Source organism: Podarcis filfolensis, assembly GCF_964270895.1.
Source record: "Podarcis filfolensis genome assembly, chromosome: 13".
NCBI classification, from domain to species: Eukaryota; Metazoa; Chordata; class Lepidosauria; order Squamata; family Lacertidae; genus Podarcis; species Podarcis filfolensis.
In genome coordinates, this window is record NC_139615.1 from 19,130,381 (window position 1) to 19,196,971 (window position 66,591).

Below are 66,591 nucleotides of genomic sequence, written 5' to 3' on the forward strand. Positions count from 1 at the left end.
CCAGTTTCATGTTTCACAGCCACTCAAAACTGCACTTGAAGCACTTTTAATATATACTGTTTTAAGCATAGTGTGAACCTTTATCATGTTCTAGTTAAGAATCTAGAGTGGGGGGGGACCTGTGGCCCTTCCATTGTTACTGGACTGCAACTTCCATTGACCCTGACCATTGGCCCTGCTGGCTGGGGCTGATGGGAGTTGGAGTCCAACAACATTTGAAGGGAGCATAGCCACCCTTTGCCCCCCACTGAGGTTTTTGGTGACAAAGCTTGGATTATTATTTTTTAAGGTTTTTTTTTAAAATTTAGGTTTCAAATAATTTTGAAGCACTGTAAGCCTGAAAGCGCTATAACAACACTGTGTGAACACATGCCTAGAGTTATTTTTGGAGCAAGTAAAGGGGAGGGGGCTCTTGAAACTACCATCCATAAGTATTTGGGGGCGGGGAGGCGGTGTCACTCGAAACCACTATGCAGATTTTCACTTGTCCATTGAGAAAACGTCAACCAGTGTAGCACTGAAAGCATTTTGTGGCTTGGGGTGGGTGGGAAAAACACACATTTACAGCGACAAGCAAGTGGAGTATTTAGAAATGATGGCCTGTGGGCATTTTTAACGGAGAGGCTGGATTTGTGCCACAGAAGAAGCATGGCTTGACTGGTTCTCAGCGTAGGAGCAAGGGGTCTGCCTTAGGGTCAAGGTGAGCTGCTCCCCGCCCCCTCCTCAGTGCAGGGTCATTTTTGGCGCATGAATGCTGAAGGCATAAGATGCTCTGCCCCTCACAAATTAAAGCTCCCCAGATACATTCACAGGAAGGGGAAAATATTTGATCTGTTCCTAAGAAAGAGAGAGAGGCCTGAGGCATAGTCTAAGGCAGGCTTCGTCAACCTGGTGCCTTGCAGGCGTCGTGCGCTACAACTCCCATCAACCCCGGCCACAATGGCCAGGCTGGCTGCAGGCTGATGGGAGATGTAGTCCAAAACACCTGGTTGGCACCAGGTTGGCGACAGGCTGGTCTAAGGTGCTGAAGCAGTGAGTGGCAGAGCGGGGGCCAGGCGACCAAACACAGCTCCATCCCGGGTGTGGGGGATGCTGAATAGAGGCGCCTGCTTCACATGGAGCCAGACCATCGGCCCATCTAGGCCAGTACTGTCTACTCTAGCTGGCAGAGGCCTTCCAAGGCTCAGCCAGCCATCTTTCCCAGAGCCGCTCCTTGACGTCCTTTGATTAGAAGAGACTGGGAATCAAACCTAGAACTTGATGTATGTGAAGCACATTTTCTGCCACAGACCTATGGGCTCCCTCCACCTGGGTAACCCAGAGGCCATAGGTCATAAATCAGTGCTATTGCGCTGTGTCCAAAGGTCTTTAGTAGGGCTCAAGGGGCGTGTTGGTGTAACTTAACTCCACCCACCCTTTGCCCCCATATCCTGAGGGTAGGGGGAGGTACCACAACTGGAGGGGTCAGAGTAGGTGGCGTTGGGTCTGTGTGAGGCATGGCAGCTGTCATGTCAACACACAGGAGCCTGTGGAAAAGGAAGGAGGGCGGTTTGGGGTGTGTGGGTGCCCTTGGGTTTTTTTTACCAAGGCGTATGAGGCTGAAGAGGGAGGCAGTTTTCAGTGGATCTGGACAGTTGTACCAGAACTGAGGGGTGGGAGGGAAAGGACGGTAAAGTGAAAGGGGAGGGGGAGAAGCAACCTAAACACAGGCCTTTCCCCCCACCCCACTCCAGAGAACTGAACCAAGGCCCCAGCACCCCACGCGGAAGGAGGGATGGAGCATCTCTACGACAAGTCCCGCTCTCCTGGCGTGCCGTACATATACGAATCTTTGCCAGGCTCCTGGACGTATTCTTCCTTCTTGTCCCAGTCAGCCGTCCAGCCTCCATTGGCAAAACTGGTGCTCTTGGTAGCGCCGTAGCCCCCGCCGCCTCCTCCCCCGCCCCCTCCTGCGGCCATGCGGGCCGCTTCGTCCTCCTCGTCGGCCAGTTCGTCCTCGTTGATGAAGCCGCACTTCTCCTCGTTGATCTCTTCCGGCTCGGCCCAGGGCTGCTTCTCGCCAGAGGCGAATATCCCATAGAAGATGACACCCCCGTAATGCACTAGAGAGGCGATGAGGAAGACGTATTGCCACTCCTCCCGTGTCTGTGGAGAATGAAAGAGGGAAGAGGTCAGTGTGGATAACCGAAGAAAGTTCTTCATTTATTCCAGTGGTTCTTAATGGTTGGCCCTTGGACCCCAGGGAGTCCATGTAGGCAACTCAGAGGGTCCATGGTAGGTATCCGTCAACTGTCTGGGACATCTTGTTTTGGGGGACGCAAGGGTACAGCGCACCAAAACTCGCAAGTGACCCAAAAGGCAAGTTTTTAGGTGCTGCGCTCTCACGTGGATCATGTGACTCACACAGGAGTGCAGTTCAGAAAACATGCGTCCCGGTTTTGCACCATTGACCATAGTGCCTCATTTGCCCTAATGGACTAGGCCCATTTAACAGAGACATGTGATAGGGCCTTCTCTCATTATTAAATTTTCTGTTTCACAATTTGGAGTACTCATTTTTACATCCTTAAGATATCCCTTCTTCTCTTTCCATGGTTCATTTTACATATCATAAATCCCTGTGCATTTTACAAAGACTATAGCATTCAGTATTCCATTATTACATCCATCAAAACTTATTTACACTGTTGAATTTATCAGTGTTGCCAGCGTTTTCAGCTGTACACAGTTATTTCCCATATATTCAATAAATGTTTTCCAATCTTCTCTAAACATATGTTCTCCTTGTTCTCTTATTCTATAGGTTAAGTCTGCAAGCTGCGCATATTCCGTCAGCTTACGTTGCCATTCTTCTTTAGTTGGGACCTCACTCATTTTCCATTTTTGGGCTAACAAAACATGGGCCACAGTATTGGCATACATAAATAACCTTTTTTGACACCTGGGAATTTCAGTCTGAATTATCCTCCGACAGAAAGGACTCTGGGATTTTTTTTTGGGGGGAGTACATTTTTTTCAATTCATTATGGATCATTTCCATGATCCACAGTGATAGGACCTTCTCTTCTCCATTGTTGCTTGACCAGGCAATCCTTTTTTTGCCCACCTCGCTGGCTAAAGTGGGTTCCCCCCCCCCTGCCTTTGGTCCTGGGCCCAGAAGATGCCCAAGTTCTGAGTTTTGCACTCTTTGCCTTTTATCTCTGCTTATTCTCTCTTACAATTTAATTGGTGTTATCTGCTGGTGCTTCCCCCCGCTTCATCTTTCTTCCTCCCCCCCCCACCCCTGTTTATATATTCCATTGATTTTCTTAAGTGCCTCATATTGCGTGTGGCAGAAAGGCAGGGTAAAAATGTTCTCAATACACATTTTTTTATAAAAAATAACAACAACCAAAGTGTGAGTTTAGAGTGTCTGCTATTAGAAAAGAACACAGATACTGTGGGAATATCAGAAATCTGGTAGGGCGGGGATAATCAATGGGATACAATTATCCCCAGATATAAAATATACAGGAAGGACCGAGGGGTTTGCACTGGTAATGGTGCTGCTCTATAGGTCAAAGAGGACATTGACCGCAATAAATGAGAAACCTGAGGAAGGACAAATCCAGTCAAGAATCACTGCATATGGAAATAACAGTCTAAAAATGTAACATAGTACTGGGTGGAATGCTAACAAAGCTTCTGAGAAGGAGAAAGAGCCATGATAGCCAAGTGAAACACTCATGTTCAGAAGCAACGTAACATACCTAACATGTCAACGGTATATCCATGGTATTCATGAAACATTTTAAGCATTTGTAATTCTAAATGTTAACATTGCACCCTGCCCTGGGACGTGCTGGCGAAGCGTTAGTAATACAGGAAACTCCCCACTTGTGTGCGACCAACTCGCATGCCACCATGTACACGTGTGGCGCTGCGAAATAAATAAATAATTCGATTAGAACCCGGAAGTGCTGCAAAAAATGGCCGGAGAAGAGCACAGAAATGGCAAAAAGAGCAGCTAGCAATCCCAGGAACCATTGCAAATTTAATCCCAGGAGCCCTTGCACCAACCTTTGAAACCTGTGGAGAATTGGAGTTTGAGAAAGGAGGCTTGAAGGAAGCAGTGCTTTTTTTTCTTTCTAAAAAAAATGTTTAGGGGTACTCTCATTTTCCTTCTCATATCGAAATACTGCCTCTCAATGAGGCAAAACTTAGATTCACAAAATGTTTAGGGGTATACATATCCCTGCATCTCCCCCCCCCCAAGAAAAAAAGCACTGGGAGGGAGTCTGGTAAGCAGTTTTTTAAAGGGTTTTTCAAGAGTTTCCAGGGGTTTAGAGAGCGTTTGCAGGCTTTCTAGATGGTGTTCCCGCTGTATGTGACTTCACGTACGCGCAGTGGCGTAGCGTGGGGGGTGCAGGGGGGGCTGGCCGCACCGGGCGCAACATCTGGGGGTTAGGGGGCGCAAATCCACGGGTTAGGGGGCGCAAATTACTTGCCTTGCCCCGGGTGCTGACAACCCACGCTACGCCACTGCGTACGCGCGGCTCCCAGAAACTTAACCCCCGCGTGAGTGAAATGAAACAACAACAACAATGTATTTCTTCCTCTGTCCTCCTTTTCTAGCTGCTCCTTTCCATTGCCCCCCTTCAGTTTTTCAGCCTCCCCACCCAACTGCTCTCAACCATCAGGAAGAGAGCATATTGTTAGGCAGCATGCTCAGACCCCCCTCCGTGTGTGGCTGTTGCCATTCTGGCTACATAAACGGCACTTGGAGAACCAAATCAGAAGGCTAGAAATTATGGGGACAGGAAGTTCTCAGGACAAGCAACCCCCCCTGCTTTCAGGAGCTTTGATTCCTACCTTGTGTTTGGTCATAGCTCCTACGATGAGTGGACACACCATCCCTGACAAAGTTCCCACGCCATTGGAGATCCCCATGAGGATGCTGGCATATCGGGGGGCAATGTCCAAGTGATTGACGTTAAATCCTGGAAGCGAGGAGGTGGGTTATAGAAAGGAATTTACATCAGTTTCTCCTCTAACTTTGGAGCTAACGTATGCCACAGATTGCTTCTAACTGTGAGGCTGCTTCCAGATTATCACTATTTTTAAGTGGTATGCAATTATATACTGGCCAATCCAGCAAGCTCCTGCAGCCAATCAAAAGCTGTGAAAGCCCCACTGGATGTTTGGCTTTCAAAAATAGTTCGCAAACCAGAACAGTCCGGGTTTGCGATGTTTGGGAGCCGAAATGTTCAGGAACTAAGCCGTTCGACTTCCAAGGTACAACTGTATACATATTTTTGCAGACCAATTTCCCCTGATACAATGTTATTTTCACAAACATATGCATTTTGATGCACACCTTACCCCAGTATGTGTTCTTCTACACACATTGCTTGGCTAGAGAAATGAATTGCAAACTTTGCATTTCAGTGCATGGCTGTTTGGGTTTGTGTGTTGTTTCAGAAAGTGCAACTTAGGTAGGAGCACAAACTTAATTTCTCTCTGATCCCTACTTGTTGGGGCGAAGCAGAGGACCTTTAATTTGGAATGCCACAATGCCCTAACACAGGTGTGGGGAATCTTTCATGGCTAGACTACAGTTCCCATCAGCCCCAGCAAACATGAGCAGTGGCCGAGGATGTAGGGAGTTGTGGTTCAGCAACAACTGGAGGGTCTCACCTTCCTCAGAAGGTCAACCCAGCTCCCTAAGAGCAGTGGCAGAGCTTCATGCTCCGGCACCGGGGGGCGGAGAGCAGGTGGGGGCAGGACTTGTGTGCGTCTTGGGGATGTGGCACGACGCCTGTGGGGGCGTGGCGCCCAGTGCGGGCGGGGGGCAGCAGCGATAGCACCCCACCAGGATCGCGCTGCCAGGCGTGATGCGCTCCCCCCCCACTCCTCTTCCTTCGCCAGTGCTAAGCGCTTACCTGAAATAGCAAAGCCGCTGAAACCCACGGCCAGAACAAGGAAAGAAATTGCTACGCCTTTGCTGTGGGAATAGCCAACCACTAAGAGGAGTGTGGCTTCCATGCCAAAACCTGACGAAGAAGGAAGAACAGAGAAAGTGAGTGCGGACACACAGCTCCCGCACAGCTGTGTCTATTTTCAACTTCTGACTGTGATCGCGCTGCATAAGAAACTAGAGCAGGGTGTACATAAAACTTACATGTGGCTGTGCGTGCTGCTAATTTTTTTTTTTTTGCTAATAGAAGGGGAAGGGTGTCATAACTTAGCGGGGCTGCAAATGAGCCGTAGAGCATATGCTATGCATAAAGAAGGCCTCAGTTTTTGGCAATTGCAGGTGGAAAAAATTGCTGTTGCACCCAGATCCCACTTGCCAGCTGCCCTCAGGTATCTGGCTGGCCGCTGCGAGAACAGAGTGCTGGACTAGAAGGGCCTTTTGCCTGGTCCAGAAGGGATCGTGTGATGTTCTTAAGTTCAATCCCCCAACATCTGCAACACATGGTATGCATGTGTCATTTCAACACCAATTCATTCTCCCAGGCGTTAAAAATCCTTTTAAGCCACTCTGGAAGCTTGTGTTTTATTTATCCACTGTGTGGTTGCTTTTTTAAAAAATCTATTGTGTTATAGCTGATGTTTTACTCTGTTTGATCTTATGGTTGATTGTGTAACTTTATTTTATTTTCGTCTTAAGCTGTCCTGAGAGCTGAGATGCGCTGATGGTGCAGGATGAAAATGTAACAGATGAGCTAACGAGTAAAAAGCCAGCCTTGAGCGGAAAAGATCAAAGGCAGTGATGAGAAAGACCTTTCTCTGTGTAAGGCAGGATTCTCCAACCTGGGCTGGACTACACTTCCCATCATCCTTGACCATGGGCTGATGGGATTTGTAGTCCAACCATGCCCGGAATGTGCCAAATTGGGGAAGGCCAGCATTAAGGTCTTTGTCAGCAGTGCGGTCCTGTGTTATATGGACTTGGTATAAGACTGATTCATGAATAAATGAGGGTCAGGGGAGGTTGCAACTTTGTGAAAAGTGAACTGGCAAGAGGAGAGCTTGCTTAAAGCAAGAGCGCAGGGTCCACTGCAACCCACAGGACAGGGGTATGTGATGCTTTCTCATGCCCTCCTACTGTAAACTAGGGCTGGGAGATAGTCAGCTTTTCAACACTGCGATGTATCACCAGCTAAACATTGCGATAGAGTGACACATTGCAACGTTGAAAAGCAGAGGGAGGAACAAGCTGCATTGTCCTCAGCCCCACAAGGTGCTGGGGTGAAACTGCCTCTGCTCCCAATGCAGCTTTTTCCTTCCTCTGCGCACCAGGCGCTGGTGACCGAGGGACTCAGGAGTGACGGCAGTTTCACCCACGATATACTGCTGGGTGAAGGCGCCATCGCCCAGGCCTGCTAGAAACCCCAGAAAAAACATTCTAAGCAGGACATGAAAACCTCCAAGTGATTTTGCATCCACAAGTGCTAAAAAACTGAGGTGTGCCCGTCCCTGCAAAAGAAAGAAAGACATCTCAATGAAAACAGAGATTCTCAGAAACCTGTGCAAGTTCCTGGATTCTGTCTCTAATGCACTTGCTTCAAATATTGTGGCACTCTCAGTACTGCCTAGATGCTGCTGGGCTCCAACTTCCATCATCCCTGGATATTTGCCTTGCTAACTGGGGCCAGATAGGAGTTGGAGTCCAGCAGCAGGTTCTGGAGGGCAGCAGGTCCCTACTCCTGGCCTGGGCACTTTTCTCTAGAAACCTTTCCCACTGCCAAGCCAGCCACCTGCCCCTTACTGGAGTCCGGGTATCTCTCAACCAAGCCTTAACCCTCCTCCCTGGGCCTTTTCTCCAACAATGCCTTTCTCTCTCACCCCCACAGTTCATCATCTTGCGGACGTTTGTGGTAGACATGATCCTCCGCGTCCGCAGGTAGTCGGCGATTTGGCCCCCAATGGGCACGATGATCGTCATGACCAGGTGAGGCAAAGCGGATAGCATGCCCACCTGCACAGGAAGGGACGAAAAGGATGTTTAAAAACAGTTAAGAAAATCCAGCTGTCATGTGGGGTCTTTTTTCTTTTGAACATTACGTGTATGACCAAGGGCACCCGCAGGATATTTTGCAAGTGGGGAGAAGGGCAGTGTATGTGTGTGTGTCCAAGTAGAACACTGGAAGGATGGGATAAGGCTTATTTCTCACACAAAAAATGAGAATAGTGCCTAAAGGTTTTGTCTCATGTAGCAGGTTCTGCAAGCTTAAGAGTTTTATCCAACTGAGGTCTTACTCAGAGTAGACCCACTGAAAGTAAGACTGCCATGACCATGAATTTCAGTGGGTTGACTAATACGTAGGGCTCAGTTGAAGACAACTCTTAAGTTGTGTAAAACTGATGCACAAGACAAAATGTGCAGGTACAGTGGTACCTCGGGTTACAGACGCTTCAAGTTACATACGCTTCAGGTTACAGACTCTGCTAACCCAGAAATAGTACCTCGGGTTAAGAACTTTGCTTCAGGATGAGAACAGAAATCACGCGGCAGCAGCGGGAGGCCCCATTAGCTAAAGTGGTTGTGGAGTTTGGAACTGACAGGGTCAGAACTCCGAGGTGTCCTGTATCTGGGAGGAGAAGGAGGAGTAGAAGGAGGAGCTTGTCGCAGAGCAGTGAGTCACAGAGTCTCTCTGCGTTCAGACTTACTTTCACTTCTCACTGAGCAGCAGCTTGGCACAGAAGCTGCGTGTGTGCTTTTGGAGCACGGCTGAGAATGCCTCCAAGTTCCGATGGAGGAGACTGATTTATGGCTTGTAAATAAACGCTTCTAGAGATAAGAACCGAACTGTCTCTGGACTTGATTTATCCCTCATCTCACACGGACCCAGGACTGCTGCGACTCTGCTCCCCTGCCAGGTCAGCTTCTGAACAGAGCTGCGCAATGGAAGCGTGACTGGACGCAGGGGTTTTATTTTCGCAAAGGTTATGGCTGTACGTGTTTCCTGACAAGTGTGAGAAGGGAGAAGGCTGCCAGCGTCGATTTGCTGTGATCTCCTGCCAGGAGAATGCTGGAGAGCGGAGCCAAGAGCCAGAAGGAACGGCTGCTTCGAGAGTCCGGCTTGCTGGCAAACTTGTGAGTACGCTGAAGCCCCGGGGGGAGGAAGATGGCTGCTGCTCAGGAACAGCAAGGCCATGAGAGCTACCCCGGTGAGAGGCTGAATGGGGCCAACTGGGAGGCCTGGTCAAGAAGAGCAAGGGGGTGGTTTGTGGCCACAGGGCTCTGGAGTCCAGTCCAGAAGGAGCCGGCCCCACCCATGCATGCTCTGCTGAGTGAGAGAGGGCAGAGAGAGCTTTGCTGCTTGAGAGCAAGCGTGGACGCTTTGCTGTTGCCCCACCTGGAGGGTGTTAAATCGGCTGAGGCCGCTTGGCAGGTGCTGAGGAGTCTGTGCGAAAGCTCAGCAGGAGCCAAGGGCCGGGAGGAAGCCGAGGGCCAAGGGAGCAAGCCTCAGGCTGAAGTGAGAGCCAGACCAGAGGGGGCTGTTCCGGGAAGCTGTTTCTCTGCTTCGACACGTCTGTGTGCTGGAGAGCAGCTGAGAGCTGTGGAAGAGGGCACCCCAAGAAGGAGTGGGGGGGCAGGCCAGGCAGGCCATTCCAAGAGCTCTGAGAAAGTGAAAGGCTTCGAAAGTTGTTTGTGCTTTGAGACGACGTCCAACAGCGCTGGGAAGCATCCGCTAGAGGCCCAGGCTGCCAAGGACACCAGCCGGCGTGGAATGTCAACAAAGCAGGTTCCCAAGGCCAGTTCCCAGCAAAGACGTGGGAAAGCAGCAGGCCAGGAGAAAAACAAAGACAAGGCGTCTTATCACCTCACAGCTGCGATGGCGTCTCTGAGAAAAGGCAAAAGCCTCAGTCGGGGGGAGGCTGTGGCCATGGCAACCGATGGGAACGTGAGCAACGGCATGGCATCTTTGGAAAACAGCCAGAGACACTCTTTATCTCTCGTTGTGGATTCCGGAGCTTCGCATTGTCTGGTGACCTCCAGAGGGCTCCTGAGGAACTGCAAGACAGTTAAAACTGGACGCTATGTTACCTTAGCAGATGGGTCTCAAAGACCACTGACTGAATCTGGGTTTCTATATTGTTCTTTTATAGATCATTGGATAGAAGCTTTTGTGGTCCCAGAGCTTGCTCACTCTCTGCTAAGTGTGCCAGCTCTTATGGCTGCTGGATTTGATGTTTTGTTTTCTAATAATGTGTGTTCCTTCTACAGGGATGGGAAGAAGATCCACAGTGTCCAGAGAAGAGGCACGCTCTTTCTGGTCGAGATGCCCATTGAAAATGGGGCTGGTGGGAAAATGGGGCTGGTGGAAAATGGGGCTAGTGGAGAGTCCATTGACGACGCCCAAGGGCAGTGTGCTAATGTCCCACCACACCAAGATTGCATACACTTATGGCACAGGAGATTTGGACACGTAGGGTGGTCATATGTGAGGAAGGCCACAGACAACACCATTGGGTGCAGGTTCAAAGCATGTGACAAATACCTAGATTGTCAAGCCTGTAAGCAATCAAAGGTCACAACATGCTCATACCCCAGGTCTGAGAGGAAAACCAGTAAACCCTTTGAACTTGTCCATGCAGATTTGTCGGGGCCCATGCCGACACCTTCTCTAGCTGGATCTAAGTGGGTTTTGGTTTTGGTTGACGATTTTTCTAAACATTCATGGATTTTTGCGCTGCAACAGAAGTCAGAAGCAGCTGCACTGATCAGGGATTGGATCACAGCGGTAGAGCTACGGTTCTCTACCAAGGTGATTTCCTTTCAATCTGATCGTGGGGGGGAGTTCACAGGTTCTGCGCTGCAATCGTTCTTCAGGCAGAAGGGTATCAGTCATCGACTGACAGCCCCCCACTCTCCGCAACAGAATGGGGTTGCAGAGAGAAAATTTCGCACGCTACAGGAGTCAGCGAATGCTATGCTGGCAGACTCGGGTCTGCCACAGCGCTTTTGGGCTGAGAGTTATAAAACAGCTTGTTTCCTGCAGAACAGGGTGTTCAATTCCAGTGTAGGGGACACACCGTACTTTCTGCTTCACCGGAAACAGCCCAAAGTACATTTTCTGCGCACTTTTGGGTCCACGGCCTGGGTTCTCATTCCAAAGGCCATGCGCAGAAAAGGTGAGCCAAGATCCAGGAAAATGATCTTTGTAGGCTATGAGCCGGGTTCAAAGGCGTGGCGCTTCGCATACCCTACTGGCAACCAGTCCAAGCTGCTTATTAGCGGCAGTGCTGAGTTCTGCGAGCAGAGTGGGTGGAAGCGTCTTCACGGGAATCCAGATGTTCTGGTAGACTCAGATGAGGAAGAAGAAGAGGGCGAGGCTGAACCTGTTGCTGAGATGCACAGTCCACAGCCACAGAGTCCAGAGCCGGGATCTCCAAGGGAGAGGCTTCGTGTCTCTCCAAAGGGAAGTCCCAGGACCCCTCCACTGGTCTCTGTCAAGTCTGAGCCAAGAAGTCAATCATCCTCGCCAGCAGGACCAGCTGTTCGCCCTAAACAGCGCAGCAGGTCAGAGGGGGATGATTCTGACACAGAGGATAGAAGGGTTGATCCAGGTGATTCAGGCGCAGTTCCAGAATTCACGCTGAGGAGGTCAGCAAGATCAACCAAAGGGAAGCCACCTGAAAGGTATGAAGCCACGAGTGTCTGGGTTGGTGTGGCTAGATGTGAACCTGAATCCTTTGAGGATGTTCAGAAGTTGCCTCGGGAAGAAGCCAGCAAATGGCATGAGGCGATGCAGAAGGAGATGAATTCAATGAAGTCTCTTGGAGTGTTCTCACTCACACAGCTGCCGGCTAACCAGCAAGCTGTGGGCTGCAGATGGGTTTACCGACTTAAACCCACAGAAGCAGGGGAACCACAGTATAAAGCGAGATTAGTGGCACGTGGATTTACACAGAGACGCGGAGTTTACTTCACAGAGGTCTATTCGCCGACCTCAAGGGCGGAGACTTTGAGAACGCTTTTGGCAATAGCAGCACAGAGAGGCTGGAAGGTGAACCATTTTGATGTAGATGTCGCTTACCTGAACTCAGATCTCCAGGAGGAGTTGTACATGCGTCCTCCTCCAGGGTTTGAAGTCAGTGAGCCAGGCGTCGTGTGGCGGTTGCACAAATCCATCTATGGATTACGCCAATCTGCCAGGAACTGGAATATGTGCCTACATGAAGCCTTAGAAAAGCTAGGTTTTAAGAGATCTCTTGCAGACAGTTGTCTTTACATTAGAGATTCAGGCTTGCAACAGCAAGTGGCCCAAGTGTTTGTTGATGACATCTTGTTGATGACAAGGACAGGTGAACAGGTAGAGAAGTTTGCTAAGGAGCTTGGAAAGCGGTTCAAGCTGAAGCAACTTGGAGATGTCAAGTCCTATCTAGGCGTAGAGATCACAAGAGCAAGTGATGGAAGCTTTTTGCTTCGCCAGAAAGGTAAGATTGAGCAGTTGCTTGAGAAGTTCAGGATGTCTGATTGTGCAGGTGCCAGATCACCCATGGAGACTGGGTACGTGAAGGAGTGTCAGCAAGTAGAACGCGTGGTGTTCGAAAATACTGAACTCTTTCAGTCAGCTCTGGGTAGTCTGTTGTATCTGTCACAGTGGAGCAGACCAGACATAGCGTTAGCTGTCAATCTGCTCAGTAGAGAGGCTTCAAGTCCTAGTGTGCAGGCCTGGAATGGTGTTAAGCGGGTGCTACGTTACCTGCACGATACCAAAGACTTTTGCCTCAAGATGTCAGCTGAGGGCGATGTCAAGCTGACTGCCTGGGTGGATTCGGATTGGGCTAACCTTGAGGACCGCAAATCAGTGTCAGGCCTAGTGGTGAAGTTTGGGGACTCAGTGATTGGGTGGAGGTCCCGGAAGCAAAGTCTCATAGCGCTTTCATCTACTGAAGCTGAGTTCAGTGCGCTATCAGAGGTTTGCAGAGAACTGGAGTTCTATGTGTGTTTGGTCGAGGAAATCTGTGGAGAGGATTGTCTGCCCGTTGTGGTGCATGAAGACAATCAACCATGCCTTAAATTAGCTGAGACAGGGCAATTCAAGGCGAGGACCAAACATTTGGACATACGCTTCCGGAATGTATGTCAGAGCGTTCATGAGGGGCTAGTTGCTCTGAAATACTGTCCCTCAACCAAGAACCTCGCTGATGGTTTCACAAAACCATTGACCTTCCAGAAGCACGAGGAGTTCTGTGAGGGTCTGTGTATGGGGAAAGCATTGTTGGCTATTGTCCCCAGATGCAGGACAAGAGGGGGTGTGGAGTTTGGAACTGACAGGGTCAGAACTCCGAGGTGTCCTGTATCTGGGAGGAGAAGGAGGAGTAGAAGGAGGAGCTTGTCGCAGAGCAGTGAGTCACAGAGTCTCTCTGCGTTCAGACTTACTTTCACTTCTCACTGAGCAGCAGCTTGGCACAGAAGCTGCGTGTGTGCTTTTGGAGCACGGCTGAGAATGCCTCCAAGTTCCGATGGAGGAGACTGATTTATGGCTTGTAAATAAACGCTTCTAGAGATAAGAACCGAACTGTCTCTGGACTTGATTTATCCCTCATCTCACACGGACCCAGGACTGCTGCGACTCTGCTCCCCTGCCAGGTCAGCTTCTGAACAGAGCTGCGCAATGGAAGCGTGACTGGACGCAGGGGTTTTATTTTCGCAAAGTGGTCCCTCAGGTTAAGAACAGTTTCAGATTAAGAACGGACCTCTAGAACGAATTAAGTTCTTAACCCGAGGTACTACTGCACCTTTTTTCTCGCTTTTTTGGTGAGAAATTAGCCTGATAACATTGGATGGTGTTTAAATATGTTTTACTCAAAGCAGACCCACTGAATGAATGAACATGGCTAAGTCAGGCCCGTTAATTCCAATGTGTCTAGTCTGAGTGAAATTTAGTTGCCAGCCACCTATTGGATATAACCCGTGCTCTCTTTAAAAACAAAAATGAAAGCCGGGAATCTTAGGATTATGGTTCTTGGTGGTGGGGGAACTGCCCTTCCACGGACACCCATGTTGAAAACATTATATAATTCTGTCAAAGGACTTCAAACCCAATTCCAATAGTCCTCTTCGCCATCACCGACTGCTTCCTAGTAGTAGTTGTGGCAGGAGCAGCGGTGGCAGGTGAGGGTGCAGAGTGATGGAACTGAGCTTGCCAAGAGGAGACCAGGCGAGGTGTGATGAGGTCAGAGGAGCTCTGGGCTGGTAGTGGCCACTCAAGTGCACCTGCAGGGCCGCCAATGTCGATTCAAAGCGCTCCTGGTCTTGCTGAAGCCTCACGTTACCCCAATCTTCTCCTTCTAAGTGCCATTGCCAGTGGGAGGGTGCCATTGCCACTCCAACCACACACACAAACCCTGCCCATGCGCTGCGGCTGTGTAGATGTATGTTTTGGAATCCTGAAATTTGATTCTGCTAATTTCTGAAGTTTTATATTTTTCTTCTTTTTTTAAAAAAATAAAAAGTCTATACTGCACATAGAGCCATAGAATAAAAAAATGGAACATCTTGGATCCTTTTCTCTCTGTGTGCCTTGCCCCAGCATACAATGGAAGAACAATTGGCACGTGGCTAGGGCCATCTTTTTTTTCTCTTATCAGCACAGAATGAAACACCCTCTGCTAATTAATTAATGACGACAGCAATATTCGCCACTCTTCACCGGTAGGTCCCAAGACCGGGTTAGAACAATTTCAAATTCAGTATTAAAAACAGTGAAGAGAACTTATGGACAAGTCTCCAATTTCTTGCCCTGACACGTGCAAGAGCGCGGGCACACACACACCTCAAACCAAGGGCAATTTTTCTCACCTTGCTGATTTCAAAGCCAAAGACTTCTTCAAAATAGGCCGGCTGGCTAATTAAGAGCAAATAGAAGGTCCAGCTCCGGCAGAAGTTGGCCACAATAATGGCGTAGACAGGCATGGAAGTGAAGAACTTGCGCCAGGGCGCTTTGAATTTCTGCCAAGAGGTAGGGAGGAGAGAGAGAGAGAGAGAGAGAGAGAGAGAGAGAGAGAGAGGAAAACATTAACAGAGTTGCCTCACATCCTCGCATATCCCCACAGCAGTGCTGTTGCAGGACTTCAGAGGCCACTTGCCTCCTCAAAAATGGTGCCCCATGAAGGTGCTGAGAGCTTCCCTACTGCAGAGAGATCTTCAACGCCTGCCTCCTCACCACCATACATTTAAAGCATTTAAATCCTGGGAGCTGTAGTTTCCCGCTCACAGAGCTATAACTCTCAGACCCTTAAACTACAGTTCCCAGGATTATTTGGGGGAAGTCATGCTTTAAATGTATGGTGTGTGCAGTTTCTCTCTCTCTGCTCTCTCATATCCTTGCCCATGGCCTTTGCTCCTCCACCTTCACCACCCTCACCTGTCCAAATGTCTCTTTCCCCTCCTCATATGAACCTGCCCTGCAGCCCAGTATGCTTGGAGCTGCCTCCCAGGACACCCGCCTGATACCACCACTAGGCCCCATATGCACTCGGCATTTGAAGCAGTATTCTACCACTTTGAACAATTAGGCTTCCGCCAAAGAATGCTGGGAACTGTAGTTTGTTAAGGGTGCTGAGAGTTTCTAGGAGACCCCTATTCCCCTCACACAGGTACCATTCTCAGAGTGGTTTAGCAGTCAACCCCTCTTCCCAGGTAACTCCATAGCTTGGGACTTGTCTTTTTGACCTCCTACCTTCTTTCTTATTTTCATTTTTCAACGCTTCATCCTATGAGCTCAAGGTAGCGCACGTGGTTCTCCACCCCTCCCCATATTATCCTCACAAGAACCCTGTGAGGTAGGTTAGCCCGAGAGGCAGTAACCAGGCTTCGCAGCCAAGGGGGGATTCGAACCCTGGTTTCCCAGTGTTGTAGTCCGCCACTCTAGCCACACTCTGTTAAGGCTCCATGCACCTTGATGGCGCCATATGTATGGCAAGAGAGCAATGCAAGGCACTGACCAGAAGGGGATTCATAAGACTGGCGCTTTCTCCAATGCTTTCTTCTATGTATTTCCTCTCTTCCTCGGTGATGGTTGGGTGCTGGGCAGGACTCTCGTAGGAAACCATCAGCCAGAACATATACCAGAAGATACCAAAGCTGCCTGCCAAGGAACAGAATTGCAGAAGCGGTTGGAGGGAAGGGACCTACGATCTGATCCAACGAGGTTTAGGCAACCGAGAAGGCATGGTAGCCAAAGAGTTGGCCTCTTTTTCCCCCTCCAATTTTTTAAAATTAATTTTCCAAATTTATAACAAATAAGACACACAAATAAAGAAAAAATACATTACAATACTTAAAAAAGCAACAAAAACAAACATACAAATAGCTAATACTTTAAGGCCTAATTTAGTTTTCATGGTTAACTGACTTCCTCGAATTTCATTGAATCACTTTTTAACAGCTTTCCAATACCCTCTTTCTAATCAATTTAACACCTTTAGTTTACAATCTTCTTCTCTTTTCATAATTATCCAAATCCATAATATTTTACAATTCACTCCAGTCCTAGGCCCATTTGGTCCTTTCAAGTGACTTCTACTTATTGTATGTTACAATATTTAGCTAAATAGACTTTAAATTTATTCCGCTCTTCTTGGCATGGCCTCTTGGCTGGCTTACCGTAGACGTAGAATACTGAGCTCCACCCGGAATACTGCACTAGGATCCCCGCGAGAGGCATGGCCACCACAGCTCCTGCGTAAGAGCCTGCAAAGGTAGAGGGAAAAGGTTAGCCAGGGATACAAGCTGAGATTCCTAACTCCAGTGGAGTCTGGTGCCCATTGGGACTGGCAGGGCGGAAGTCAGGGTGACCAGCTGGCTGTAAGTAAGAAGGCAGCCAGGCGTGGGGTCTGGCTGAGGGCAAGCTGAGCATGGTGGGGCAGTGCCCCCATTTGATTGACTGCACCAGCCTTTACTGCCTGACTCCCAGCAGCCCTCGCTACCCCTCTGAGGTTGCTCCCACACTCGCCGTTCCATGACTAGCTGCCGTCCTTTGTTATAGCTACGAAAAAGGAAGAAAAAATGGGTTGGGGGAGGACGAGAGGAAAGCAGTGTTCAACACCCTCTCCTTGCAGAACAGGAACTGTCAAATAACGGGGCAATTCGGGGGGCAATTCGTCAGTTACCCACCAGCAGTGCTATTTCCTGTACAGCAAGAACAGTAAGAGGGACAGAATTTGCAAGGGGGCAAACTGCAAAAGTCGAGAGGGACCTTTGCTAACTGGGAATTTATTCCTTCTAAATAAACACTACAGAAGGCTGTGGAGTTAGGAATTGCTAGACATTATGGCATTATGTTAAACTCTATGGAACCACTGTTTCAATTCCTCAGAAGCAAAGCAGTCCTTGTGTGAAAGCAACTTAACAGGGCATGTCCAGTGAGTTTTGCTAAAGTGAGTCACTCACCAAGCGCTGTTCCAACATGTAAAACCAAACTAGGATGTGATGCGTTTTGATCTAGACTTTGGGACAGGTCTTCTAGGCTTCCGCTTAAGAAGTTTCAACAAGCCAGAAGCCAAAGGACATCAGGTTCAAGGGGGCAACCATGGTTTTTTTTTGCATGGGAGGCCCTCCCCGCCCATTTAACTTCGATGGTCTGTGAACATGTTACCTTACCACAGAAGGCTGTTGTCGCCAGGCGGCTGCGTTCCAGGGGGGGTGCCCATTTGCTCCAGATACCGTGGCATGCTGGGTAGGTGACCCCCTGGAGGTGGAGGGCACAGAGAGTTACATAGAGATCAGAGCTACCTTTCCGCTGGAGAGAGAGAGAAAAGAGGCAGGCCCAAGGAACAAGCTCTGCTTCCGACCCATAACTCTGTCCCACCTTGACTCCGTTCTTTACAAGAGGGGTAAGCGCCCTGAGGACAGCGACGGTGCTCTGAGGGAAGGGAGCTGAGAGGAAGGTGGAGAGGTCGATATTACGGGGCGGTGCGAAAGCATGGAGATTAGGGGTGCGGGCCTTACCTCCACAAGCCCTTGCAGGATCCGCACGAAGATCACGCAGCCAAAGTGGACCCTTGCGGCCGATGGAATGAGCATGTTCAGGGTTGATGTCGCCACAATGGCAAAGCCAAAAACCCTGTGGACCGAAAGGCAGGTGTTAAGAAAAGCTGTAAGAAAGAGAAAGAAAGCCCGGCGCGTTTGCTTTCCCTCTCAACATTATTCTTTTGATATTTACAGAGGGTTTTTTGTTCCACATGAGCCTGTGAAGTGATAAAGGAGTCAATGGCCCTAATCACCAGCGACTTTCATGGCTGAAGGAGGATTTGAACCCATGTCCCACATCCACATTCTGATGGTCAGCCAATTGCTCTGAACAGCTCCCCGCCTCTTCCCACAGGATAATATATACACAAGTGCTGTAGAGACTAGAGATCTGCACAGTGAGAGGACAAGCCTAGGAAACACCATAAGGAACCTCCGTTTTCTCTAGCGAGGGTCTATGTACGCATGTGGGTTTCGAGATAGGTGTTTATTTGTGGGATCAGTGCTGCTCCTCATGCCTGCAGATTTCTTGCACGCTAAACTTACTTCTTAAATTATCAACTAAAGTTTACTTGAAAAGAACCACAAACTTTAACAAAAAGACACAAAATACCAAATTTTTGCTGTAGTGATAATCTGGTTTATACAAAGGTACAGTCAATTTTCATGATCTTTATTTTTCACCAAATAGTGAGCTAACCCAAATGGATCAAGGTATCTTTCTGTTCCTGTTCTAGAGAATGAGATCACCAGGTGTGAGCCAAAATCTGCATGTTTGATTTACACATACACACACTAAAAAAAAAAATACCCTATCTGCATCTTACCTGTTAGCAGCAAATTTCTGTGCTATGAACCCTCCTGGGATCTGGGTGACAATGTAACCCCAGAAGAAGGATCCATGAATCATGCCTACTGTCTCAGGATCCCAGTTGAACTCCGCTTTCTAAAGTGGTGAGAAGAATAGAGGAAAGATTCGGTTCCTGATTACAGCCAGCAGCAGGACTTCGGTCACAGTCGCACCATCCATTCAACGCTCATGGCTCCCCCTCCAGCCAAGAATCCTGGGAACTGTAGTTTACGTTAATGGTACTCTGCATTGTAGCTCTGTCAGGAGTGAACTACATTTCCCATAATTCTTTGGGAGGAAGCTTGTGCTTTAAGTGTATGTTGTGTATCCAACCATAGAATCATAGAGTTGGAAGGTCATCCTAGTCCAGGTGTGGGGAACCAGTGGCCCTCTAGATGCTGCTGAACTACAACTCCCAGCATCCCTAGCCATCAACCATGCTTGCTGGGGCTGATGGGAGTTGTAGTTCAGCAACATCTGGAGGGCCAAGAGGTCCCCACATCTGCTATAGAAAACTGACCCTGGGAAACAATCAGGGCTCTGGAATGTGTGAAGCAATAGTAAAAAAAATCCAGAGGTGTTTATCTCTGAGGAGACCTGCACAGGATTGGGGATGCTGATCTGATTAGGCATGGTGAAAAACTGAAAAACTTCATTCTGGTTTAGTTAGTCCAGAACACTTTTGTCTCTGGCTCTGCCCACAATCGGTTTTGGCTCCACTCAGCACTGCCCTGTGGCCTCCAACAGATTAAAGGTAAAGGTAAAGGTAAAGGTAAAGAACCCCTGGACGGTTAAGTCCAGTCAAAGACGACTATGGGGTTGTGGTTCTCATTTCGCTTTTAGGCTGAGGGAACCGGTGTTTGTCCACAGACAGCTTTTTGGGTCATGTGGCCAGCACGACTAAACCGCTTCTGGCGCATCGGGACACCGTGACGGAAACCAGAGTGCACGGAAACGCCATTTATCTTCCCACCGCAGCAGTACCTATTTATCTAATTGCACTGGTGTGCTTTCAGACTGCTAGGTTAGCAGAAGTTGGGACATAGCGACGGGAGCTCACCCCGCCGTGGGGATGTGAACCGCCGACCTTCCGATCGACAAGCCCAAGAGGCTCAGTGGTTTAGACCACAGCGCCACCTGCATCCCTTGGCCCTCTACAGAAAAAAAAGCCCACCCCTGCTCCAGAGGGAAGACAGTCTCACCTTCACAACGAGTTTGTCCCCTTCGTAGACGGTGTTGTTGTTGACCATGCTGACGATGGCTACGCCCAGGTTGCAGCGGATGCCGAAGCTGATGCAGAAGCCCAGGCCGCAGAGGATGGCGATGATGTAGCGGCGAGGGAGGCCAAAGCAGGTGCAGTCGACGATGGGCGGGTGCTTCTCAGTCACCTCAACAGGCCGGCCCTCTTCAGTCAGCTCGATGGTCTCCCCACCTGCCTGTTTCTTATCAAGGATCCTAGAAGTCAGAGATAAGAGGAAGGCTTGAAGGGATGGGTAGGACCGAAAGTTGATGACTCAGAAAAAGCAATGGTTCAAATCTGTTCCCATGAGGTGAGCAGATTCTGCCTCATTGCCTTCTTTCCACTCCTATATTGATATCACGAACGTCTCTAACATTGGGGAAAGGAAGGCAGCTGCCTCAGGCGGTCATGAAAGGGCAGCAAGTTGTCAGTTAAGTGGTTATTGTTGTATTTTTTCTGCCAGGGAGGGGAAGGAGGTACTTGTGGGAAAGAATGGGTGAACTGGGAAGTTTTGGTTTCTCATTTTTTTCCAATCTTAAATTCAGTTTTCCACATTTCTCCATTGGCTTGTGGCCTCTTTGTTTTATGTTTTAAAAGTTCTCCCCAAAACCCACCAGCATTTTGGTGTGGATTTCTCCTAATACCCTCATTTCTGTATGCAGTTTAGCAAAGCAATAATGTATTTTTCCACTATAATTTCACAAGTATGTGTACACTTTACCCCAAGTTATGAATTTTTGTATACATCAATTGGCTAGAAAACCGAATAGAACAACCTGGAGAAGTCCAAATTTCGAATGATCGCTCTTACTGTTGGTGTATTCTTTTGGAAAGCGAGAATTCGGTAGGTATGCCTTTCAGCGCGAACTGAATCAAATTTCTCCTCCATCCCTACTTGTGGGATTTTCTGCCTCAGATGCCAAAATTACCTGGCTGGCTTTGGCCACTCTGCACCTTGCCTTCAGGTGAGAAAGGGGGCATCAGCATCAACATCAGCATCGTTTTATTTGTATGCCACCTTTCCACAGTTAAAACAATACTCAAGTCAGCTTACAATATGAAAAGATTTACCATATTTTTTGCTCTGTAAGACTCACTTTTCCCTCCTAAAAAGTAAGGGGAAATGTGTGTGCGTCTTATGGAGTGAATGCAGGCTGCGCAGCTATCCCAGAAGCCAGAACAGCAAGAGGGATTGCTGCTTTCGCTGCGTAGCAATCCCTCTTGCTGTTCTGGCTTCTGAGATTCAGAATATTTATTTTCTTGTTTTCCTCCTCCAAAAAACTAGGTGCGTCTAATGGTCTGGTGCGTCTTATAGAGCAAAAAATACGATACATAATTACAAACATAGCAAAATAGTCATAAAAATAAATAAAACGCATTAAAAACTACATAACCAAACTGAACAACTGCCACATAAAAATAAAGATACAAAAAGTTAATATCAGTAATATGAGTTAATATCAGTAACAGCAAAACCTCCCAACAAAACTTTCCCCCAAATACCCCAGTTCTTGCTGGGCAACAGCTGCAGCAGCAGTTCTTAGGAAGCCTGTTGGGCCCTGGGCCAGGTGGAGAGAGGCAGGAAAGGGACCCTCAGGCTCTCAGCAGGGGAGTCCACCTGTCTGATGCCCTGCTTCAGGGAGTACATTATTTGGGGAAGGCCCTGGGGACGCACTCTCCGCCCTGCCCTCCAGAATGCGGGTTGAACTGGGACAATTTTCTAAACTAATTCTGAAGCTGGAAGGTGCACCCTTTGCCACAGCTCTCAGTTCCTCCATTTTCACTAATGTCTCCCCCTCTTCTCCTCCTCTCACTTCTCTGTTTACGAAGCACCTGAAGTATCACAGAGCGAGCCAGTCTGTAAATCACACTGTGCGATTATGCAGAATTGGACAGAATGACAGGAAGGATCCGGAATCGACGAGATCAAAGATTTACAGAAGATTGGGAAAAGTTTATCCAATATATGCAAAAACTGAGTGATAATAAAATTACGTTTGTAAGCTTTAAGGTAGCTCTGTGAGGGGAAAGGGTTAAAAGGGCAGAAATGTGTAAAAAGTAACAATAGGAAGGAATGGCAGACAAATTGAGGGAAGTCAAAAAAGAGAAGTAAGATGTAATTAAGATGTATGGAATGTATAAATTTGTTTTTGTATTTGAAAACTAACAAAAATATAATATATATATATAAAAGTAAATCACACTGTGCAAAGTTGGAGTTTTTATTAGCGGAAACACAATCTCCACGGACTTGGCTGGGTGTCTCATTCTTGGTGGTTTTACTCCGCGGAATCAGTTGCCAAGACTAAAGGTCCCCACCTCCTCACAGCCGTCTATGTCTCCTCCTCTCCAGGGCTTTCTCCAAGCAATCAGAGACTGCGCCTGCATGCAGCCAATCTCTGCTCTGCTCTTTTCATGTATCTCCTGGTTCTGGGAGACAGGGTGGAAGGAGCCAGACTCACCTCTGCCTCTTGGCCACCTTCCTCCCACTCACAAACTTTAGCTTCTGCCTCTGATTCTGGACTGCTTTCTGCCACTGCCTCTTCCTGCTCACTAAACCATGTTACCCCTTCAGCTTCTGACACCTCCTCCTCCCAGTCTTCTCTCTCTTCTACTGCTGACCACCCATTGTTGTCCCACCACCACCACTCCCTGGGCTCTGAGCCTTCTTCCTTGGGGTTTCCCCAGCTGGTTCCTCCCACCATCCCTCTGTGTCTAACCTGTCTATGACATAAAACGCTGCCAAAGAAAAGTGGGGGGAAGGGGAGGCAGAATCGATGCGATGGTGCTGCATCTGCGGTTGTGGCAAGATCTTTTTCGGGCAGAGCTTTGCATACATGCTCTAGAACATGGACAACACGTCATGCATACCCTGGTCTATGTTGACTGTTGACTGTTAACTTGGGGTTGGTGGATCTGACCATTTTGGTTTTTCTCAGTTTCCCATATTTCCATTCTTAAATAATCCATCCATCCATCCATTGCATTCATATCCCACCTTTTCCTCTAACAAACTCAAGGTGGTGTACAGTGGTACCTTGGGTTACAGACGCTTCAGGTTACAGATGCCTCAGGTTACAGACTCCGCTAACCAGAAATAGTACCTCAGGTTAAGAACTTTACCTCAGGATGAGAACAGAAATCGCGTGGTGGCAGCAGCGGGAGGCCCCATTAGCTAAAGTGGTACCTCAGGTTAAGAACAGTTTCAGGTCAAGAACGGACCTCCGGAATGAATTAAGTTCTTAACCCAAGGTACCACTGTACATGGTTCTTCCCCCCTTCTCAATTAATTCACACAACAACCCTGTGAGGTAGGTGAGGCAGAGAAAGGCAGTGACTGACCCAAAGTCACCCGGTTAGCCTCATGGCCTACTAGGGATTTGAACCCTGGTCTGCCAGGTCCTAATCCAACACTCTAAATACTACACCATTGTGGTTCTCCAGTTCTTCACATTTCCACATCAGTTTTGTGATATATATTTTTTAAGTCCTTATGAAAATTCACCAGCATTTTAGTGTGAATGTCTCTTAAAGCACACATTTTAATGCAGCTTTGCTTCAAACGCACCCTGTTGCAAAGAGATTTCCCTTAAGATAATGCATTTTTGCACACTTTGATCACTATATTTTTTTACTTTTATGCACACATTTTACACATATGCATTTTTGCACACATTTGCTTGGCTGGACTACTGCCTTGCAAAATTCAGAGAAGTGCAAATTTCACAGGACGATATTGTTCCATTCTGTGTACAGTGGTACCTCAGGTTAAGTACTTAATTCGTTCCGGAGGTCTGTTCTTAACCTGAAACTGTTCTTAACCTGAAGCACCACTTTAGCTAATGGGGCCTCCCACTGCTGCGCACCGCCGGAGCACGATTTCTGTTCTCATCCTGAAGCAAAGTTCTTAACCCAAGGTAATATTTCTGGGTTAGCGGAGTCTGTAACCTGAAGCGTATGTAACCCGAGGTACCACTGTATTGCTTCAGAAAGTGTGAGTGAGGAAGGTTCACCTTTAAATGTGATCTGAATCTGAATTCTCCCCCATCCTTCACGCTAACCAGTGGCGAAGCTGCATGCTCCGCTATTGGGGGCGGAGAGCAGGCATGGCGTGGCTGGCGCCCCGGGGGTCGTGGCACACGTTCTGAGGTCGTGGTGCACCGCCTATGGGGGCTTGGTGCCTGGTGCGCGGGGTGTGTGTGCAGCGCATGTCCAGGGGGGCTGCTGCAATGGCACCCTACTGGAATAGTGGTGCTGGGGGCAGTCCCCTCCCTCCACACTCCCGTTCCTCTGCCAGTGACGCTAATATGCCTTCTGTGGGGCTGCCTCTGAAAATGAGCTTGGAAACTTCATTCGGTGGCCCCGCTGGCGTCCGGAGTCCACTCTTGCCAATCATATCTCACTCACTTTAGAGTTTCACAGAACTTTTCAATGTTCAGTGTTAAATGAAGAAAACTGGGTGGAGGAAGGGAGAAAGAGGGTGAGGAAGGCCTCCTGCTATGGGGAAAGGCCCATTGGCAATAGATTACAAGTTTTGAGATGGCGACTTAAGAAGTCTTGCAGACTAATGAGGTTAGTTTGGGTCCAGTGCAGAATCAGGCCCAGACAGAGGGGGGGGCCATATGGGCCACTTGGCCCAGGCCTCCGATTCCAAAGGGGGCCTCTGTCAGCATATTCACAATTGCAGGGGATGCGCTGGGGCGAAATATGAAGGTTCAGTTCAAGCCTTGAAATAAAATTATTTCTCAGCATAACTTTTGTGAAAATTATTGATATACTTATTTATAAGACTTCAGTTACCCCCAGGGTAAAAAAAAGGGGGGGCACATTATCTACCTGGCCGGGCCTCTGCCTGGCTCTGCAAGGTCCTGTGCAGAATCTGTGGGCTGACTTGCCTCAAAGCATGTAGTGATAAAGCACTGTTGCCATTCCATTTTTAAAATACAAAAGCCAGCAGAAAAAGGCTCCTTACCCCCCTTGTGAATTACAGAAGTGGGGAATCTCAGGTCTGGGGGAAAGCGTGGCCCTCCAAGCCCATCCACGTGGCCCTCAGAAATCTCCCCAGACCACACCCTTCTCTGGCCTTCCTTCACTCCCACAAATGTTTCTGATTGGCTGGAATGTGTCTCTGAGCTCTGATGGTGCCTCTGGCCTGCCCACATGGAGGATACGGATGTGTGAGCATGTGTACAAACTGGCTTCCTGTGCAAAGGTAAAATTCACATGCATGGCTCCACCCACATTTGCCTCTGGCCCCGCCCACCGCAGACATGCGGCCCTCAGAAGGCTGCCCTGAAGGTAATGTGGCCCTCTGGCTGGTCCTCGAGCTCAACACGCCAAAGCTGTAAGGCAGAGAGCAGAAAAGGGAGAAAAGTGTAGCAGTCCTATCCTAGGAAAGCAGGAGGATTGTTTTGGACGACAGGGAGCTGCATATGGACTTGACAGGAGCAGCAGAAATGGGATAGCTATAGCATTAGCTAAGCCCACCATTTCATCCTTTTTAGGAGCTGCGTCAGGTGACTCTGCATAGATGCAGGCAGTAGGGCCAGACTGACCTGAGAGCAGAGAGGGTGGGCTCAGACGCGGGGAAGGTCCCTCCCTGCCAAAGATTTCAGAGGGGCTTGGAGCACCCCCAAGTCCTCGTCCATCACCGCCCCCTTCCCGCTCTTACACACTGTCTCGTCAGCCTGGTGGGGAGGCGGCGGATGCCCACGCAGAAGCTGTTCCCATCAGAGCCGGTGCAGATGGGCTCTGAGCTCAGTCTCGGCACTGGGCCCAAGAACAACTCCTTTCCCTTAGCAACGGAGGCGACAGAAAGGCCTTCTTTCTGAGCCCCCTCATATCGTCCCTTCCCCTCAGTCCTTCGTTCCTCCCTGCCCTCTCCTGCACACGTAGCCTCCGCCAGATCCGTAAGCCAACCAGTGTTAGTGAGTATAAATATGCACCTGACATTGTGCACCCATCCTATACGTTTAAAGCACATCCCACCCGCCTCCGGATAATCCTGGAAGACGTCGTTTGCCCCTCACAGAGCTACAATTCCCAGCAGCGCATTTAACAAAATACAGCTCCCAGCGTTCTTTGAGGTGGCGGAATGTGCTTTAAATGTATGGTGTACATGCAGAGTCCATATCTTAGCAAGGAGGGATTCTTAAAACAATTGGGTGACACTCTTCCCAAGCCCCCTAGTTACAGGGGACTATGGATCGTAATTTGGCTAAAATTGCAAATAGGTGGCATTGTGAGGTTGTGACCCAGGGGTTCTGAGCTCCAGGTCCTTTGTGTCAGGCCCCAGATCTCTGCTCCCTCCCCCACCCAATTTTTATTTTTAATTTTTTAAACCCTCTGCTGGCATGCTGCAAAGTGGCTGCGTACACACCTTACATCTGAAAGCACATGACTTCCCCTAAGGAATCCTGGGAATTGTAGTTTGTTAAAGGGTGCTCAGAATTGCAGTTCTGTGAGCAGCAAACTACAGTTCCCAGGGTTATTTGGCAGATGCCAATTGGTTTTGCACAAGCCCTAGTTGTGCTAGTACGACTCCAGGCACACACCATCTTATTTTGCCCCCAAATTTGTGTCATGGGCCTGTGTGCTGAATTCTTTAAGAGCCCAGAGTAGTGGTGGTGGTTAGAGGGAAGAGGGTTCTGGATTTCCTTAGAGCTTCCCCTCTACATTTCTCCCCACATCACTGGAGCACGGAACACCCCACTTTTCCATGAAAACTTGTTTAAAACTGTTCAACCTAATCCAGCCAGAAACTACAAGTGACTGTCATTTGTCATGTAGCAGTGAGAGCATTTGAGCGAAAATCCTTGGCACAGAGCTTGTGAGTGACCTTGGGCCAGATATTAAGCCTGGCCTCCCTCACAGGACGGTTGTAACAATACTGAGCTCATTAGATGAAAAAAATGATATAGAAATCTGATAGGCTATGCCAGAGTTCTGACGCTGGTGGCAGCTGTTGCTAGGATAGGCTCGTTTCCTCTTAGCCCGCCCCCTAATATGATCCCACAAGCAAGACGACCACCTGGATTACACCTTTAACAGGATCTCAGCGTACAGAAACAATTTGGCTAGTGACTAGTTTCCTGCCAATTTGTCAGGAAAATCTTTGCCTGCTAGATTTCTAGGCATCGGAGCCCTTCCTGAGGGCAGCATTTCAGACTGCCTCCTTAGGGTCACTATTTTTTAAATATAAAAAGCCCTTTTCGCTGTCTCTTTAACAGACAACTCAGTCTGCCTCAGAAAAAAATAAAATTCTGAAAGACTGCCATTTTTTAAAACGGTGACTAAAGCACATCGTGCATCAACACCCAAAATGCTCAGGAAGATGTGCTATTATCACATACCAAAAAAGACTCCTGAAATCACATGCGCGCACAAACACACAGTGCTGGAAACACCCCTAAGCATTTGGGTGCAATTCATCTGACATTAAACCATATATATTGTTGAATTACAACAGCAGTCCTCATCGGGGGGGGGGGGGTGTTTAGGTGACAAGCTTCAGGCGGTGACATGCTGGTTTCAACCCTCTCTCTAAAAAAAAGAGAATATTATTTCTGGCCAGCTGGCAACACAATCCCTCCCTACTCTCTGAGAAATACTTTGGGGGATCCAGCACCCCTCCATCACACGCCCCTTGATCTGATTTTATAGGGCACTCCTGCACTACATGATTTCATTTCAATAACTGCTGCTTATGTACATATATTAAATTAACCTAGACTACGCGGGTGGCGCTGTGGGTTAAACCACAGAGCCTAGGACTTGCCGATCAGAAGGTCGGTGGTTCGAATCCCCGCGACGGGGTGAGCTCCCATTGCTCAGTCTCTGCTCCTGCCAACCTAGCAGTTTGAAAGCACGTCAAGTGCAAGTAGATAAATAGGTATCGCTCCAGCGGGAAGGTAAACGGCGCTTCCATGTGCTGCTCTGGTTCGCCAGAAGCGGCTTAGTCATGCTGGCCACATGACCCGGAAGCTGTATGCCGGCTCCCTCGGCCAATAAAGCGAGATGAGCGCCGCAACCCCAGAGTCGGCCACAACTGGACCTAATGGTCAGGGGTCCCTTTACCTTTACCTCACAGGGCTGTTTCCAATATAAAAGGGGGGAGGGGAGAAAAGCATACCCAGCCCTGAGCTCCTGGGTTTGCCACACAGCTATAACTGAGCCCATGACACCAATTGGCTACTAATCAGTTTCCAGGCCCAAATCAAAGTGCTGATCTGGGCATTTTGGAGGGAGATTCTCTGCCTTCGTCCTCTTGCTGCTGCCTGGGGAGGGAATGCAACTATAGCATGGAAGGGGAGAAGGAGTTGTGGATCCAGGGAGCTCCAAGAGTTGGTTGTTGTCGTTTTTTGTTGTTGTCGACACCTTTGTTTTTTAAAAAAGCACACACACGGAAAAATGGCTTCCTTGCTTTGCTGGAATTGTACTCCCCTCCTCCCCTCCTCAAAGGAGTTGCTCAAAGCAGCTTTCAGCTATCAAAGCACACATAACTGCAAGGATGATACAGCCATTACGAAAAAAGAAATTAACAAAATATAAAAGCAGCAGCAACAATGAAAATAAAAAGTAAATGAAAACGCAGCAAAGCCACCTCCAGACTGCCAGGGGAGGATTCGAGGGCATACTGGAAATTTAGCTTTTGCACAATTGAAGCGGATAATGCAGAAGATCCTTCCGGTTAGGAAGCTGATGGGGAAATGCACTGAAAAGTGTAGGATGAACAAATCATTAGCAAGCAGACTTTATCAGCACGGTGCAAGCAAATCAGAGTGAATGTTCACTGCTGTATAACCTCCCTGGGAACTAGGCAGAAGGCATGCTCAGGAAAGACCAGACATCGTCAACCCCTCTGCGTACGCTTTGTGCAAGTAAATCAGGTTCAATAAACAGGCCAAGAACTCCAAGAGCAACACCAACAATAAGTATTTTCTTCCTTTCTTTTGAAAGCATTGAATTGGTCACACCCAACCAAATAGCTTCCTTGCTTGAAAAATGGAAGAAGATACACCCAAGTCCTTCCAAAGAGGAATTGCGCCCTCTACTGGTTGGGCTTCACACCCTTCTCTCTGTAATACAGCAACACACACACACACACACACACAAAGACCTGCGCTGGATCTTGCCCGACTTTGGATATGATCCTTTTCACTGACGTCAGCTCAAGACGGCCGTGTTGGCAGCTTAGGAGGCAAGGTTTTAAATATCCCTGGCTAAGCTGCCCACCGCCAGCAGGTTTGCAGTGACCTTGGGTGGTGCCATAAGCTTATCAGCCTCCGGTTTCTTGCCTGGCTTCATGTTCACACCACCAGATCTCGGCACCAACCCATTGAAAGCGCAAAGAGAGCCCCAAAGACATGAGTGCTATAATGATCATGCACAATGGTGACCCAAAATCAGGCATGAACTGCTGGATCCTAGGCTTGCTTATTCAATCTCTTGATCCCAGAGAACCTGACCTTACTCTCAGTTGTGTTCTTAGGATTTCACCCAAACAGCTTTATCCTGTGCGAAATAAGGGACCCCTATGCCTATTATAAACAATGGGCTCATGCAAACCTAGCATTGCATACAATCGGGCCCAACCTTTCTGTCATGTGTCCACCTGATGGATCGTTGTATGTGCCAATCATATGGACAGATTTCCCCCAGTTAACTGAAGACAATGCGGGTGTTGCTTTTTTTTTACCCAACCGCAAAATCAGGGCCTGTCCCTCACATTGGACAGGTTGGACATTTATCCTGGATACTGGCTTGGAAGGCAGTGTTCCTAGACTGTGTGATACTGAATACCTCCCAAAAGCACCAATTTACCTAGTAAGCAGGTCTAGATTTAGAGGCAGGCATCTGCCTTAGGAACTGGGCATGGGGGGCAATGGGCTTTGGAGAGGGACACCTGTCACAGGCATTCAGCTCAAATGTCTGCCCGATATCTGAAACAAACAGTTCACCTGTAAAGCTGACAAGTGTTGCATTAATGGACCAATAAAATGTTTGGTTTTGTGCATTTTGAATCATTTTGAACTTTAACTTTAACTTATATTAACCTATAGTCTGTGTGTGTGGTTTGGGAGCTGCACGGTCAGGGAAAAGACAATGCTGTCCAAGGTTGCAAAGACTGCGGAGAGAATAATTGGGTGCACTCTTCCCACCTTGCATCAAATCTATGCTTCCAGGTGCCATAAGAAAGCTGCAGAGATAGTGCAGGATAGTGCACATCCCAGAAATGATCTCTCTCAGCTTCTGCCTTCTGGAAGAAGGTACAGGGTTACAAAGACTAGGACTAGCTGCCTGAGAAACAGTTTCTATCCAAATGCGATTTTGGTTTAAAATGCAGTGTAAGGTAGTCTTTATGTGAGTATATTGTATTCAATTATAGGGTATCAGAGTTTTTAGGGGCTAACCAGGCTGGGATAGCTGGGATAGCAGGCTTGTGGATTTTTGAATGTCTGATGTAGATTTTTTCAATTTCGTTGTTCTGTATGGGACAATGGCAATAAAGATTATCGTATCGTATAATTGTAGAGTTGGAAGAAACCCTGAGGAACATCCAGTCCTGCAATGCAGGAATATTCAGCTATCCCATACGGGGACTGAACCTGCAGCCTTGGTGCTATCAGAATCATGCTCCAACCAACTGAGCTATCTCCTGCCTGCCTACCCACCCACCCTTATTATTGGGGTCTTCCCTCCTCTGGTTTCCCAAAGGGCAGTTTAACACGCATTCCCCTTCCCCCTTTATTCATGGGGAAAGTGATATCCCCAGTGCTCATTCAACAGTGTCTATGTAAAACCGTTGTGAGCAACTGTGTCAATCTATCATTTTTATATAACAAGGATAAATCATGCATCCAAGCTGGGAAACAGGATACAAATGCAATTCAAAAACCTAAAGGCTTTCAAAAATCAAAGCAAATTGAGGGGATGCTAAAGATGCTCCTTGTCTGGGGTGCTGTTTGGCCTTTTTGAACACCCTTGGTTATACACTATGGCTTCTGATTTGTCCTACAGCTTCTGGTTCCTGACTCCCCTCAAGGTGCTACCCATAGCCCAGCCTGCCTGCAACAATGAAGAAATGCAGCAATGCAACCTGTTCTTGAAGGAGGCTGCCTACTGCATCTCTGCATGAGTCTGTACTCTGGGAGTGCCTCCCTCCCCTAACAAATAAAGTGAATTCAGTGTCTGGGAAGATGCAAACAGATTAAAGTGGCAGCAGAGTCAGTCTAAGAAAAGGTCAAAACTCTGGAGTTTCTTTGGAGTAAGAAGCACACACACCCCGAAACCTGGTGGGAGAATAGTATTTGTTGGAGCAGGTTTAAGCTGCGAAACCTCCACCTAAGCTCAGCCTGCGTATTTGCAATTAAATGCATATGCTGTATTTTTCCGTCTATAAGATGCCCCCATGTATAAGACTATTTTGGGGGACTCAGATTCAAGAAAATGGGGGGGGGATCTATCCATGTATAAGATGCCCCCTAATTTTTGACATTATTTTTAAGTGGGGGAAAACCCTAGTCTTATACATGGAAAAATACAGTAGTTACAAAGCACTCTTATTCAAAGGAAACCAACCTAAGAGTACTCACTGGATCCCCTGAAACCACACCATTAACATAACAATTCTGTTGTATTACATTTTAACACCATCATTCAACCCAATGATTCCCAGGGCAGCATACAAACATATTCCAATGAAATATAACATTATCCATGTAGATTTTTTTTAAAAAAATCATCATAACACCAATAAGCATCAATAAGCAATTTGCGGCAAAACATACATTCCTGCAGCAGACAGACCAGCTCTTTAATCCATCCATTGCCAAAAGCCTAAAGGAAAAAGCTTCACTTGCTGTTGGAACTGTCAACATGGAGGAGACTCCACAACCGAGGCGACACGACAGAAAACCAGAGAAGGCCCTGCATCCCATTGCCACACAATGAGCCACCTATAAACACACATGGTGTATGTGTGTGCATAATTATATATTACACCTGCCAACTGATCTATATCTGATCAGGTTGACTTTGGTCCTTGGTCCAATAAACCTGTTTTAAGGGTGTCATAAGCCTCTTTGTGGGTTCCTTAGGAAATTGCAGGACAGAAATTGCAGGAACTAGAATTAGGAATCTCCTGATCTGTGTGCTGCTGCCCTGGGCAATGAGCCACCAGGTCCATTGGGAGGAGTTACTATCTGGACTGCATACCTAGTTTCTAGGGTGCATCTGATGCCCGAGGTGGCTGTCTCACCATGACTGATGCCTGGAGAGAACTTGCCCACCCAGGCTGGCCACTGGGTCCCCCAGAGCTAGAAGGACCATAAAAGGTTTCCAGTTCTGGCAAAGGCTTTAGCTGTGTGTGATTTGGAAGCTGTCAAAGAAAGACCAGCACTGAAAGCCTGGCAGGCGACTCAGCCTGGAAGGGGCTCCCTGATAGTTGAAAGCAGCGCTAAGCCTGGAATTCTCAGGGTGCTTCCTGGTTGTGGCTCTTTTGGGGTAACATCCAATCACATACCGGCATAATTCAAGATTTGAGGGCCCAAACCTGAGATCTACAGGTGGGCCCTGGGCATGTCACAGAGTGGGCCCTCTCCTTTAAACCAGCCCTCAAAACACATTATTTCAATGAATGCTGCCCCCACCATCCATATTTCACCATTTTTTATCCCGCTTTTCTGCAACAAGGCAGCTCAGGGGATAAGACTAAGAGCAGTCAAAACAAAAGGAGATAAAGCTGTAAAACAGAAAACAACAAAAACACCAAGGAGATACCAACAGTTAAAAACATTCCTGAGGTAAAAAAAAAGAAATTGTTAGTCAAAAACGTGCTGGAATCAAGCTGTCTTTAAATTTATAGTGCGGATGGGGCATTGTGGGTGGGTGGGTGCAAAGTGGTGGCCAGTCTGAGCATAAGGAGAGGCCTACTAAAGTCCCATCACAGTCCAGCATTCTGTTCTCACAGGGGTGAACCAGATGCCTATAGGAAACCCCAAAGCAGGCCCTGAGCACAACAGGAATTCTCCCCACCTGTGCTCCCAGGCAGTTGGTATTCAGCTTGGGGTGGCGTGTGATACAAATGCTTCCAAATTTCTGATATGCTTTTTCCCTACAAAAGGTGGCAATCACATACCATCAGCACTTGAAGTGTCTAAAGCTAAACCCGTAGCACAGTTATTATATGGAGCTCAGATTTGGACAGGCACTCACCTTGGATGTACAAAACATTTAATTATTGGCTTCGGCTAAATTTAAACCCCACTGGTCTAACTACCACAAGATTGTCATGAGAGCGCTTGAACTAAAATTGTCCACCAAAAGCTTTACTTTTCTGGTTTATCACCACAACAGTTATTAACACTGGGCTTCAGTAAAGCCAATAATTTAACTAGACAGCGCCTATATGATATCGAGCGACAGAATAATTTGGCCACGATAAGGAAATTTTGTCCATGGTATGATTATTTTCCACCTAGTCATTTTGACACGTTGGCACCCTACTTGCAAAAGTTAACAAAATACAGACGCACTTTCACTTACACAAGAATGAATATACTGCCTTTGGCTGTACTTGAGGGTCAATTTTGAAAAATTCCGCTGGAAAAATGGTTTTGTCCATGTGGAGATGGCAGTATTGAGTCAGTGGCTCATGTGCTTCTGGCTTGCACTCTTTATAAAGATTTGAGGAGTGAGGTTATTACCCCTCTACTATTCTCCATGCCAGATGCCAGGTCGCTCAACCATTGCTACTGTGTCCTTTCTTCTAGCAGATCAAGATAATCAGGTGACAGCAAAAACTGCAACATTTTTAGCAGGGGCAATTGGAATAAGATCGATTGTTTGGTTATTGATGTAAACCTCCAAAATGTATTTTGCATAGTTAAGTTCTATCTACATTTTATTTTATTTTATTGCTATGGCTAGTGGCTGATGCAAATAAAGATTCTTCTGATCTGATCTGTGTAAGTGCTTATAAACTGATAGGCACTTGCCCACCTGAGTTTGTTATTGTTTAGTTACAAATGCACAAGCTGAATAGTGCAAAGCAAGCAGGCTCCCGGTGTGCCCACGGCTCCTGCTTGCCAACCACCTGCGACAAACCAAACTTCTTTCTCTAACTGTTTTCAAAACTGTTTTCTTTAGTTTTGCTATCCAGGCGGGAGGGATGTACAGTAGTACCTCGGGTTAAGAACTTAATTAGTTCCGGAGGTCCGTTCTTAACCTGAAACCATTCTTAACCTGAGATACCACTTTAGCTAATGGGGCCTCCCGCTGCCGCCGCACAATTTTTGTTCTCCTCCTGAAGCAAAGTTCTTAACCCGAGGTACTATTTCTGGGTTAGCAGAGTCTGTAACCTGAAGCGTCTGTAACCTGAAGCGTCTGTAACCTGAAGCGTCTGTAACCCAAGGTACCACTGTACTATATATATATTTTTTAAAGATATTTATTAAGGTTTTACAAAAAACAAAAATTTACAGAATAAAGAAACAAAACAGAGAAAAAGAAAAATACAAAATACAAAAAATACAAAGATACATAAAAGAGAAAAAAAAAGAAAATACACAATACAAAAGATGAATCCATTTTTTGATATCTTTACGCTCATTTGCTTATTTCCTTGACCTCACACCTCCCCTTTTTGTATTCCCATTTACATAATCAATTCAGCAAGTCCTTACCCTCTTTCATTTTATCTTAACTCTATATCATAACATATTATAACTCTATATTTTCATCCATTTATCAGTTCATTTTTGCATATTCTTTTTAACTTTTGTTGCTAAATACCACTTTTTGCCAATCCAAACATAATTTTAACATTCATTAATTTTACAATTTTTCTGAAGATAGTCTTTAAATTTCTTCCAGTCTTCCTCCACCACCTCTTCTCCCAAGTCTCGGATTCTGCCAGTCATTTCCGCCAATTCCATATAGTCCATCATCTTCATCTGCCACTCTTCCAGGGTGGGTAGATCTTGTGTCTTCCAATACTTTGCAATAAGTATTCTTGCTGCTGTTGTTGCATACATAAAGAAAGTTCTATCCTTCTTTGGCACCAATTGGCCGACAATGCCCAGAAGGAAGGCCTCTGGTTTCTTCAGGAAGGTATATTTAAATACCTTTTTCATTTCATTATATATCATCTCCCAGAAAGCCTTGATTCTTGGGCACGTCCACCAAAGGTGAAAGAATGTACCTTCATTTTCTTTACATTTCCAACATTTATTATCGGGCAAATGATAGATTTTTGCAAGCTTGACTGGTGTCATGTACCACCTGTATATCATTTTCATAATATTCTCTCTTAGGGCATTACATGCCGTGAATTTCATACCTGTGGTCCACAACTGTTCCCAGTCAGCAAACATAATATTACGACCGATATCCTGTGCCCATTTAATCATTGCAGATTTAACCGTTTCATCCTGCGTATTCCATTTTAACAGCAAGTTATACATTCTTGAAAGTATCTTAGTTTTGGGATCTAACAGTTCTGTTTCCAATTTTGATTTTTCCACCTGGAAGCCAATTTTTTTGTCCAAATTATAGGCCTCTCTTATTTGAAGCCAATCTCGCACTTTATCTTTTAATTTCTCAAAACTCTGCAATTTCAATTTGTCTCCTTCTTGTTCCAATATTTCCCAATATTTCGGCCATTTGGCCTCCATATTGAGCTTTTTCTGAGCCTTCGCTTCCATTGGTGACAACCACCTTGGGGCAAGGTACCACTGTACTATAAATCCCAGTGTCTTGGGGAAGCCACCAGACCAGTGCCTTTTGCTTTAGGCCGCATCAGTTCTCAACCTGTGGGTCCCCAGATGTTGTTGGACTACAACTCCCATCATCCCTGAGCTCTGGCCTTGCTAGCTAGGGGTGATGGGAGTTGAAGTTCAACAACATCTGGGGACCCACAGGCTGAGAAAGGCTGCTTTAGGGGAAGGATTGTAGCTCACTGGTAGAGCATCTGCTTTGCATGAAAGAAAGTCCTGGGTTCAGTCCCTGGCACCTCCAGATTAGGCTGGGAGAGACTCTCTGTCTGAAGCCTTGGAGAGCTGCTGCCAGTCAGAGCCAATAAGGAGCTAGATGGACCAAATGTTCCATCAGTCATTGTCTGGCCTAGAGCCAGATCTCCCATTGCCCTTGATGGTTGCCCATGCTGGTTGGGGCCAATGGGAGTTGGGGTCCAGCAACATCTGGAAAGAAACCCAGGTGTGTAATTCCTGTCCTTGTGGATTTGCCCAAGAACTCTGGGAACTGTAGTTTCCTGCAAATGGAACTACGAAATGCGGCAACCTTAACAAACTACAGCTCCCAGGATTCTGTTGGGGAAATAATGCACTTTAATTGGGCCTTAGATGCTTGGTGTGTGCACCACCATTCAGCTAACACCTGTGGATTTGCATCAACAGGAGCAACAGGGATGTGCACGGCCTCCCTGCGTGGCTGTCTTATCTCGCTGGTATTTTTGTCCTCCCTCTCCTCCTTTCACAGTGTTAACGGAACAGGTGTCAAAAATGGCACCTTGTCAGTTTTTTTGTGTTCCAAAATAGAATGTGGAGACGAGGAGGTTGCAGAACAAGGGAGGCACGTCTCTCTTCCTCCACTTCCCTGCCCTGCCCTGAGCCTTTTCCCTTTGCAACACAGCATCCCCTACAGAACACTTTGTGTCCTGCTCCTTGCGGAACAGGGACCAGAAGACAAAACCTGGTGCGATTCTGAGCACATCGCTGCATGCGTGTGAGAGAGAGAAAGAGAGAGAGAGATTGTTGGCATTGGATAAGAAGGCAGCGGGGAACATATGGAGGTAGCTTTAAAGCTCAGCACTTCTGTACAGCAGCCAAAGCCTCTTCTCCCAGCCTCCCCCTCCTCCTCCATCACCTTGCTCATGAAATATGCAGCAAGGAAGCCGAGAATAACACATGCGCAAACACACACGGGCATCCGGGCACACGCAGTTCCCCCCTTCCTAGAAGCATCCTGCTCACAAGCTGTCACTGGCAGGCGTTTTACACACGCACGCATGCATGCGCGCACACAGAGGACTCGGAAATTTGAGCAACATCTATGATCTATATTTGTTGGGCGGGGCGGGGGGAGAAAGTCAAAGAGTAGGTGATGTGCCAGCAAAAGGAGATGGAGAATCAGCCACGACCCTGAATAGCAACATCAGTGCTGAGCAATGTGCGCCTGACCGCAAGAGCATGGTGCTTATGTTTTTTGGGGGAAGGAGGCCATAGCCCAGTGAACAGAGCATCTTGTTATGCATGCAGAAGACCTCAGGTTCAATCTCTGGGGTCTCTGCCGACAGGGCTGGGAAACTGGGAGTGACGCTTCAGAACTCTCCAGCACGGACTGGCAATGGTGCGCCGGGATTTCAGGCAAAATGCTGCCTATGAAACCCTGAAAGAGCCACTGCCAATCAGTGCAGATGATACTGAGCTAGATGGACCAATAGTCTGACTGGGTATAAGGCACCTGGAACATCGAGAGAGGGCCTTTAGACTCAATCATCTTAAAGGGGACCCCTCCCCCTCTTTAGATGGCATTGTGTATTACTTCAAAATGTGGTAAGTTGGCCCTGCTAAACTCAGGGCCACCATATCTAGCTAGCAGGGATAGTCAGTGGAGCATGAGACTCTTAATCTTAGAGTTGTGGGTTTGACCCCCACACTGATTCCTGCGTTGCAGGGGGTGGGACTAGGCAACCCTCGTGGTCATTTCCAACCCTACAATTCTATTATTCTATGTTTCTATTATCATTCTGCTGCATGGAGTCCTGGGCATCTGCCACAAAGTCCCATCCTGGTGGTGCCACTGACCATAGAGTTAGAAAATGACCAACCACTCGTTAAGTTTTCCATTGAAAATCTGAAGCTCAGACTGTTTGTGACTTGCCTTTTCCACTCCTCTGGGAGATAAGGGGACAGGGATTTGTAGCCTGCAGCAGCAACCTGAACCTGTGTTGGGGGGATTAACTCCTGTGTTTAATTCCCTACCAGGAAGGTCACTGCACAGCAGGGAAGTTCAAAGGGGGGGGGGTCTGAAAGCCGCAAGGATCCCCTTCCAAGAAGCAGTCAAACCTTAGATTCGACACCTGGCAATGAGGGCGGAGAAAGGCAGCAAAAAGAAGGGGTGATGGGCATATATATGGGTTCTGACAATAGCTCAGTGACAGAGCAACTGCATTGCATGCAGAAGGTCACCAGTTCAATCCCCACCATCTCCAGGTAGGACTGGAAAAGATTCCTTGCCTGAAACCCTGGAGAGATGCTGTCAGCCAGTGTAGAAAATATTGGGCTAGATGGACTTGCAATCTCACTCTGAATACGATAGCTTCCTTAGGCTGCTATGACAGAGCTGTCCATTTTTTCCATGTTGTATTTTTTAGAGAGAGAGGGCTGCCATGTAGAAGTTTAAGCTTTGCCCAACTCCATGCTGGGGAGAAAGCCACACCTCGTGAATTTCTGCCAGCCACATGTTTCTTAACTATCCCAGTGTGCTGGAGTGGTGGAGAGTGCTGGGCTAGGACCAGGGAGGCCCAGGTACGAAGCCACGCTCAGCCATGGAGACCACAGGGTGGGCTTAGGCAAGGCACTCACAGGGTTGTTGTGAGGCTAGTGGTGTGGGATGTGAAACACAAGAGCAGTCAAGTACAACATTCCTAGAGTGAACATTTTTTACACACGGGGAGGGATGTTTGTCCAGCCAGCAGGTAAACATCCTGTTTCCTTCTGGGCTGGGACAGACTTCTTCTGCATGTGACTAGAGGTGGGTGTGGCCTCACCTGTGCAGGTAACGACAAAAGCACAGGGCAGGGCAACCATCTCTCTCTCTTTGTCTACATGCATCGAAGAAGCAACATCTGCTTAGCCAAAGATGCTCTCTAGCCAAGAGAGGACAAAGGGACTGTCTTCTTATGGTATAGTTTCCAAGTGTATGTTACTTTTCTAAGCTAAGTCTGCCTTCTGGGATCCGATTGTGAACAGAATGTGAGTAAACTCTTTTTATACTTTTATAGAAGTCTGTGTCGTGTCTTATCTTTTATGAGGGAATAAGGGGGAAACACCAGAACAGTTATTATAGAGTCTTTAGCGAGCCTGAGCAAACATATCCACTGAGTTTAAAAAGGGGAATGTTACTCTGCTAAATTGTAAACCTGTTAACACAAGTTGGAAAGGCTATAATCAGACAATATATCCTCTCCCGCATCCCTGAACATTCCCACAAGTGGCAGGTGACACAAAGGAGCGCAGAGCCTCCCCCAACACATCAATGCGACTGCATGGCCCCACCTTGCTGCTCCCCTGCCCCATCCCTGTCCAGGAAAGCAGCAGTTCCTGCCATGCCACACACACAGCTACTGGACCAGATGCAGCCATGCTTAGCTTCAGCAAGAGGGATGCAGCATGGGCCCTATGGCCACAAGAAGAACCCTGATGGATTGGAGCAAAGGTTCATATTGTATTTTTGGTTTTTATGGAAGCCGCCCAGAGTGGCTGGGGAGGCCCAGCCAGATGGGCGGGGTATAAATAATAAATTATTATTATTATTATTATTATTATTATTCATTCCTGTCAAGCATCCAGTTCTTGCAGCTGGCCAACCAGGTGTCTAGGGAAAGCCTGCAAGCAGGACCTGAGGGCAACAGCAACTGTCCTCACTTGTGACACCCAGCAACTGACATTCAGAGAAATACTGGCTTTGACATTGGAGGCAGAACAGAGTCACAGTGGCCAGCAGCCTTATGTCCAGCTAGCAGACCTGCCTCTATTCCCTCCCGACGACCCTTTAACTTGGGACCCCTACTTGCTATTGTCCTGCCTCAATGTAGAATGGGGAGATATATAGGTGGGATGTCTCGGTTGTGGCGACAGTGGCTCGCCTCTGTCCGCAGAGCATGAGACTCAATCTCAGGGTTTTGGATTTCAGCCCCACATTGGACATAAGATTCCTGCATCTGCAGGGGGTTGGCCTAGAGTTGACCCTCATGGTCCCTTCCAACTCTATGATTCTGTGAGTTGCTGTTAGCCATGGAGCCTCCGCACTTGGAAATCAGCACACCTCTGACACAACAACAGAGTAGATTTTTCGCCTCCTGCCCCACTTATGAGCTTCCCACGAGCATCTCGTTGGCTGCTGTGTAAAGTTGGGTGCTGGAAGAAGTGCACCTTTGGTCTGAGCGGGTAGGGCTCAGGACATATTCTGTAACTTGGCAACTTGAAAGAGGTGTACATTCGCAAGTTCAACCTGAGTTTACAGCAGGTTACAAGGCATTTTTAATGCTTTTTTTTTTACGCCAGTGCAAGGACTCCTGCTAGAGCAGCAAGCCTTTCTCCCCTTTCTTTCCCCCCATGCCTCCCCCAAATTCACTATGAGGGGGACAGGAGACCCCCCCCCCAAAAAAAAAACAGTGTGGGATGGAAGAGGAGAAGGGAGATCTTACTGCCAGGCAAGCAGAAATGGTTGCAGTCTCCTTAGCACTACCTTGAATTCCCACCCAGAGTTTTCGCTTCTTTAGTTGGCCAACTTGTCGGCTTGCTCTGAATTTGACTTTTGGACATTTCAAATCATCTTGCTGCAGAAGCGCGGCTTTAGGAACACCGCTCAAGAAACTGAAAACCTTCGGTCTAGTTTAGCTAACCAGGCAAATCTGGTCAAGAATCAATGGGCTTCATTCCATACTTGATGGAATAAGATTTTATTCTGTGAGCCACCCTGAGATCTTCTGTTGAAGGGTGGTATATAGGTAAATCAAATAAACTTGGCATGCAGAAGTCCCATGTTTAACCCTTGGGATCTCCAGCTAAAGGGGCAAGGGGGGTGTCAAAGACCCTTAGTGGAGCTCCTGGAAAGCCACTGCTAGTACGAACAGGGCAGAGATGGGGAACCTCCAGCCTAGTGGTCAACTGTGGCCTAGGATAATTTTCAGTCTGGTCTTTGCACTCCCCCTCAGGCGATCTCATCTCCCCAGCCAATGGGCTTTTGCCTGGTTGGAATTAGTTTTTGAACCCAGAACATGCATGCTTCTTCCATGCTTGGATGGAGGACAGAGCAGGGTGTTGGTGAACATGTGTTGAGACGAGCCTCCTTTGCCAATCCACATTCGTTGCCCTGCCCACTTCTGCCTCTGGTGCTGCCCACCCTGGCATGTGGCCTCTGGAAGGTTGCCCAGAAGGAAACGTGGTCCTCAGGCTGAACGAGATTTCCCCGCATCTGGAGCAGACGACAGATAGTCTGCCCTGGTGTGTGAGGCAGCTCCCTGTGTTCCTTAGCTAGGTGGCAACTCTTCTCTGGACTTCCTGTCATAGGACCATGTGAAGCAGCCATCTGTGCTGGTCAGCAACTGCACCTGCTCTTGAGATCTTCAGGGGAAGGCATTTCCTGAGCTCTGCTCCCTGACATGTCCTGCTGGCATCTCTGAAACCAGGACCTTCTGCATAGACAGGACAGAACTACGACCCCACACAATGGTTTCTTAAATCTCTTAGCTCCCCTGAGGTCCATCTCTCCACCATGCTTCCCAGCTCTCATCCTTCCTACCACCTTCCTGCAAATCACACTCAAACTCCCATGATCCCACAGGAAGCCTTAGCTGCCAAGCTAACCTTTCCTCCCAGGAACAGTGTACCCGGTCAACATGCAGTCACGGAAAGCTTTTCCCCAGAGCAGTTGGAATGTGCCCGAGGGTTCCGTGTGTTGTCTCAGTGGACCGGCCAATGGCTGAGCTTCTGGGAGATTCCGGGTGTTCAGGTCACATACATTAACCCTTTGGCCGGAGCATCCGTTGCTCCAAAGGCAACCATTGTTTTCAGTTCAGAGCGAGTCCGAGGCATCGCGATGTAATGGCTTCTAGCAAAGGTGCGCTGGCTGGGAGACGCAAGTGCCTTGTCTCGCAACCTTTCCTGTCATGCTGAGCAACAAAGGTGTCCAGGGACCGCAGGAATGCACACGCGGGATGCCTTTTAAACCTGCTCCAGGCCATCTTGAATAATTCATGCCCCTCTAGCACTCAGTGCTTCCTCCTCCATCTATATTTCATGTAATTAAAACTTTGCTTGCGCTTTCTCTGCCCGCCCCTCTCGCTGCTTCTTTTAAAAAATTATTTTTAACATTGCCTTGCATTTGGGTCTCCTGGGTTCTTCTGGCATGGGGACGAGTGTCTTGGGGCCAGTGGTGACAGAAGAAACATATCCACCGGGCCCTACTTATAAACATCCCAAGGGTATCTCTTGGCCACTGTTGGACAGAGAATCATGAACAAGCTGGAGCTTTGGTCTAATCTGGCAAGGGGTATGTATGCATGTAGATGAGGAGAAGCTTGCAAACACTGAGTGATGACACCAAAGGAGCAGTAGTGACACTGGCTACATCTCCTTGTAAGAATTCAAGCTTAGAATTGAAGATCAAGCTTGCCAAGGAGTCAGCTGCCAGTCAAATGAGACTAGCTCTGGAAAGCAGATAAAGTCCCTACCAGAGTAGAATGGCAGACCAAGTTGATGGATTATGCCGAAATGGCTAAAATGACTGGAAGAATCAGAAATCAGGAAGACCAAAATTTTAATAAGGAACAGGGAAAATTTATAACTTAAAGACCATTGTAGACAGTTAAAATCGTTAGTAGGATTGGAGTATCACTTGTATTTTAATGGTGAATTTTGCATACAATGGAGAAGTAAAAGATTTTGATTATAATAAAAGATGCAGGAGGAAATGATTAACAGTAGGACCCACAAAGGGGAGGGGGGAAGTTTAAGAGATACCTTGGAATCTTGTTTTTATGTTGTATGTTGGATATGTGACTGTAAAATTTTAATCTGAAAAACCAAATAAATAAATTTTAAAAAAGAGAAAGAGAGACTAGCTCTGCCCAACAAGTCAGAAAGAGAAATGCTTAGCCATTAATTAATTTATCATTAAAAATGGCATATGTATAGGTTTCTGTTTTTATTCTACTACATAGACCTGGTCAAAGCCAGAAGGAAGAACAGCCTCTGAGCATGCCTAAAGTGCAGTATACCTCTGAAGGCAGTATGGCTCTCAATGCCAGTTGATGGGAATCACAGGCGGGGAGAGTAATCTTGCGCTGAGGTTCTGTTCGTGGTCTTCCAAAGAGAGATCTGGGTTGGCTACTGTGAGTACAGGATGCTGGACTAGATGGGCCTTTGGCCTGACCCAGCAGAGGTCTTCTGACCTTCTGCTGTGCTTCAAATGGACCACTCAGATATTGTGAATTTGGCAACCGCATCATTGTTCTTTTGAACTTATTGTGTTTTCCAACTTCAGTGGGAGGGAAAATACAGGTTGGCATTTTGAGGCCTGCATATACAGACCTGCATATACGAATAGCACCAATCCCACAACATACACTCGCGTGAAAGGACCTTAACTGCCTAACGTTGGCATCTGTGTCTCTAAATAACAGCTCACTGCTTTCAATGGATGGATTGACAAAGTGATGTGCTGAAACAAATGTCAGAAAGACTCTGGGGCCTGTGAATTTGGCACAATACTGAGGTTTCATTGCTTTACAACTTAACAGCAAGAGGAAAGATTCTTGCCTTTTTCTGTCTCCTGCAAATGTGGATATCCAAAACAAAATATGATGTGTTTTGAAACGGTGACAGATTAATTTGAACTCTGTTATTGCATCAAATTCTAGATAATTTGCAAAATTTGATTTGAACCCTGATTTGAACAGTCGCACAGAGAGAGACGCAAACACACGCAGGGGATTCAGAAGACCAGGAACCTTCTATAAGAACACTGCAGTGACCCTCTGGACATTGATGGACTACAACTCCCATCATCCCTGACCATTGGCCATACTGCCTAAAGCTGATGGGAATTGTAGTCCAAGAACACCCAGAGGGCCATGGGTTCCCCATCCATGGTATAGTGAAAGTGGATAAAGCTTTTTCTTCCCTCCTTCCCATCATAGGATCACTCTGTGAAACTGGCGAACATACTAAATATACTTCTCACACAACACATGGCTGACTTGCAGCTGTGTGATATAGCTGTGGGAATTAGCTTAGATGGCTTTAAAAGCAAAGAGGGATAGGCTACAAGAATTTATAGAAGGCCCAGCCAATCCAGAGGCTTCTTCTTATCACCTGCCAATCACAGTATCTGTTATTCTACATCCCTATTCCCTTCTGTTCCTAAACAGGACTCCGAAGCCTGGGCATTCATAGCCTCAGAATCCATGGTTCCCTCCAGATGTTGTTGGAGTACAGCTTCCACCATCGCTGACTATTGGCCATTCTCGCAGGGGATTCTGGGAGTTGTAGTCCCTCATGATCAGAAAGGGAACCCTGTGGACTACCCCTGAGTTACGTTATAGCCCAGAGTCCCTGACAGTTGTGTTACTTGCTAAGGTGGAATTCTGACAGTTATATCTGGCCTGTACCATTTCACCCAGGTGGAGGGAGGGAGGCAAGCTTTTTGATATCTCTGCACGCAATACAATTAACGTTTGATTCAATCAATCTCCTTACAGTTTCGCCTCCTTACAGTCTACTTCCTACCTTGCTTTCATTGCAGCATACTTATCTAGGTAGAGTCTCTTTCTTTCTTGAAACATCTTAGCTGATGTTATTGGCAGTTTATTTATGAATTAAATTTGTATACCACCCTTCATCAAAAAAATCTCAGGGCGATTCACAGAATAAAATCAAGATGAACTTTGCAAAAGCTGAGGTGCTGTAGCAAACCAAAGCTCTTTGAAAATTCTCCTCTGTGAGGCCACCAGGATAACTGCAATAATAATGGCCAGAGTGGAGCTACTGGATCCTAACACCAAACTTTGAAAAGCGCTCCTTTGCAAATTTAGATAAGCTTTGACTGGAACTGAGCTGCTAGGCCATATTAGAGCACCTCCGATTAGGGTGGACAAGGCTAGCGAGAGCTGAGCTGCTACCGCACAAATCCACTGTTCTTTCAAGAGATTCTCTGCAAGTTAATTGAAATAAGCGAGATAAGCTTGGCAAGCAGCCAGCTGCATGTCAATTAAGATGAGAACTCACGAACAGCGAGAAACAAAAGAAGCCTTAAAATCTACTGTTAGGCATCAACAGATGGCAATAGGATAACAATTTTGCTTTTTCTTGTGCATGTGTATCTTTAGGAATGTGGTGTGCTAATAATATTAAAATGCCCACACTAGAGCTATGAGCTTGGCTCTCTGGTTGGGTGAAAGGGTGGAGATAAGAGCCTTAAGAGGCGCACTGGGAAGCAGCCACGACACACCCATGTATAAAAGACGTACGGTGGGACATTGGCGGGGAGGGGAGGGCTGCATCTCAGTAGCAGAGTGTCTGCTTTGCGTGCAGAAGGTCCCAGATTTGATCCCTGGCATCTCCAGCTAGGGCTGGGACAGATCTCCTGGCCAAAAACTTGGAGAGCCACTGCCAGGCAGCGTAGAGACCACAGAGCAAGGCAACTTCCTAAAAGGCAGTGGAATAAGACAAGAGTCGGGCTCTGCACAGATGATAAACTTTTGAGGCTCTGCAGAGATAGCAAAACTAGGGCAGTTTAGAAGTGCTTCCCCCTGACAATGGTCCAGTACACTTGAGAGCCATACTATAGATAATGGGGGGAAATATATGGGGAGAGTGTCTTCTTGCTGGAGGCGTGGCCTGGCAGAAGCCGGTTGATTCTCGTCTTGATCTCCATTCTCCACTACTTCCCGTACCCCCAAAACCCCATGGAAGGGTTTGTGGAATGGAATGGATGGATCATCATAAGTTTCACCCTCTGCCTGGCCTAGTCAATTTCACTCCCTGAGAAACAGGAAGTGGGCATGATCACGAGAGCAAAAGGCATGAGGATGCCTTTTTTCCTCCTCTACCCTTTGCTATGTAAGGCTATTGTTATGGTCTCGGTAACAGGGAAGATGCTCTGCAGAAATTTTCATCAGCGTACACAGCTCCAGAGGCGGAGCTAGATGCTCTGGCACCCATGCTGTGCACCCGGGGACGGGGCTAGCCGCCCATGGGGGCGGGGTAAGCATCCCAAGGTGGCGCCACCTGTGGCGAGCGGCAAGAGTCCCAAGGAGGCAGGGGGTGATGTCACCCCCCCTCAGGGATGACACCCAGGGCGGACAGCACCTACTGAACCCCTTTCCTCCACCAGTGCACAGCTCCTGACTTACTTTAATCCCAAATGCATCATTCCTGTAGGGGCGCCTTCCCTGTGGGATGCCCTCCCTTCAGATGTCAAGGAGATAAAGAACTACATAACTGCGAAGACATCTGAAGGCAGCCCTGTATCGGGAAGTTTTTAATATTTGATGTTTATTATGTTTCAATATATGCTGTAAGCTGCCCAGGGGGAACCCAGCCAGATGGGCGGGGTGTGAATAATAAAATTATTCTTAAATCACTGGGTGGTTGAAATCACTGAGTGGTGGAAACCCAGGGGGGGAAATGCTTTGAATATTGAGCTGGTGCCTCAAAAATCTTACCTCCTTAGGATTTCTACTTTGCTTTTCTACCTAAAATATAATCTGAGCAGCTAGCTGGGAACACTTAATGTCTGCAATGTCTCCTCAATCCCACCCCGCTGTAAATTTCAGGACTAAATTGTCACAATCCAGGCATGAGTCTATTCCACAAGCTGAAATTAAACACCATTGCTTTTTAAAGCTAGGGCAGGTTTCTAGCCAATTAAGGGTGCGTAAAGAGGGGCTCGAAAGTGTGTGGCCATAAGAACATAATAGGTAAAAGGTAAAGGACCCCTGGATGGTTAAGTCTAGTCAAAGGCGACTATGGGGTTGCAGCGCTTATCTCACTTTCAGGCCGAGGGAGTCGGCATTTGTCCACAGACAGCCTTCTGAGTTATGTGGTCGGCACGACTAAACTGCTTCTGGTGCCACAGAACACCGTGACGGAATCCAGAGCGCACAGAAACACCGTTTTCCTTCCCACCACAGCGGTACCTATTTATCTACTTGCACTGGCGTGCTTTCGAACTGCTAGGTTGGCAGGAGCTGGGACAGAGCAACGGGAGCTCACCCCGTTGTGGGGATTCAAACTGTCAACCTTCTGATCGGCAAGCCCAAGAAGCTCAGTGGTTTAGACCACAGCGCCACCAGTGTCCTAAGAACATAACAAAAGCCCATGGGTCTAGCCATTCCAGCATTGTGCTTTCCTCACAGTGGCTCATCAGATGCCCCACTGAAGCCCGTAAGCAGGAGACAAGAGCCCCAGCACTCTTCCAATGCTGCTCTCTAGTAACTGGTCTTTGGTCAGCCAGAAAGGAGTGCGAGCAGAAGCGGTGGGGGGGGTGGCATTGAAGACCAATTAGGAACTTCAGGTAAGGAGACAGAAGGTAAGACAGATCAGGACAATGGTGGTACCTCAAGTTTCCTTCAGCAGGGCGAGGAGGGCAGATTGGCAGTCAGTCTAATGAATATAACAATATCTATTTGATATCATAAGATTAAAAAGTGTGAATGTACAAGCGATGAATGAATGAACAGTTTTAACAACAAGTATACACAACCTTCATTACCCATTTCGAACCACTGCAAGTTCCTTGGCAGCAGGTGTATTTGCTGAATGAATGAATGAATGAATGAATGATGCAACCTTAGTTTTGCTTATTGATGGTGCAATGGCCATGTGACCTACTTTACAAAGGACAGCCCACCTGATCCCTTATATCTGTGTCCAATCACTGAGGTCTTGGGGAGAGTCACTGTTAGTGGTCCCCCTGTGGCTTGGATGCAAAGCTCGCATCCACCAGGAGTCATGAGTTTAGTATTGTGGACCCAATTTTATGGAACTTCTTTCTAGATGAGGTCAGGCAAGCCCCCTTTCCTGCTGAACTTCTGACACCGACTGAAAGCCCCTTTTTATTTCAGCAGGCATTTTAACTGAAGTTTGATTTTGTAGTTTTTATAGAATATGATATCTAAGAAGTATATAAATTCCATAAGTAAATAAACATGTGCAAATTCTATGCAAATATCTGTCCTCTTTTCTCATCTCCTGTTTGGTGAAGCATTCCCACCCCCCTTTCTCTCTTTCTTACATACACGTGATGTGTGCCCTGGGGTGTGTGTGCATCCAGGTAATAATAATAATAATAATAATAATAATAATAATAATAATAATTTATTTGTACCATGCCCATCTGGCTGGGTCTCCCCAGCCACTCTGGGCGGCTTCCAACAAAGATTAAAAATACACTAAAATGCCACATATTAAAAACTTCCCTGAACAGGGCTGCCTTCAGAGGTAGCAAGATTGGGCCCACAGCATCTGAAGGGCCACATGTAAAGGAGTGGAGGGCCACGCACAGCCCCTAAGCTGTGGTTTTCCCAAATTCCCAGGCTCCTTTGGCAGCTGCATGACAAGTAATACGGTCACAAAACAGGCTCGGCGGTGCAATATTTTGTATGTCTACTCAGAAGGAAGTCCTAGGCAGGGTACTTACTCCCTTGTAAGCACATTTATAATTGCAGCACATGTTTGCCAATAGGGAACCCTTTGGATCACTTATTATTAAACAAGGAAGCAGCATTCTTTCATTCTTTTTTCCCTTCTTAGATAAGTGATTATCACAATAAGATGCCCTGAGAACAAGAACTGCTGATTTAGGCCCCACTTAACTTAAATCATGTAACAGGTCCATCTGCCAAAGGCTAATTGTGTGGGCTTATACATCTGAGAATGTGCAGCCTTTTCCCACATGCTAAAATGTCTCAGTCATAGCTGAGAACCTGACAGGGTGAATTTCCACACATTTCCCCACTGTGTGTGTGTGTGTGTTTTAATTCTGTTTTGTTTTTCAGGTACAGCACTAGCAACTGAACTTCTTCTATCCACTGAATGCACAAACTCTCTCTCTCTCTCTCTCTCTCTCTCTCTCTCTCACACACACACACACACACACACACACACACACATCCAGAGACAGTCACATTATATAAGGGTTAGAGTATTGGGGGCGGGAAAGCCAAACAGCATCTATGAAAAGATTTTATGCCGGATGCTAGGCGGAGGATTAGCTCTGGGGCCAGCTGTCTTATTCTCTGCAAACGCACACAAAATGTTACAGCCGTCGGCCGGCTCCAGAGAAAAAGGGAGCCGGCAAATGAGTGATACAGCTTCGATTCTCCCTCTGTTACAAGCGTTGAAGGTGCCGAGATGTATTTGGCTGGAGTCAACTTGGAAACTCCATTTTTGACTGTGACAGAGCCATAACTCTGGGCTGGAAAGGTGGAAGGCGAGACTGGGAGGTAGCATGGGCAGGTGGGTGAACTAGATGGACAGATGACTGGGGAAATGTCAAGAACTGCAGTTCCCAGAGTTCTTTGGCCGCTGGTACTGATTGATGTAGGGTTGATATTACCCTTTTGCACTAGATTGGGAAAGGTGTTGGTCTGGGGAACGGTAAGAGTGGAAGAAGGACCTTTGGGAAAAGTCTGGCCTAAGTGACCCACAATACCAGGATGAAAGGCATGTAAGACAAGAATGAATGCCAGGAAAAGGGGAAGAGAAAAGGAAAGGTTTTAACACCTTGGCTTCAGTGGAGAGAGAGTTAGTCACACAGTGCAGTGCTGCTGAAATCAACAGCAGAATTAGGTCCTGATTTCATAGCCCGTTTTGTTGGGAGCCATCAAAACCACCCTTTCCTCATTCAGGTGTCATGGGAAATTGTGGTTTAACAAAACAGGATATAAGCACTGAAACTGGCTGCATGAAAGGAGGAGGGAGGATATGGGTACATTGCTCAATCTTTGCCCTATAAGCCATGGTTTATTGGACCAAGATTTTTTACGTTTGAACTGAGCCTATGCATTGCTTATTTTCTCCAGTTAGGGGACTTTATAGATATATGTGTCTGTGTATGTATCATAGTCTGCTGTGAATTTCAGAAGTAGGTGGTAGCAGCAAAAGTTAGAAGGAGAGAATGGGAAGGAAAAGGAGACAGTGGGCAGAAAGAGGATAGCCACAGATGGATGGGTGCTTAGTTGTAATGGGAGTTATAAAGAGACAAAGTGGGTGGATGATGTATGTATGCGTATGGATAACAAACTGACAGATAGTGATGTATTAGCACCAGGTTCTTAAATGCAAGGACATCACTTGATTTATCTGCATTTTATGACTGGCAGGTGAATGTGTGAACTAACTCCTATGTGTGTGTGGTGATGTGTTACTTCTGTTGCTGCGGCTAGATCTGTGACTGCCTATTCACACATGCAAGTCATCTGTGATGACAGCAGTCATCTTATTATATATAGAAAGGTAAAGGTACCTCTGACCGTTAGGTCCAATTGCAGACGACTCTGGGGCTGCGTGCTCACCTCGCTCTATAGGCTGGGGGAGCTGGCGTTTGTCCACAGACAGCTTCCGGTCATGTGGCCAGCATGACTAAGCCGCTTCTGGTGAACCAGAGCAGCTCACGGAAACACCGTTTATCTTCCCGCCGGAGCGGTATCTATTTATCTACTTGCACTTGACATGCTTTCGAACTGCTAGGTGGGCAGGAGCTGGGACTGAACTGCCGACCTTCCAATTGGCAAGCCCTAGGCTCTGTGGTTTAGACCACAGCGCCACCCGCGTCCCTTATTATATATATATATATATATATATATATATATATATAGATGCATGTCTTAATCAGGCCTTGATGTGTAGCAATGATGGTGCAGAAATAAACAATGGGATAGATATCTGGAAAGTGCTAAAGATTTGAGTGGAGGGGTAGGAGACAGGCTTCAGTTTCTTCCTGCACTTATTGGGTCATGGGAACCATAGTTTACTGGGACATCCAAATCTGGCAAACCATGGTTACCACTCACCATTTTTGCCTCCAAAACCAGCAATGGCTTCTGACTCTGCCTTGGAATCAAGCTATGATTAGGGAAGATATGTGAAGAGAGAGTAAAGGGAGCCGCAGGAGAACAGATTTATTATTTTTAATTTCATTTATTTCCTCCAAGGAGATCTGAGTAGCATACAAAGACCCCTCTAAGCATTTTATCCTCGCCACAGCCCTGGGCGACAGGATGGGCTGAGAGAAAGACTAGGCCGAGCATTAACCCATTAAGAATCAGCGCTGAGCGAGGATTTGAACTTGGACCTCTCTGCCACAGGCCAACGCTCTTGCCTCATGAACAAATGGGTAAGGAAATGGAAAGGCTTAGGTGATGTTATAGCTGATGGAGACTCAGGAGTTTGAGTTTATACGGACAAAGTTCATGGGAAGAGTGTGGGGAGCTCATCCTTTTGCACAAAAGAAATTAGAATTAAACATCAAACTCTGCATTGCCTCGTCATTCCAGATTGGTGACAAAAATACGCACCCAGTTAAGGAAAAAGTCCCCCTTTCCCCCTCTGCCACTGTGTGCACTGAGGATCAGGTTAGCAGAAAATGCACACGAAAACTGTTGTAACAACCTTAAGGCTTTTGAATCCGTCCCTTTCTCCACCTCACCCCCCAGCCTTGGCTTTCAAAGACTGTCTAGGGGCACCCGTTTCACACGCAAAATTTGTCTTGCTGCCTTGTTAGCTTTGGGAAATGATTTGCTGTTAGTCAGGATGAGGGTGTCTTGAACCTGAACACAGGAATTGTGCTTGACTGGGTCACTCACACCAAAAGTCCATCTGCCCAGCAGGGATTTCTCTGAGTCTGCATTTTTTAAAGAGAACACACCTGAACTGCACTTCCCAGACTAGTGACTTTGATAAGAATCAGGGATGGGCAAATCGGTGCATTTCAGTTTCTCTCTTTTCCTCCACAGTCCTAAATCCAGTTCTGCACATTTCTGTTTTTGTGTGTGTTTAATCAGTCCTTATGAAAATTAATGATCGTTTTTGGCATAATTTTTCCTAATATGCACATTGTTGTAAGAATCTCTCTCCCCCCAATAAACACATTTTGCAAAGTGTTTTGAAAGTTATTTTCACTAATATGTGCATTTTTATACAGACTTTCCCCTAGTATATGCATTTTTGAAAAACATAATTCTTGGCTGGAGAACTGCATAGCATTTTTTTTTTTAAGAGGAAATTTTGAAGGCAGGCTGCATTTCTGTTTTGGTATTGTTTTGGAAAGCGCAGAACCATTAAGTCCACCTTTAAATGCAAACTCTACCACCCCAGTCAGAATGCGTTTATCCCCTCCCTCTTGAATTCATCTGATTCTTGGCTCGAAGATGCACATCAGTACCCCAAAATGCATGTTTTAGAGGAGAATCCATCTGTTTCCCCTAAAGCAGGCAGGATCACACTGTCTGCTTCAGAGCTGTGTGGTGGGCTTGGGCTCCCCGCTTTCCTAAATGAACCCACCTCCTTGCCACCATCAGCTCTGCCTGCTTGATTTATTCTCCCGTAAGCCCAATTGGCGTCATTGTCCACAAGGAGCAGGGAAGGCAAGCAAAGGCAGACTGCTACGCTTTCGCCTCACTCGTGCCCCTGCTTGCAAGTGAGTAGGCAGCTACAGCAGGCAAAAGGATCAGGGCCACGGAGAGGAGCTGGGGAGACCCTGCCGGGGTGTGGGCCTTGGGAGATAGCCCCCAAATCCCAATCCCAGGTTCCGGGGTGCAAGGGAGAAGGTCCTTGAGGCACCAGCATATAGAGGACACATATTCCTGGTTATTATGAGGTCATCATTAACGAAAGGAACAGTGCTGAAGAATGAATGTGCTTCCTGAAAGTTCCCTTTGAGAGGCCACGAGAGAGCAATGCAATAAAACTTGCATGAAACACACAGACAGCCTCATTGCATCTCCCTGATGAAATGCAGATCACCCGACGTCACACCTAGATTAAAATTTAGTAGAGCTACCAGGGGCAGTGTGTGTGTGTGTGTGTGTGAAATAAAGTTGCTTTGGGGGCACATGTAGCTCATTGGCCACCTCTGATCCAGCTCCTCCTCCTGATTTATGAATCAAACCCATCTAAAGTAATCCAGCTGAAATATTAGCCTGGCCATTTCTCAAAGACTCCCAGGGTTGACAATGTCATGTGTTCCTAAGCCATCCTTCTGCAGTGAGCTGCCACCACCCGTAGAGTACTGAGGCTCATCTTGGAATGTGCTACCTGAAGCTCATCCTTTTGGACTGACTTCTGACTCAAGTGAGCATTCATAGGCTTGGTCCTCAAAAGACCTGCCTCCCAAGTTGCAGGCTGCAAAGTGAAGGGGGCTTGGGACAATTTGGCAGGATGAGGTGGAAGTCACAGCCAAAGCCAGAGATTCTCCAAACAGCTGCTGGCCATTGGCAGATGTCACTTCCTAAACACCCACCCAAAGTCCCCAGAATGATGTTCTGTAATGACACTGATGGGAGCTTCCAGGAACTAATGATGGTCACCAGTGGAAGGTTCCAATCCGCCCCTCGAAAAAGGAGCTCCCCTTAAGCTGACCCTACACCCTCAAGTAACGTAGAAATTTTGGAAGGGGAACCACAAGGCAATGGTGACAAATTTCCACCCAACTTTGGGACCAGTTTACTTGCAGGATCACCTCAACCCCATACCAGGCCCACTAAACCACATTGATCTGCAGAACTGGCACTGCTATAAGTGCTACTTAATACTTGCTTCATGCCTGTAAGAAACTGAACATTTTGTGTGGCACCACTACACTTTGGAACTCACTGTTGACATTTGGCTTACACTTTGGAACTCACTATTGACATTGGGCTGGTGACTTCACTGTGCTCTTTTCAGCAGCTGCTTAAAAACAATTTTGTTTGGGCAAGTCTGTAGAATGCTGAACTGTTTTCTTCTTTTTAAAGCTACTGTTGATTTTCATCACCTTTTGAAATATTTTAATACTTGTTTTAACAACAGCTTTCAATGTTTTATTTTCTATTGCTGTAAATCATCTGGAGGGTTGTTTCTTTTTTACAATCAAGTAGTATAGAATTTTCTTAAACAAATGAAATAAAAACCCACCTAACCCCACCCTTAAATTGATGGAGGGAGAGCTAATTGCCCTCCTCCCCTTCCATCAGTACAAATTTGAGTTGAAAGTTATGATAATGTTTGGCTTAATTCTGCACCGGGCTCAATTCTATGTAAATCAGTCTGCTTAGAGGACCACAAAACATCCAGCCTAATTCTGTGGGTAGCTGTTTCTGACTAAGGACACTTCTACACCAGGGATTTAAATGCAGAATTCCCACTCTTTGCCCTGCGAAAAAGTGAGGGGAAATTGGCACGGCGGAAGATGGCAGTACTTGATGAGACATGGAAAGTGGTTTTAGCTGTCAGTAGGAGAACAAGGAATGGGCAGGTCTAAAGACCCTCAGCCTGGAAGTACCATTGCAGTGAGACCTTGTGACCCCCATCCTAGACCCTGCCTTTGTAACAGACATTTTATAAAGGGATTATATACAGTGTGGGTGGAGAACCTCATAGCCGGGGGCCAAATGTGGCCCTCCTGGCTTTTCTATCTGGCTCTCTGGATTCTCTCGAGTCCTTACTGTCTCGCTGGCCAAGCATCACACCCCAAGAGTTTTTTGCCTGGTTGGAATGTGCCCCTGAACTCTGATCATGCCTCTTGCTTGTCAAGACGGAGGGCAGGCGGGGTCACGTGAGTGTGTGTAGAAACTGGCCTACTGCGCAAAGGCAATATTTGCATGTGTGGCTCCACCCACATCTGCCTCTGGCCCCTCCCATCCATATGGCCCTTGGAAGGTTGCCCAGAAGGGAATGTGGCCCTCAAGCAAAAAAGAGTTTCACATCCCTGATGTGCAGGGATCTACCCAGCCCTTAAAAACATCCAAATGCAATCTGAATTCTGCAGGATGAAAAGCCAGATTTTGCCACCCAAATGGATTGTGAAAAATAAACCCTTTAGAATATATTTTGCATAATTAAGGCTGATTCCAAATTCATCTCTGCTGCCATAAGGTCTAGAAACCTTTGGATCTTAGGCAAGTCAATTGAACAACTTTGGGGTTTTCCTAAAAAATATGGCAGCCCTAGTTATAGAATTTCCCTATTAGAAACATGCTTTATAAATGCTTCTGATGTCCCCAGGCATCCACATTTGGGGGAAGGACGTTCCATTGCATCTGCACAGTTATCCATCTCAGCCAAACACGTCAAGAGCCACGGAATATATGTGAGTAAATATATTTATATATAGGGAGAGAGAGGCAAGAGAGATCTCCGCGTAGCCACTTATAACTCTGGTGAATATTTTATGAAGTTCTGCTATGACGGTGCATATTTCGAACTGGAACTCATGCCAGTTATGTAAAGCAATTTTGCTATGGCCGCCAACCTTCGCTCCCCTCTCCAAGGTGGGTTGGGAATTTTAATTTATTATTATTTTCCCTGCTTGGCTTAACTTTTTTTTTTTTTTAAGAAAGCAACCATCCTCTAGCTGCATCAATCAGGACCTTGCGTGACCTCTCTGAGCCCTGGAGAGCTTTGGTTTGACAGAAACCTGGGAGGAGGAGGAGGAGGGTTGGTGAAATCGCAAGCCCCATTGCCCCTTCCTGGTTGAAAAGTTTGCTTCTTCAGTTGGGCCTGTGCCAAGTATCTAGACCCTACTGATCCCTAATTTAGGGTTGTGTTGAGCTATGGTGGGTCTGGTTGCCCCAAGCCTTGAGGATCCACAACTCATCTTGCTCAACTCCTGAAGGATTCCTCGCTTGCTCTCCTTTCCACCAGCTCCATTTCCCCACCCTAGAGAAACTGGCAACCTCTCCGAACTCAACCCCCGGTAGGCTTAAGGAGATAATATGGGTTTGATACATTCATAATCACCACTGCTCTCTCCCGCCCACCTCCTATCTGACTGTTTTTAAGCCCATTCAGGGGCTCCTCTCCTCTCCTCTCTATTATTTCCCCTGTGCTGGTGGAGGAGAGATCAAATTTAATCAAGGGGAAAAAGAACACAGAGCATTCAGCCCGGCAAAATAAATAAATAAACCTAGATACATTGGGGAGTTGTGTGCGTTGTGGGGTTGGCGGGGGAGATTACCGCACGGGGGGGAGTGGGGTGGGCAGATGAATGGATGAAGGTTAAAAATAGAAAATTGTTTCCCTCCTCTTGCTTTTATTGCATTCACCTCTTTCTCCACCCCCCCCACCAGTCCCTGCTTTCCTGATGACCCAACACGCAATGGTTAGTAAGAGTTAAGTGTTAAGTGGTGACATGGTAAAGCCAAAAGTGCCAGAGAGGGAGGAGAGAGGGTGGTTTTTTTAATGCAATTGGTAAGGCCAAAGCAATAACAACAAAAATTTGTTTTGCACATGTGGTTCAAGCAAACAAGCAGAACAGGATGATGCAAAAGACACCCAAATGCCCAGGTTTGCAGCAGAGAGAGAGAGAGAGAGAGAGAGAGAGAGAGAGAGAGAGAGAGACTCCATCTGGCTAAAAGCAAGGGAAGAGAGTTTTAAAAATAAACTGGATGGAAGGTGGATTGGTGGAGAGGGAGGGGTGACTAGGGCTGCGGTGGAGATGATGTACGTGCAGGACAAAAGTTGCGAGGAAAAGGAAGAGGTATGTTGAGGGAGAGAGCTTGTGGAAGAGTGTCAGAAAAGATAATAAGGCTGAGCACACACCATACATTCAAAGCACACTTAAAACACACTTGCCCCACCCAAAGAATCCTGAAGTTTACTCCTTGTGGAGCTACAATTCCTAGGACCCTTAACATGCTACAGCTCCCAGGATTTATGGGGAGGGGGAGAGAGAGAACTGCACTTTAAACATACGGTGTGTATGCAGCTGGAAAGTGGGCCTGTGACAATAGGGTGTGAGCCTCAAGACTGTATGTGACATATTCTCTTCACCCCCCCATGTTATCCGCACAACAGTCCTGCAAAGTAGGTTTGACCTGAGAGGTGGCCATTAGCCTGAGGTTACCCAGCAAGCCTCCTGGCTGAGTGTGGGTTTGAAGCCTAAGCCTCTCCACGGGCTTTAGCCATTATGCCGCACTTCCTATCCTGACCGTGAACAAGAGAATTTGCACTAGATCATATTGCTGGGACGAGGGAGCCGTGGTGACAGAGAGGGAGCACAGGGGGAGCGAGCACAGGGAGCACACAGCAATAGGCTGCGTTAGTGCAAATGCAAGGGCACACTTGTGAGCGTACGTGCGCACAGGGATGTGAGCCCACAGCATCTGGGTCTGCATATGGGGCTGCATATGAGTGTACAAGGAGTTCCCACTTCAGATCTGAACCACTGGCACTCCACACACACACCCCAAGGACATTTATTAATAAGCTCATGAAGTAGACATACACAGAATATTGTTTGTGGTTAAAGCTAAACTGGAGCTTTCGTCTTCCCAACATTGCATTAAACTTCCTTCCAACGTTGAAAATCTTGTTCACAGACACACACACACACTGCAAACCTTACCTGTTTAACTGCCCTAAGGTCCTCCCAGCGAACTTCCTTAATTCTTCTGTCCGAATCTCCATGGCTTCTGGCTTCTTCTGCTAAGAGAAAGAGGCAGGGTTCCCCGGGCTATGTCCCAGTATCACCTTTGGCGACACGGAGGTTAAAAATAAATTAAAGACTCCACCAAAACATCGCGGAGGCTTCTTTGGGGAGGGCGCGAGGTCACTGCTGGTGCGGTCGATGGATAGATAATAGGATCTCTCTATTTGTCCGTTTCCCCTTTCTTCTTTCCTTCTCTCGTTCTCTGTCCTCTCTTCTCCTTCCTTCCTTCTCTCTCTCTTTCTTCTTTCCCCCTCTTCCTCTTCCTCCCTCTTCCTGCAGCGCAAATCCTTTTCTTTTACCCCCCCCTCTCTCTTATGGCACCACGATCTCAACTTGAGGAACGGTGCGTGGGGATGCAACCATCACCGGCTCTGCCTGCCTGGCCCCGTGCCCGTTCCGCCACCGACACGGGCTTGAAGCGTCATTGGGGCAGCGTTTGCCCACATGCACTAATGCCCGTGCCCTGCGTGGGACGCTGCAGAGGCATCTGATCTCTCTCTCTCTCTTTCACACGCACACCTAGACAACTCCTCCCTCTCCGCAGGCAAGATTTCCACCAGCCTGGCTCGGGTCCGCCTCTCGCTCCCGGGCCCGAGAGGGTCTGCGAGGGAAGGCGCGGCGCTGCTCCGGGCCGGCGGAGAACTTTGAGCGTCCCAGAGAACTGGGCGGCGCCCGGAGAGGGGATTTCAGCACCGCGGACAGCGACGCGCGCGGAGAGCGCAGGACTCCGGCGCGGGATTAAGGGACTCAATCTACGCGTGTGTGAGTGTGAGCGAGCGAGCGAGTGTGTGTGAGAGAGGGGGGGGGATCTAGATAAGAGATTAGAGAGGTGTGGGGGATGGATAGGCGGACAGATAAAGAGTGCGCGGACAGAGAGCTTTATTGGGAGGAAAGCAGAGGTCGAGAGGAGGAAGGTCTGGGCAGAAGAGAGGGAGAGAAAGAATGCACGAAAGAAAAAGAATAAAAGAAAGAACAGAAACTAGGAAAAGAGAGAGGAGGAGGAGGACAAATGTATCGACCCGTTCTTATTTTTAGGGCTGGGAAGAGAAATACACTCTAATGAGGACGGACGGACGTCTGCAGGAAAAAAATAATAATGACACAATAAATACGAACGAGGGCTTTGCGTCTCTCTCTGGAGAAAGCGGAGCGAGCAACGGGAGAGCGTGTGCGAGCGAGCGAGTTCCCTGCAAGTCCCGGGCGCGTCCCAAGAGGAAAGCAGGCAAACAGCTCCGTCATTAATCTTTCAAAAGTACTTAACTAAGCAGAGGCAGGAGGAAGCTGGGAAGGGCTTAGGGAGCGGAGCAACTGCAGACCCAGCAGGTCAAACAGACAGCGGCGCGGAGGTGCCTCTTTGCTGGCGGAGGCAAAGGGATGCTGCTCCTCCTCCCGAGACCTCAGACGCGCCCGGGGCTGGGAGATCAGTTGGGGGCGGGGGGGGGGGAGAGAGAGAGGTCTCTTGAGAAACTGCTCAGTCGAACACCTGCAGACCTGGGAATGGATTCCGCTCGTTCCCACGATACAGCCCAGCAGCACCCGATTACTCGGGCACTCCAGGGTGTCTTGCGTAACAAGAGGGGGGGGAGGTGCTGCTGATCCATAGCTTTTCTGCTTTTCTGCAAGGCGACCGTTCCTCTATCTCCGCGCGGGGCCTCTCCCAACATTTTAAGCTGGTACTCGGGGTTTCTAAGGAATTGTGTTGGACTCTGGAGACGATGGAATTGGCTCCCGCAAAGAGGCAGTGACGGCCACCAAGCTTGGTGGCTTTGAAAGAGGATCAGACAAATTCGTGGAGATTAAGGATATCAGTGGCTACTAGCTCTGATGCTTCTAAGTATCGTTTGCTTAGGGTTGCACTATTTCAAAAAGTAAAAAACAGGACACCCCGAAAGTTGTTGAGCTAAGACAAAACACAAAGTTGCTGAGCTTTTTAAAAAAACAAAACCCAAGAAACCATGATTTTTCGGTTCACTTCTCTAAGATCCAGGACAAAGCACTTTTTGGAAATTCCTGGACATCAATTCCGCCTTTGAACTTCCAGTAATGTCCGGGAAAAGTAAGACGTATGGTAGCCCTACGTTTGCTAGAAACGGCTGGATGGGAGAGGACTCTTGTGCTCAGGTGTCCTGCTTGTGGGTTTCTCACAGGTATCAGGCTGGCTACTGTAAGAGCAGGATGCTGGACTAGATGGGTCTTTATCCTGATTCAGCAGGGATATTCTCAATGTTCTCCTGTTGTGAGCACATGATGATTTCATGAATAGTAAGGGCACGAAGCAACCCATTCACAGGATCTTTCCAGGGAAAATGGCATGGCCAACCCCTTGTGAAATGGGCTTCCAGTTGGCATGCACTTATGGGGTTGCTTCTGAGAGAGGGAGGGAGAGAGAGAGAGAGAGAGAGAGAGAGAGAGAGAGAGAGAGAGAGAGAGAACAGCCCAACACTCCCTGGTTTGTGTGTTCACAATACATTATACACTGTGTAAAAAACACAGTGGCCAACTGCAAAACAGAAAAGGGCTCCTGGACTTTAATTGAGAGTATATTAGCAGGTGGAGCTTGCATGACAAACGACATCTGCTGAACATTGTCTCTGCAGCAAAATCCTGTATTAAAGGTTCAGGAGTCCTGTCCTCCACATTCTGGGCATTGCAATATGGGACGGATGTGTTTCACCTGAGTAATACTTTCCTTTTGTGCCATAGAGAGAAGTGTGCTTGTGTGGCTTCCTTTTGTCCTCACTGACATCAGCAGAAGCTGATGAGGGCTTTTTTGTTTGTTTGTTTGTTTGTTTGGGTTAGGCAGATGCATATTTTATTGATTGGTTGAATGAGTGATGGGTCACATGTTTAGCCTTCTCTTCCACCAAGGAGCTCAGCATGGGATGCATTGGAGCTCAATTCCCAAAGTAGCCCACCAAGACAACCTATGGCTAACCTGTGGTCCTTCCAATTCCCATCACCCCTGATGAGTGGCCATGCTGGCTAGGGCTGATGGGAGTTGTAGTCCAACCCCTGGAGAGCTACAGCTATGTCACCCCACATAGGCTGAGAGATAACAAGTGGTATGAGGCCCCCTCAGCCAGCTTCTTGGCAGGGGGTTAGAACTAAGTTGACTAGTTCAATGATGATTTGGGGGGTGGGGCATTCTTCTTAATAAAATAAAAGAGTTCAGTGAAAAATGACTTTTTAAATACGTATGTGCATATTTTCAAGGGAATTATAAAAAAGAACTTCATATACCATTATGAAAAAACCTACGAATTGCCTTTTTGAATTACACACACACTTTTACACAAATTATACATACTGCATCTTATTACATTAGTGTAATAATGCACCTATGCACACACAACACCCCCTCCAGCCACACTGTATAGAATTCAGGTTTTGGAGTTTATATAGAGCCTATAGTATAGTAAATATAATAGTAGCACAAAATAGGAGTTCAGAAAGTCTGCTCCCTGGTTAATTGGGTATTGAATTAGAAATTTATTATGTGGATAAATATCCGAGGAGAACCCACACATTTTAGTGCTTATTTCTAAACCTTCTCCCTTAAATGCATCACGAAAGCCAACCTTACAAGGGGGATTTTCCTTTGCCTGCATCCCTGGGGTCCACAGGTTTTGTAAAATCAAAACACACACGCACCCTTTGCAATTGTCCCATCACACCAGCAAAGCAAGCAGGAACTAGAGTTTTAGAGCAAAGGCGCTGACAATCCGGGCATTGAGACATGTCAGGCTAGGTAGGAAAAAAGACACTACAGGGGGAGACGTCTTTTCTGAGTTCTTCATGAGCCGGGAGGGGGGGTTAAGGGGCGGGGGGGTTGCTGGGAAGCAGGAGTCCTCAAACACACACACCCCACCCCGAAGGTCCTCCCCATCCCACCTTGCCATGCACAAAGCAGCTAAAAAGTGTGTGCTCTCAAGGACTTCCTAATGAGGTTTGTTCATAATTCTGATTGCGGGAGGCGGTGGAGGGTGGACTTAGGCCAAGCACAGGAAGCAGCAGGGGGAGGAAAGGAGGACTTGACGCAGCAAAATGTCAAGAATTCGACCTGCAAAGGTTCTTGTTTCCCTCTGGTTTGTCGGCTCAGGAACATCTCTCTCAGAAAACCTGCTTGCCAGACCAGCTGCTGCTAATCAGATACACCTGCAGGGATGGCATCCAGCATTGGCATCCCTGGGCACCTGCTGAGGCTCCTCACCCCAGCAGGTGGCCCACAGCTGCTGACCTACTGCCCAGGGACCCTGGCTTCTCTTCTGCTGCTTCCAAGGTTTTAGTAGGGCTGCAGTGACAAGAGCAAGAAGGAGCAGGAGCAGCTTTGAGAGAAGGATCCTAGCACAGGTGTAGAGCATCTGCTTTGCATGCAGAAGGTCCCAGGTTCAATCCTTAGCATCTCCAGGTAAGGCTGGGAACATTCCCCATTTGAAACCCTGGAGAGCCTCTGCCAGTCAGTGTAAGCAGAACTGAGCTAGATGGAGCAATGGTTTGACTCTGCATAAAGCTATATTGACAGTTTAGTCCATTTTCTTTCATTAAATTTATACACCACCTGGTTGTAACAACAACAATAACAACAAATGCTTCAAAGCATTTTACAAAAAATATATAAAACGGTACAGGCATACCTCAAGATATTGTGGGTTTGGTTCCAGACCACCTGAGTGAATATTGCAATAAAGCGAGTCACACAGAGCCTAGGACTTGCCGATCAGAAGGTTGGTGGTTCGAATCTCGGCGACGGGGTGAGCTCCCGTTGCTCGGTCCCTGCTTCTGCCAACCTAGCAGTTCGAAAGCACACCAGTGCAAGTAGATAAATAGATACCGCTCCGGCGGGAAGGTAAACGACATTTCCGTGCGCTGCTCTGGTTCGCCAGAAGCTGCTTAGTCATGCTGGCCACATGATCCGGAAGCTGTACACCGGCTCCCTCAGCCTATAAAGCAAGATGAGCGCCGCAACCCCAGAGTCGGTCACAACTGGACCTAATGGTCAGGGGTCCCTTTACCTTTTAGTGCATATAAAAGTTATGTTTGCACTATACTGCAAAGCCAGGCCCTCCTGGCTGCAGGGGCAGGAAGCGAAAAACTTGGCTCCAGCCCTAGCCAGCTCCACTTCTGTGGCTAGAAGAGGGGCTTCCTTCCCCTGGAAGTGCCTGGGCTGCCTGAGGCTTGTATCCACGTCCTCGGAAGGAGCAATACAACCATCCTTCAGAATTCACACTGCCATAGTTCTCCAGCCAAGTGGTGTGTACAGAAATTCATATGCTCTTGCAAAGTGTGCATATAAATGCGTATGCGAATGAAAGTAATATTAAAATGCACCACATCAGGGGAAGTTGCTTGCAAATACGTGCACGTTATTCAAAACTGTATACAAAAAAAGAAAGTGTTTATTAGGAGAAATTCGCACTAAAATACTGGTGACTTTTCATGAGTATTAGTTTAACTAAAATCTGCAAATTGAAGAAATGTGGAGAACTGACTTTGAGATTGGGAATAATGAGAAGCAGAGAGAATCGAAACGGACAGCTTTGTCCATCCCTAGTGAGGACTCAGCCAATGAGTGGGGAGCTTTCCTTTGCTGAATATGCAAGTTCTCAGGTATCTCCTGCAGGTGCCAAACCCCCTCCACACAAACACAGAGAGAGAGAGAGAATGCCCTTTTGATGAAATCGTTGGAAACATGGCAGAATATACAAAGGTATACACTGTCAGAAACAGCCAGACACACCAAAGATTTAAAAATAACTCTTTAATCAGTTGACAACTCTGATCCTCTACATATGTACATGCCATACATTTAAAGCTCATTCTCCCAAAGAACTACAATTCCTAGCATCCTTAAAAACTACAGTTCCCAGGATTCTTTTTGGGGGGAGCCATGTGCTTTAAATCTACTTTAAATCGTGTCTGCGCAAGTCCCACTGTGGCACTGGGTTCTCCCTTTCACTAAGGATTGCAGCTTACACTTTTGCAAACCAGGGCTTCAAGGAAGCCCAGCCAATCATCCTTCAACCCTCCCTCATGAGAGACGGGGGCTTCTGTTTTGGACTTGGAGGGCCCCGCCAGGGCCGGATTTAGGTTTGATGAGGCCCTAAGCTACTGAAGGTAATGGGGCCCTTTATAGGTCCAGCTGTCCTTTGTCAACAACAAATTGTCGCTGTTTTTTGTGTTGAATATATGCTATATGGTGATTTATGGACCTAATAGGTATCTAAAGCCATTTGCACATGTTGTCATGCAACCAGTCCATGCAGAATGTAGGCACCCTATATACAGGAATGAGCAAACCAGTGATATTTTAGGGAGCAGGCTAGCAGGCGGGGCCCATTACTTACATCATAGGGGCCTACACAACACAAAACTGTAGGTTTTATTTTATTTGTTTTTTTATCTAATATTTTGGAAATGTACATCCAGTGTGGTTTTTTCCTTTAATTTTTTTGGGGGGCCCCAAGAGAGTGGGACCCTAAGCTGTAGCTTGTTTAGCTTACATGTAAATCCGGCACTGGGCCCTGCAAACAGGCAGAGGCAAGAAGATGTCAGGATTGTCTGAGGCTGGCTCATCTCTCAGCCTCCGCTAGGCTCTGGGGATAGGCCAGCTGTCAGCTGAGTCACAGACGGCCGGGGAGTTGGCTGCTCTGGATGAGGAGTGTGACTCTGGAAGGGAAGGAGGGAGGGAGGGGGGACCCAGCGGGACCCAGATGGCGCTGTGTGACGGGATGAAGAAAGGGCTGATGCACGGGAAGGAGCCAGTAGCACTGAGGGCAAAGGGGAGATGAGTTGAAGACAGGAAGCTTCCTTACAGCAAGTCGTGGCAACACAGGGAACTGCTTTATACTGACTCAGGCGTCTGGTCCATCTAGCTCAGTACAGTCTGGCCAGCAGTGAATTCCCAGGGTGTCTCTCAGACTTACCTGGAGATGCCGGGGTTTGAACCTGCGACCTTCTGGATGCAAAGCAGATGCTCTACCACTGAGCTATGGCTCTTCCCATCCACTCTGGCTGTCTGCTGCTCCCCCATCACCTCTCTCCATTTGCAGTACCACAAGGCTTGCTGTGTGCTGGGAGAGAATAAAACCGCAACGCAAACCCAGCCAGGTTTGTGGTCTGGCCAGGTTGTTCTTTTCAGTCTCTGCAATGAAGGTCCATAACCACATTCAAGAAAGCCCAAAGAGCCTGATAGCAGGGGTGGGAAGCCTTTTTTCGGCCAGAGGGTCACATTCCCTTCCGGGCAACTTTTGAGGTCACATGACACGGGTGGGTGGAGCCAAACATGGGCGGAGCAAGGAATGTAAATTTTTATCTTTGTACAGTAGGCTAGTTTTGACACACGCTCCTCCAGGCAACCCAAGAGGCATTACCATGAGTTCAAGGACACATTCCAACCAGGAAAACAGAATTGGGTTGTCCAGCTGGGCCATGAAAAGATGTGGCCTGTGGAATGTTCTGAGGGCCACATAGAAAGGTCTGGAGAGCCACATCCAGCCTTCCAGGCCTGAGGTTCCCCACTCCTGCTTTCTGGGTGCAAAGGAAGCTATCTTACACCACATCAGGATAGTATTGTTATTTATTATTATTATTACTATTATTACAATTGATCTTCAAAACTAGCGCCTAAGACAATTTACACATGAGATAATTAAAAACAGTTAACACTCAAAGGCAGTTCCTCCAATTTGCCCAGTGTTTTCTAGTTCATCCAGAGTCTCAAGCCAAGGCCTTTCTCAGTGGTGGACCTAGGAGTCTCAAATTTCAGTGGCATCCTTTGCAACACCAAAATTCAGCGTGTGCCCCCGCCTCTCAACTTCCATTGGACATCATAGCTGCAGGCCCGCAGAAGCTCCACATGCGATGTGACAGAACCAGACACACTCTTCGAGATCGGCCATTGTCTTTCCCATCACCTGATCCTTGACCCTTTTTACTGGAAAGACACAAGACCGAACCTCGGATTTCCTGCATGCGAAGCTAGACTGCCACTAAGTTCTTATGGTCCCTCCCCTTGAAGATGTCTGGGTGGGAATCTAGGGACTCCTGGATTCTCCGGAAGAAGAATAAATGATGTCTAAGTTAGTCTTTCGTCCTCCATACACTGCTGTCAGGGGCGGACTTTGGTCTTTCGAATTTCAGGGGCCAAAACCCCCCTCCCAGCATCCCACCTTCCATTCTGCTCAATTCGCGAGGTCAGAGTTGAGCCACCCTGTGGCGCCCCCTGGGGTTGGCACCCAGTGCGATGGAACAGGTTGCCCTGCCCTAAATCCACCTTTGCTGTTGTGAAATAATTCCCACCATTCCTGGCCCTTGGCCATGCTCACCGAGGCTGATGGGACTTGTAGTTCACCCACATCTAGAGGGACAAAGATCCTACAACCCCTGCACTAACTGTGCAATCCTATGCATGTTGACTTTGGCATAAACCCCACCAGCTTCAACAGAGCTCGGTCCCAGGGAAATGGGTATATAGGACTGCAGCCTCAAACCTCTGTCTCTTTGAAATTAAAGAAAGTGTCCAGGGTACAAGAAGACGGCTGTTTCAACCATGCAGCAACATTTGGGAGATCCCCAGAGCCTCTGGGAGACAGAAGGCTCCACCAATCTGTGTCCTGAGCCCAGCACAGTCCTTAACTCAGCTTCCCTGCTGCTCTCCAAGCAGGAGAGGAGGGTGGAGGGTGGTGGAAGGTGGTGCAAGCAGCGTGAACTCTATGGGAGAGGAAATGCCAGAGATGAACCACTGGCTGCATGAATTACAGGCAGAGATGTACTTGAGCAAATTGACAGTACCCTGCTGTCTTTTGGGGGCGGGGGGAGGAGGAGGCAGGGGTGTTGATGAGCGGAGAATATTTAAGCAGCCTGTTTTTTGCAATGCTAGAATTCCTTCCACAAGAACTACCGTATTTTTCACTCTATAAGACGCACCAGACCACAAGACGCACCTAGTTTTTGGAGGAGGAAAACAAGAAAAAAAATATTCTGAATCTCAGAAGCCAGAACAGCAAGAGGGATCGCTGTGCAGTGAAAGCAGCAATCCCTCTTGCTGTTCTGGCTTCTGGGATAGCTGCGCAGCCTGCATTCGCTCCATAAGACGCA

General features: G+C 47.5%; 1 protein-coding gene across 1 annotated transcript; it reads right to left on the reverse strand.

The window, feature by feature from the left end:
• Positions 1-301: 301 nt before the first annotated feature.
• On the reverse strand, positions 302-58,281 carry SLC17A7 (solute carrier family 17 member 7). Its single transcript, XM_083580268.1, has 12 exons — positions 57,412-58,281; positions 20,024-20,276; positions 18,799-18,917; positions 17,951-18,065; positions 17,603-17,690; positions 16,607-16,693; positions 15,946-16,088; positions 14,801-14,950; positions 7,831-7,963; positions 5,922-6,032; positions 4,852-4,979; positions 302-2,145 (listed from the first exon to the last, which is right to left on the reverse strand). The coding sequence occupies exons 1-12, from the start codon at positions 57,471-57,473 to the stop codon at positions 1,786-1,788; spliced, it is 1,749 nt and encodes a 582-aa protein (XP_083436394.1). The 5' UTR covers positions 57,474-58,281; the 3' UTR covers positions 302-1,785.
• Between the last annotated feature and the right edge of the window lie 8,310 nt (positions 58,282-66,591).

What these genes read in the sequence shown, in the direction of transcription:
- SLC17A7 (XM_083580268.1), bottom strand. Translation starts at nt 57,473, where the DNA reads ATGGAGATTCGGACAGAAGAATTAAGGAAGTTCGCTGGGAGGACCTTA. An exon ending in ACCTTAGGGCAGTTAAACAG is followed by an intron (nt 20,277 to 57,411) that starts GTAAGGTTTGCA and finishes TCTGACTTCTAG; the next exon opens with GATCCTTGATAAGAAACAGG. An exon ending in GAGCTATGACCAAACACAAG is followed by an intron (nt 2,146 to 4,851) that starts GTAGGAATCAAA and finishes CATTCTCCACAG; the next exon opens with ACACGGGAGGAGTGGCAATA.